This window comes from Astyanax mexicanus, chromosome 8 (assembly GCF_023375975.1).
Source record: "Astyanax mexicanus isolate ESR-SI-001 chromosome 8, AstMex3_surface, whole genome shotgun sequence".
Taxonomy (NCBI): domain Eukaryota; kingdom Metazoa; phylum Chordata; class Actinopteri; order Characiformes; family Acestrorhamphidae; genus Astyanax; species Astyanax mexicanus.
The window spans coordinates 44,336,703-44,396,953 of record NC_064415.1 but is presented as its reverse complement, the minus strand read 5'-3'; the positions used below and the strand labels follow the sequence as shown (position 1 = coordinate 44,396,953).

At 41.0% G+C, this 60,251-nt stretch overlaps 1 protein-coding gene across 1 annotated transcript; it reads left to right on the top strand.

Moving 5' to 3' along the window:
* The first annotated feature begins 23,508 nt into the window (after window positions 1-23,508).
* On the top strand, window positions 23,509-47,484 carry zgc:101744 (HVA22/TB2/DP1 family protein). The gene is made up of 5 exons (XM_049482504.1): window positions 23,509-23,767; window positions 37,386-37,479; window positions 43,136-43,274; window positions 46,080-46,248; window positions 47,115-47,484. Exons 1-5 carry the CDS (start codon window positions 23,650-23,652, stop codon window positions 47,144-47,146), a joined length of 552 nt encoding a protein of 183 aa, XP_049338461.1. The 5' UTR covers window positions 23,509-23,649; the 3' UTR covers window positions 47,147-47,484.
* The last annotated feature ends 12,767 nt before the right edge of the window (window positions 47,485-60,251 follow it).

Below are 60,251 nucleotides of genomic sequence, written 5' to 3'. Positions count from 1 at the left end.
ATACATTGTTCTTTTGTCTTCAATGTGTATTTGTAGTCATGATTACTAAATAAACAATGACTGGACCTCATTCCCTGCTCTCCATTTCACTAATTGTGAGACTGCTAGCACCAATTGTCTGAACTTGTTCAACTGGTTTTGTCTTTATAAAAGATTATGTAATCACTTATTTTACAATATTTCTTTTTATTTATTTGACATTATTTTGTAGAAATCTATTTGCACTGTTGCAAAAATGGATTACAGCTTTTTTTTCTATTTTTTAACACTTTTAGTTATTATAAAATAAAATGCATTTTTACCTTAGATTTATTTTTCTTTTTGTTTTATTTAAAGCCTCTTTTGGGTGATGTAAGATTTTCTAGTGGACTGTAGAACTGCTAAGTGTGACTGAACCCACTGATCCAAGCTTAGATAAGGGAAATTAGGGGACACACACCCATGACATGTTGAGTGTATGACAGATCGTGTTTATTTGAGTTTGATGTGATTCATACCACAGGTTAGAAAAACGTCCACTGCTCCATAAGTTGAGTGTTTGAAGATGCAGAACAGGGCAGGATTTCTCCTCCTCTCTCACATGGAAAAAGGATGTTCTGTGCCATGGCTGTGCTGCGCTGCGTGTACCTAGGCTATTCCTGCCTCCTGGCGTCACGCCTGTAATGGGATTGGTGAAGAGGTGGCAGCAGCAATGCGGCTTCTTCCACTGCACACAGCTCTGTCTTACAGACAGTGAGGTCATGACCCCCACCGCTGCTCTTCCGCTGGCCCAGAGCAGGACGTCACATGATAGTGCATGAGTCCCTCTGACTTCTTATTCTACAAACATGCAGAAAATCATGAGTACATGAAATACTAACACGTATTAAGTAATAGTTAATTATTTACTTTTTATATACTTCTAAAAAAAGGGTACAAATACTATAAATACTGTAAAAGTACATATACCTGCACAAAATGTACACTATACTTTAACTTGTAAATACATTTGTGAAATTCTTACTCTTACTCTATTATTCTTATTCTTAGTAATAGAACTGCAATTATGAAAAATATTGAGAAAATAAATATAGTGGAATAGAGTAGAATAAAGTGTACTGTCCACAATGTAGAAAATCATCTTTTATTACTGATGGAATTAAATATTTTCTACAGCTGTTAAAAAGTGTACCAATATATTTAAAGCATCAATCTGTATTATTTTGTTTTTTAACTGAAAGCAGAAGCATTTCTGAGTGGAGAAGGGATAAAATAATGTGTTTAATGGTACCAGTGTGCTGGAATGACCATCCCTGCTAAGCCTAATATATTCATTCTAAAAACTCGGGTGTCGGGACACTTTTCGCGATAGTTCTTCTTCTGGCCACATCATGCGTCTTTACGTACTTACGTCACACATACAGCCTATAAAAGAGAATCTGGCTTAGTTTTACTGAACTCAAGCAGCTGGTGGAGCAATGGAGACTTCAGAAGGGGAAACTCAGACCTCAGTAGCTCATTCACCCAGAGTAAAACAAAGAAACGATAGGGTGACGGAAGCTCTGAAGCCAAAAAGGAATGTGCTAAAACCAGGATTAATATAGGACTGGCGTTTAAATGGTGGAGAGAGCTCCTTGACCACGCTCTCTCTCTCTCTGACTGAACATAACCTGGAATCGGATTCATCCGCTCTGAAAGGAGACCACATCACACCTGCCCAGTTTAAAATGATTCTTCCACATGCTCGGTGCAATTACCCATTCTCACCAGAGAGCGCCCTAATTCCCCCAAATCCCAAAACTTACAGACATCAGCTTTAAAGCAACTGGCTATCTCTGTAGTCGCCCTCTTAATATCCATCAGTGGCTGATGAAAAACGCTCTACCCTTTACTAATATTACACATTACACATAAAGAAGTTTGAATAATACCTCTTGTAAATCTATCCATAATTATGGAGGTAGCCTCCCTTTGCAGCTCTAATAGCAGGTTTCGCAGTTATTAAGTGTGAGGAGCGTTAGAGAATTTTCGGCATTTTTCGGCACCACTCTCACATTCCATCTTCAAAAAATCTAAAAGATAAAAAAATTTAACAAACCGATTTATCATCCTATTCTATATTGGTATCCTGTTACAGCACAATGCTGAAGTTTAATGAGCTCTTTATTTTCACCCATTCTTTTTCTAATGTTTGTAACCCCATGTGGCTGCATAGCAAGTGATGAATTTTAAACACCTGTGGCAATGAGACAGTAAAAACACCTGAATTCAATGATTAGTAGGTGTGTCCCAGTACAATAGTAGCAGAGCAGCTGAAGGTTGAGGTGAGGATCCCTGACCTGTACAGATCCTCCAAATAGTCCAAAGGTCACTCTGACCGGTCCAGTCAAGTGACGACAACACAGCTTCTGATTTGATCAAACACTAATCCCTGCGCTGTGATTGGTGGGAGCTGCGCGTCTTCGACCTGAATAACCCGGCCTGACGTCACCCTGTTGGGCCCCACACACACACACATGCACACACAAACACACACACACACACAGCTCAATGGATATGGAGGGTGGGGGATGATAGGTCAACGAAGGGTCTTCTCATGTGCTGGAAAGGGGCAATCTTAACAACTATCTGCACAGTTCATATAGAGAACATCATGAACATCTGTTTACACACTGTGCAGGTTTGTGTCTAAAGCTGGAATACAAACAGCCTTCTCTGAGTTTAGAGTGATGTTATAAAAAACGGGTGCATTTACATTTACCCACCTACCCAGCAAAAAGCTACACATCGGCCCTTCGTGGGCTAAGTGTGGGCACTGTGGGCAGGGGCTAGCCCATTAAAATTCCAAACAGGCCCAACATGGGTTTTCTGTGGGCAGCCTGTTCATTGGCTGGCCCACTCAAATCCTATAAAAGGCCGCTGTGGGCTAGCCTGAACTGGTCCAGTGCATTAATGCCCCTGTAGGCCCAGTGTGGGAATTATTTGGACAGCCAACACTTTGATGCGCCCACACAAATCCCAGGCAGGCCCACTGTGGGTCAGCCCACATTCAGCCTGCACCATTTCACACCCTGAAGGGCCAGTGTGGGTTATATGTGGGCAACCCGCACTCTGGCATGCCCACACAAATCCCAGGCAGGCCCACTGTGGGTCAGCCCACATTCAGCCTGCACCATTTCACACCCTGAAGGGCCAGTGTGGGTTATATGTGGGCAACCCGCACTCTGGCATGCCCACACAAATGCCAGGCAGGCCCACTGTGGGTCAGCCCACATTCAGCCTGCACCATTTCACACCCTGAAGGGCCAGTGTGGGTTATATGTGGGCAACCCGCACTCTGGCATGCCCACATAAATCCCATGCAGAGCCAGTGTGGGTCAGCCCAAATTCAGCCTGCACTATTTCACACCCTGAAGGGCCAGTGTGGGTTATATGTGGGCAACCCGCACTCTGGCATGCCCACACAAATCCCAGGCAGGCCCACTGTGGGTCAGCCCACATTCAGCCTGCACCATTTCACACCCTGAAGGGCCAGTGTGGGTTATATGTGGGCAACCCGCACTCTGGCATGCCCACACAAATCCCATGCAGAGCCAGTGTGGGTCAGCCCAAATTCAGCCTGCACCATTTTACACCCTGAAGGGCCAGTGTGGGTTAAATGTGGGCAACCCACACTCTGGCATGCCCACACAAATCCCATGCAGAGCCAGTGCACTGCACCATTTCACACCCTGAAGGGCCAGTGTAGGATATATGTGGGCAAAACACTTTAGCATGCCTACACAAATCCCATGCAGAGCCAGTGTGGGTCAGCCCAAATTCAGCCTGCACTATTTCACACCCTGAAGGGCCAGTGTGGGTTAAATGTGGGCAACCCACACTCTGGCATGCCCACACAAATCCCATGCAGAGCCAGTGCACTGCACCATTTCACACCCTGAAGGGCCAGTGTAGGATATATGTGGGCAAAACACTTTAGCATGCCTACACAAATCCCATGCAGAGCCAGTGTGGGTCAGCCCAAAAGTCAGCCTGCACCATTTTACATCCTGAAGGACCAGTGTAGGATATATGTGGGCAAAGCACAGTTTAGCATGCCCATACAATTCCCATGCAGAGCCAGTGTGGTCAGCCCAAATTCAGCCTGCACCATTTCATACCCTGAAGGGCCGGTATGGGTTATATGTCTGCAACCTGCACTTTGGCATGTGCACACAAATGTCATGCAGGGACACTGTGGGTCAGCCCAAATTCAGCCTGCACCATTTACACACTGTAGGCATTGTGGGTTATATGTGGACAGCACGCACACATATGTGAGCATGCCCACACAAATCCTATGCTAGGTTACTCTGGGTCAGCCCAAATTTACCATTCAATATTTTACAATCTGAAAGTTTGTGTCATAACAAGTTCATATGAAGGGTATCTGAATATTTTTTATTGTTTTTGTCTGTGAGAGCTAGGTAGATTAGCTAGCTTAGTGGATAGGAGCAACACTGTGTGAAATGTAGCATCAGCTCTGAAATATTTTCTAAACCAAAAGTGGAGAAAAATCAAGGTACCACAGCAGAGTTGTGCAGAGACCTTTGGAGGGGCAGGTGCTCAAAGTCAAAAGGGTGCACATGGAGCAAAAATTTGAAACACCTGCAATATCATTGATAAACTCTGATGCACATAAAACACACACACACACACACCCAGTAACATCTCATATTTGTCAAGACATATACTGTATAGCTATACATTTTTATTTATAAAAATATTTTTATTTAATATTTTGGATAGCTACGAATTTGCTCCATGGTGCTGATTCATAATCTCACCTTTATTATTGGTAGTGCTGATAATAAATAAATAAAAATATTAAATTATAAATGTATTTGTGCTTGACTATACACTTTGTGTAAGCCAGCAAGCAAGGTTATAAAAGTTACATATTTTTTTATTTTTGCATGTGATATTTAATTTGTGTGTATTCGTGTGGGCGTGACAGGGCAGTGAGGGCATGTCAATGTGGATCATGTGACCGACGAATCCACCCCCCTCCCCCTCCCCCCTCCCTGCACGTGCCTTTACCACAGAGCAACGATCAAGCTTAAAGGCAAAGTCAGTGAGTGACTTTGGTCTGTCAAAGTGACTAAAAGGTAAGTTATAATTTCTGTTCTACTATCCGCTTTTCTATTTTTTGCTAATGTATGCTAATGTGGTGCTAATGCAGTTACCACTCTCAGGTTATTGTAGCATTATAAGGGTAGCTATGTCGAAGTTAGCATTGTGCTAAAAAAAGTTAGCATTGTGCTAAGTTAGAATGAGAATTTACCTCACATTTAAATAACACAAGGGGCTCCCAAGTTGGCAGCTTATCTCGGCTCTTGGAGAAAGACTGCTGTTAAGTAAGTTAACTTTATATCCAAGTATGTCAACAATAACCAGCTAAGGGAACAATGGCTTGCTAAGGGAAATATTAAGGGAAATGGAAAATGGAAAGATATCCACTTAAGCTAAGGGAAAGATAGCCAGTTAAGCTAAGGGAAAGATATCCAGCTAAGCTAACGGAAATATAGCCAGTTAAGCTAAGGGAAAGATAGCCAGTTAAGCTAACGGAAATATAGGCAGTTAAGCTAAGGGAAAGATATCCAGCTAAGCTAAGGGAAAGATAGCCAGTTAAGCTAAGGGAAAGATATCATTTTAAAAAGTTTTGGTATTTTTGTGAACCTGATATCCTGATATCGGCCACCTCACATGTTTATAGAATGTAACTACCAGTCACACACAGTGACTGTAAAGGCTATTTATGTTTCACCATGAATAGCCTGAAGAAATTCAAATTCAAATTCAAATAACTATCACTATATAAGAATCACTGTAATCAAATACAGTCTGCAAATTTCTCTAAAATTAAGCATTGTACATGAAAAGACACTAACAGATGTAGTATTTACCTGACTGCATTCTCATATCTCTATATTATTATTTTAAGAGGCCGTGAGAAGATCAATCATGCCACCACCAAAGGATGCAGAGATCGAGCAGGTTGCAAAGGTTTGGCTTTGGAATTCACGGGACCGTTCAGGTGGACGGAAGCATCGTCTCATGCAGTCTCTTCAAAAAATAGTTAATTTATGATCTATGCTATATTAATGCATAAACAATATTCATTTTTGATATTATGATTAACTATATCTGTTCTATTTATGTAAAATACATGTGTCTATTTTCTCCTTCATTATTATTGCTGTGAGATAAAAAACTTAATGCAAAAACTAATGTTATATTCAATTTTTTTTACTGGTTTGATTGGGATGACATTTTGGTTCCAAGTCTACAAGCAAGAGGAATAAAATTAATAATAGAGATCAGGGGTGGGTTTCCTGAAAGCTTCGTAACGCTAAGAACTTTGTTAACTCGTACTTAAGATTGATCGTTAATTAAAGAGTGTTTCCCAAACCCGTGCGTAACTAAAGTACTACGTAAACTCGCTCGCAGATTAACGAGTGCCCTCACACAGTCTTATTCTTAAGAGCTTCTTTAAGGGATCTCTACTTGCAGTTCAGCACCTTAAACACCAGGGACCGCCAATTTTGAGGGAGAAAAATTATAATTTCCCTTGTTGAAGCAATTATATTTTGTTACTATTAATTATAACAAATTATATATATATATATATATATATATATATATATATATATATATATATATATATATATATATATAATAATTAATATTATATTATATTATATTATATTATATTATATTATATTATATTATATTATATTATATTATATTATTTGACGTGTCTGCGGGTGCTCCGGTTTCCTCCCACAGTCCAAAGCTAATTGGATGTCGGATAAAAATTGCCCCTTAGGTGTGAGTGGATGTGTCTGTGTGTCTGTCTGCCCTGCGATGGATTGGCGGCCTGTCCAGGGTGTATTCTGCCTTCAGCCCGATCCCGGCTGGTATAGACTCCAGCCAGTGAGTGAATGAGTTATATTATATTATATTATATTATAATGCCAACTTTGTCTGTGGCTTGTAGTCTGACTGGGCATACTGGAATTGACCAATCAAACCCATAAATTATTAAAATCCAGATTCCTGTAGATGATGCTCACGGTCTAAGCAAAGCTGCAAAGTCACCAAGTCCGTGGATTCTGTAATCAGGCTGTTACTGTGGAATACACACTTATATACACTTCCCACCAGCCCGGGAATTACAGCACAATACAATATATTTCCATGCTATTGGGAAAATCCCTGGTACTGTAGGTCCGGTGCAGGGGATGCCTGCGGTGTCTTTAATCACACCTACACGTATTGTAAAGGGTATCGGTGAATGTGCAGGTAATATTTAATATTATTCTTTATTTAGATGCTTCTAACCAAGATTGTGGCCGTTCATCTGGGCAAACTCTGGGGTGTGTCAGCTCGCAAATATATAAATACCAGTCAGTTGACACGTCTCATTTAATGTTTTTTTTTTTTTACATTGTCGATTAATATTAAAACTATGAAAATAATTAATTGACGCATATGGAATTAACAAAAGTTAACAAAAAGGTGCATGGCCTTTACAATCCCCTGACCTAAACCCAACTGAGATGGTGATTTAGGATGAGCTGGAGCTGTACAGAGTGTGTGTGTGTGTGTGTGTGTGTGTGTGTATATATATATATATATACACACACACACACACACCGGAACATACGTATATGTATTATTATATTATTTTTATATTATTAATAATTATAATAATAATAAATTAATATTATCAATATTACTATTAATAATATTAGTACAATATCTATTAATATAATATATATATATATTAACAATAATAGTTTTAAAAAAGTAAAAAAAGTTTAATTTTTATTAAACATTTATATATAAACATATGACTTATTTATTTAGTCATATGTATCTTTAGGAGTATTTTATTAATGCCAAAGTACATCCTTTTGTAATTTAAATTTCAAAATATGTATAATATTGATGATTACAACACTTTTTTACATTTTTAGGGTGTAATACTGAATAAATACTGCATAATAATCGATATTTGTGGATCGATTGAGCGCGCTGTTTCGGGGGAGGAGTCAACAAAGATGTTCTTTAACCTCCTTTGTTAATTTTCACGTTGCGAAGCTCTTTGGGAAACACTCGCAGAACTGGCTCGTTCTTTACTCACGTCATTTGTTATTGGCTAAGGTTGACTGTTTTCGGGAAACCCACCCCAGAGGCTTTGTTCCAGTAGCAATAATAGTATCAGTTTATTATTCATCTACTACATCAGTCTAGTGCATTTAAGTATTTATTCAAGAATATGATTTGCTGTTTTTATTGATGTTTATATATATATATATATATATATATATATATATATATATATATATATATATATATATATATATATATATATATATATATTAATTTAAGTTGTATAATTCTTTGTTATTTTGTATTATGTTTGATATTTATATCATACTGTTTATTATAAATACTGTTTTTGCAAATGGAGATATTTATGCAGTACATGTTTATCTACATGCTAAAATATAAATTTGGGATTTATTATTAAGTAATTTACTTAAATAATGTTGTGTGTTGTTTATATTTCATACATGATACTTTGTAATAAATTAATTAATTTACTATACACTTTAAATTGTGTTATTTATTTAATTGTTTTACAGCCAGTGGCAAAAAATGTCAAAGTGCCAATAGCACAGCTTTAAATTTTCTTCCTTGAAAAGTGTTCTCTGTTCAATATTGCACAGTTCTAAAAATTTGGGGCCACAATTGGTTTTCCACTGAGGGCATGAGTCAGTGTGTGTGTGTGTGTGTGTGTGTGTGTGTGTTAGAGCTCTGCAAATCTCTGTTGGCCCAATGGGCCAATGCTTTGGTGTTGATTTTGTATAGAGGAGTAAATCTTCGCTGGCCAAATGTGGGCTGCCTGAAAAGGGCCCACGCCGTGGGGCCGACGCTATACTGGTGAGCAAATCTCCATTGGCCCAATGTGGGCTGCCTGAAATGGGCCGACGCCATGGTGCTGGTGCCGTCCCGATGAGCAAATCTCCGTTGGCCCTAAGTGGGCTGCCCATATGGGGGCGATACCGCACCGATGTGCAAATCCCCAATGGCCCGATGTGGGCTGCCCATATGGGGCCGATGGCGTGGGGCCGATACCGCACCAACGTGCAAGTCCCCAATGGCCCGATGTGGGCTGCCCATATGGGGCCGATGGCGTGGGGCCGATACCGCACCGATGTGCAAATCCCCAATGGCCCGATGTGGGCTGCCCATACGGGGCCGATGTGTTGGCCCACATTGGGCCCTCATTGGCCCAGTGTGGGCATGTTTGCTGGGTAATTAGCCTACAACAGTTTATCCCCACCCATTGAGCCTACCAGGGACGTGCACAGGAATCTTGAAGGGCAGTTGCTCTAACCTGAACCCCCCCCACCCCACCCCCCACCCAAAAAAAAAGAAAAAAAAAAGAGTCTCTCTCTGTATTCGTCTCTTTTCCGTGGCCATTTAAAATTTTCTGCATTAACCCAACGTGCATGTGAATAATTTGAATAGTGCTTTATGTCCGTCATTCATCTTGCTTGATAAAATGAAATGTTATCAGCTGCATGTAACTTGGCTTGGTTAGCCTCCCACAAAACAACCTGAGCCATGTAAAACGTTGACTGTAAGCTAGCTGGCTGTGTTTTTTTTTTTTGCTACCTAAACGTGGCACAGTAGGTGGCTGTCAGATTATTTAGGATCACTAAACTTCCTAAACTCGACGACATCGGTAAGTTGATTGTGATCATGTCTTGTGATACTGTGAAGGCTACATTTCAAGCTCACCTTCAGGGCAGTCGCTCTACTCCCACGGCATCTTCAAACTCCTCTGCTAGTCGGCTGAAGCTCCGCCTGGCCGTGTGCTGCGCCTTTTTTTTTTTCTAGTGAAGCGTGTCCCCCGCTACGCCCGCGCCCCTTTCTTTTGCCCCCTCTCGAGGTGTCTGAATCTGAATGATTGACTCTGAAAACTTTGTTTTACAAAACTTCAATCCAAATTACGAATTATAATGAAAATCTTGTTGAAATATAAAATCATATTTGCCTATATTATTTTTTCCCCTCCCTCGGAAGGGCAATATCAGCCAAGGATGGCAAAAGGGCAGTTGTCCAAGCACATTGGGCCATAGCGTCTGCATGTCACTGGAGCCTACAACAGTTTAATGAAGCCTGTGCAGCCCTAAAGCAGTTTAGCCCCACCCACTTAACCTATAGTAGTTTAGCCCTGCCTAAATAGACTACAGAAGTTTAGCCACACCCATTCAACAGCCACACACACTTACCCAAGCAGCTAGGCCATTTTTAGGCTATACATATAACATACATTTTCAAAACAGGAAATTTTAGCTTTACAGATTGATTAGTTCTCTGACTTGTTGATTATCCAGTTCACTATCTGGTTGATAGATATGTTCTCCGAATGGTTGATTGGTCAGTCCCCCTGCTAGGTTATAGTTTAGCTCCTTGAGAAGTTGATAAATTGGTATGCTAATTGGTTGAGAGATCAGTTCTCTGTCTTGTTGATATATTGGTTTTCAGGCTTATTGATAGATCATTTTTCTTGTTGGTTGGTTGATTGATCAACTCTATGACATGTGCACTGATCAGATCTCTGGCTGTTTGTCCAATATTCTGATTGGTTTATAGAATGTTTTCCTCTATGGTTGATAGATCGGTCCTCTGACTGATTGAAAGATTGGTCCACTGACTGGTTGATAGATTGGTCCACTGACTGATTGATTGATTGGTTCTCCAGCTGATTTATAAATTAGTTCTCTGATGACTATTCTCTGATAACTAATAGATAATAACTCTGACTGGTTGATAGATTGGTCCGCTGACTGATTGATAGATTGGTTCTCCAGCTGATTTATAAATTAGTTCTCTGATGACTATTCTCTGATAACTAATAGATAATAACTCTGACTGGTTGATAGATTGGTCCACTGACTGGTTGATAGATTGGTCCACTGACTGATTGATTGATTGGTTCTCCAGCTGATTTATAAATTAGTTCTCTGATGACTATTCTCTGATAACTAATAGATAATAACTCTGACTGGTTGATAGATTGGTCCACTGACTGGTTGATAGATTGGTCCACTGACTGATTGATTGATTGGTTCTCCAGCTGATTAATAAATCAGTTCTCTGATGACTATTCTCTGATAACTAATAGATAATTTCTCTGACTGGTTGATAGATTGGTCCGCTGACTGATTGATAGATTGGTTCTCCAGCTGATTTATAAATTAGTTCTCTGATGACTAATAGATAAGTTCTCTGACTGGTTGATAGAGTGGTCTTATGACAGGCTGATAGATCAGTTCTCTGACTGTTTGTTGGATACGTTCTCTGATGACTGACTGATAGATCAGTTCTCTGACTGGCTGTTTGATACGAGCTAGCTTCATCTGCAGATCTAATTAAAACTCTTCCGCAGTTCTGTGAAAAGAGGATTATGCTCCTCACACAATTAGAGCAGACTCTAGGTTTGGCGCAGAGTGACGCCAGGCATTGTTTTTTGGCACAGTAATGTTCCCTATCTCCGTGAACTCCAACCCAGCATTCGCCTCCCACAAAACTTGTTCTCTGGCCAGTACTAACACTGCCTCCTTCCTTCTAGACTCTCAACCCAGACTGTCTAGAACAGTGGTCTCAAACTCTGCCACCAAAATCATTCAGGACACATTAAACAAGCCTTACATTGAAAGGCAACACTGCCATAGGAATGAAAGACAGATCTCAGTGGGAAAGAGCCCCTCTAATTTTCATGTTACACACTTGTACCCATGTGGTATAAAAAGCACACAGCCTACAACATCATAGAAACCACTGAATATGCAATAGCAACAACAGAAGAACAGACTTAAAGAGCAAGGAAAACAAGTCAGTTGCGGTATAGCAACCATCCAAAAACTATCTAGTAAACTAACATCCTAGGACCTCCTGGGAAACCACATCAACCACATAGAAACCACCTAGCAACAGTTTAGCAACAGCCTGAGATACCTTAGCATCAACCTGGAATACCACAACTACTACATAGGAACCACTTTAATGAGCATAGCAAACACCTAAAAACATCCTAGCAACTACCTAGTGACATTCTCTACCTACCACTATGGAACCACCTGGAACACCATAGCAACCATTTAGCAACATCTTAATAACCACCTTCGATACCACATTAGCTACACAGGAACCATTCTTAAACATTGTATACCATCAGGTTAGCAGCACCTACCAACAATTTAACAACCACCAACTGCATAAAACATTATAGCAGCCACCAAATGCAAATGATGTTAGAGGAAATGTAGTTAAACAGCCTCTCAGGCATTCAGAACTGTATTCATTCTATTCACCAATAACATGAACAATTCAGACTGGATAGGTTTTTTACATCTTATCAATTATAAAAAAACTTATTCTTCAATTACACCAAGATGATAAAGTAATATCATGTGATACATATATAATTAACTGTTTGATTTGTTGTTTTTATAAAACTCTGAATTTATTTGTTTCATTTGTTTTATTTGGATCCCCATTAGCTGCTATCGCAATAGCTGCTACTCTTCCTGGGGTCCGACAGACAAAAGATTCAAAACAATTGCCAAATAATACATTCTAGTCATAAGCACACTCACTCACTCACTCACTCACTCACTCACTCACTCACTCACTCACTCACTCACTCACTCACACACACACGCGCACACACACACACACACACACACACACACACACACACACACACACACACACACACACACATATATACAAAAGAGTATGTTCACATTTCCATATATATACATAAAAAGTGAATATTAACTACACAAAAAGTTACACAAAAAACAAACAAACAAAGAAATAATAATCTATTGTGTCCTAGATACCTCATCACCTCTATTCTGATTTTCCCTTGCACAACTTCCTTCACTGTTCAATTTAATTGTTAGGATTTACTGTCTTTAATATAATGTTGTTGGTTTTTTACTGTTTTTTTAAACTGTGTTTTGCTATCAGTTTTAGTCAATGATTCTGGTAAATAATTCCACTCATGAATAGCTCTATAAATTACTGTTTTACACATGTAGTTAGTTTTAGCTTTTGGAAATCTGAAATAATGTTTGGTTGAATATCTTGTGGTATTGGTTTCTCTCTCTATTACTTGCTCTAATTGATGATAAAAATCCCCTGGATATTGTTGCTCTTGTATATTCTTTATGAATCTCACCAGGCTTGATTTCCATCTGTCTTCAACAGTTAACCAGTTAATTGTATTTAAGTTAGTTCTGTATGGGCAGCGTAACACTAATCTTGCTGCTTTGTTCTGTATTATCTGTATTTGACCACACAGCTGCACAGTAATCAAGATGAGACAATACTAATGATTTTACTACTAATTTTAAAACTGTTTGTGTAAAAGAAATAGAACATCTCCTAATGATGGCTTAGATTTTTCCCATTTTTGCTATAATGTTCTCAATATGATTTACCCATGATAATTTGTTGTCTATCATGTTACCTAATAGTTTTACTTCGTAAACTTGTTCAATTGTTTCTCTTTATATATTTAAGGCTATGTTCGGTTCTTCTCATAATGATGTTTTAGACCCAATTATGATCATTTTAGATTTAGGTATTAAAATGAGCTGATTGTCTTTGTTTGTTTGTTACAGATTTTAATTCTTCCTTCAACAAATTAGATATATTGCTTACTGTTTCAGCTGATGTGTAAATAGTGATGTCATCTGCATACATCTGCAGCCTGGCTTTATTTAATACTAGCGGCAAGTCATTGATGTATAATGAGAATAACAATGGGCCAAGACAACTTCCTTGTGGGACTCCAAGATTTACAGTGTTACTCTCTGACAGACTTCCATTATAAAAAAAACCCTTTGACTTCTGTCTGAGAGATAACTCTGAAACCATGCTATGACAGTAGACCCCAGTCCATAACATGCTAGCTTCTACAGCAACAGATCATGATTGATTACATCAAACACTGCACTCAGGTCTAAAAGTACTACTCCAACTAACCTTTTCTCTTCTAATTCTTTTAACCAATAGTCATTCATTTGTATTAATGCTGTACATGTTGAATGTCCTTTCCTATAAGCATACTGGGAGTTTGTGACAAGATTGTTCATGGCTAAGTAGTTTTGTATCCTAGATGTCAATATCTTCTAGTAGTTTGCCCAGAACTGGCAGTAAACTTATAGGGCGACTATTTGGACCATTTAAGGAACTTCTGTTGTCTTTAGGTAGTGGAATCACTTTTGCTTCTTTCCACAATTTTGGGTATATGCCTTTTTCAAGGCTTAAGTTTGCATACATAATTTCTCAGTTAACAATATTCCTTCCACTGTATAGTATTGTTACATTTTACAGCTTCCTCTTTTGCCTTGTCTCTTTGGACCATTTTATTTTTTAATTCTTTATCCATCCATGCCGCCTTTGTATTTTTTACTGTAGATCTTTTTAGTGGTGCATGCTTTTCAACCACCGGCATAAACAAATTCCTAAATATATTCAGAGCTTTGTCTGGGTGTTGCTGTTTGTATACCTCACTCCAGCATATATCTTTCACATCCTCAATATTTTTTTTCTATAGTAAACGTTCTATATGACCTCTTTAAGATAATTATTGGTGCAGTTTTTGGCACTTTGGTTTTTCTTGTTATGAATAGAGACTTTTTTTAAGTTTGGTATCCCATTACTTTGAAATGATACAGTTGTATCACTTGATTTATCACTTTATCACTCTTTTCACGGGTACCGTAATACACTGTTTACATGTGCACTCAAACTTACTGTGTTGATAGCGCAACATAGCAGATGACGTGACCACGGTACCAAAGTAATACGTAAAGTAAGCGCCATGTGACCCATACAGTAAAGTGCTTGGGTAAAGTGCTTTTTATAATATTTTAAGTATTTAACATAATAAAACAGGAGAAACAGAAGTAAAGTGAGGAAATAGCGCCTCCAGACGAGTTGACCACAACAAGCTGAAATGCTGTTTCTGCTGCCTTCAGCCTCATAATGTTAGCATGTTATTACAGAAATTTCTCATCTCATTTACAGCACCAGTGTTTACACCTGTGAACACTTCTGAAACTAGGCTTTAAAACCCATAGGGGCTATTCCACCAAATAAGTGCCATTTTTTGTTGTATTTGTTTGTATTTAATTTTAAATCTAAAACTCTAAATCTAAAAAACACACATATATTAAACTATTCAACTGGTCAATTTCAGGCAGCTTTACTTAAATCTTTACAAGGTTTCTCAGACGAAGATGGTTACATTTAAAAATCCACGCCCACTTTCAGGACACTGCTGACTCTTGGCGCATGTGGCATGGCATTTAGGCCATCACCAACTACAAGACACCTCCACCTGCCTGTAACAGTGATACCTCCTTTTCAGATGCACTGAACACCTTCTACGCAACGTTCAAAGAACAGAACTACATGACAGTATGGAAGACCACACCTCCTCCAAACGACCAGGTACTGTGCCTGTCCTCAGCTGATGTGCAGAGAACTCTACTGAGAGTCAACCCACAGAAAGCTCCAGGACCAGACAGCATACCTGTCAGAATGCTCAGAGGATGTGCCGACCAGCTCACGGATGTTCTCACAGACATCTTCAACATTTCTCTGACCACTGCGGCCATGCTGACATGCTTCAAGGCGACCACCATTGATCCAGTGCCAAAGAAGTCTCAAGTGTCCTGCCTCAATGACTACCGTTCCATTGCACTTACTCCCATCATCATGAAGTGCTTTGAGAAGCTGGTCATGAGGCAGATCAAAAACCAGCTCCTCTCCTCACTGGACCCACTGCAGTTTGCACAGACCAATCAACGGACGATGCCATTTCAACTGCACTCCACCTGGCTCTCACCCACTTGGACAATAAAGACTACAGTCGAATGCTGTTCATCGACTTCAGTTCAGCATTCAAAACCATTATCTCTAAACTTGGATAAAACCAAGGAGTTGGTTGTTGACTTCAGGAGAGCTCAAGGTGTCCACCACCCGCTGAATCAACGGCTCTGCAGAGGAAATTGTTCACGAACCAAGTTCCTCTGTGTTCACATTGCAGATAACCTCACCTGGTCCCTCAACACCAGCACTATAACAAAGAAAGCCCAGCAGCGCCTCTACTTCCTGCAGAGACTGAGGAAAGCACATCTCCTATCTCCTATCCTCACCATGAGGAACTGTAGAAAGCATCTAGAGCACCTGCATTACCGTCTGGTTTGGGAACTGCAACACCTCGTAACGCAAGACCCTACAACGGATAGTGAGGACAGCTGAGAAGATCATCGGAGTCTCTTTCCTCTCCATCACCGACATCTACACTACACGCTGCATCCGCAAAGCCACCAGCATTGTGGACGACCCCAGGCAGTCAGACTCCTCAACACACAGAGACGGGGCTGACCCGCCGTCCCCCCACCAACACACACCCAACACACTAACACGGAACTGAACTAAAGCCCCCACCACCCTGTAGACTATACTTCACAAAGTACAAAGACTGTACTTCACACACACTCTAACTCACTCTCAAAAATCTCCTATCAGCAATATTTGCTGCTCTATTCCAAAAAACTATAAACTCTCTAACACAGTATCTGCTGGGATCTGTATGTTCTATATGTTACAGTATGTTATATATCTCTGCACCTTATCCTCACTAAAACATTTTAATTTACCGTATCGGTACTGCACTGTCCTGCCTGTTAATTTGTCTCGTCTTTTGTATTTATTGTAATTATTGTAATGTTATAGTTGTATGTTGCATTATCGTTACACCTTGCACCTTGCACTTGCACAATGTTTGTCTATTGTTTATTGTCCCATGTTGCACCATGGTTCCAGAGAAACATAATTTCATTACACTTTGTACCTGTACTTTAGATGTAATGACTGTCACAGTTTAGCCTTTGTCTGTCTTCTGTTTCTCCCTCGTTTGGTCTCTTGTGCTCCTGCCCCTCTGTTTTCCTGTCAGTGTTCACAGCCATGTGCTATTGTTGTTGTTAGTATTTGTCTCCACCCTAGCTCCGCCCCAGCCCTGCCCTGTAGCATCAGTGTTCTCACCTGTGTCCTGTTTGTAACCCCGCCCCCTCGTCTTCCTAGCCCAGGTGTTTCTCACTCTCCTCTTGTATTTAAGCCCCTCTGTTAGAATGTTCAGTGTCGAGTCTTTTGTCTTTTGTATCTTGTATCCAGTATCCTTTGTATCCAGTATCCAGTATGTATCCTTGCTACCCGTATGTTTCCTTGTCTTAGTTTCTTAGTCTGTGTTTCTTGTTTATATCATCCAAGCCTTGTTTTTGCGTTACCCGCGTTTTGTTTATTTTGATTTATCTTGTCTGTTTAATTATAATAAATATCTTTGCACTTACGTCCTCCTCCTCCTTCACACCCCTCCGACTCCCCAGTAACATAAGACTCGACCTAAATATGGACGTAGCGAAGAGGAATGCCACGAGGAAGGCGGACCTGGCGTATCTCCGGTTCCTCGCGGAGCTAATTCGGGGGGATGAACCGCTCCCGGCGCCTCTCCGTGGGGTGGAGAGTGTCGGCCCAGCTCCAGCTAAGCTAACTAGCATGTTAGCTCCACCGCACTCTCCAGCCCGACCGACTTCCAGCACTCCAGCTCGGCCGGCTTCAAGCTCTCCAGCGCGGCCGGCATCCAGCTCTCCAGCGCGGCCGACTTTCAGCACTCCAGCTCGGCAGCCTTCCAGCTCTCAAGCCCGGCCGCCTTCCAGCTCTCAAGCCCGGCCGCCTTCCAGCTCTCAAGCCCGGCCGACTCCCAGCTCTCAAGCTCGGCCGGATCCCAGCTGTACAGCCCGGCTGGATTCCGGGTTTTCGACTCCTGCTCCGGAAGCAAGCTCCGGTCCGGTGTTTTCAGCCACGCCCACTGCTGAGTCTGCGGCTCCTGTCCGGATCTTGGCGGCAGCCGCACTCTCAGCTCCCGCTGAAGCGGCTTCTTCGCCAGCAGGACCCACCGCCTCTGTTTCAGCGCTGCTCGCGGCTCCCGCCGCCTCTGTACCAGCGCTGCCCGCGGCTCCCGCCGCATCTGTACCGGCCGCCTTTGACTCTGTGCCCGCGGCCCCGGCCGCCTCTGACCCAGTTCCCGCGGCCCCGGCCGCCTCTGACCCAGTTCCCGCGGCCCCGGCCGCCTCTGACCCAGTTCCCGCGGCCCCGGCCGCCTCTGACCCAGTTCCCGCGGCCCCGGCCGCCTCTGACTCTGTGCCTGCTGTTACCCCAGTTCTTGTGCCTGGGGGTCCAGCCTCTGCTCCTGTGCCTACTCCCAGGTCACGAGCTCCTAGACCCGCCGCGCCTGCTCAAGCTGCACCCGCCGCGCCTGCTCAAGCTGCACCCGCCGCGCCTGCTCAAGCTGCACCCGCCGCGCCTGCTCAAGCTGCACCCGCCGCGCCTGCTCAAGCTGCACCCGCCGCGCCTGCTCAAGCTGCACCCGCCGCGCCTGCTCAAGCTGCACCCGCCGCGCCTGCTCAAGCTGCACCCGCCGCGCCTGCTCAAGCTGCACCCGCCGCGCCTGCTCAAGCTGCACCCGCCGCGCCTGCTCAAGCTGCACCCGCCGCGCCTGCTCAAGCTGCACCCGCCGCGCCTGCTCAAGCTGCACCCGCCGCGCCTGCTCAAGCTGCACCCGCCGCGCCTGCTCAAGCTGCACCCGCCGCGCCTGCTCAAGCACCAGCAGCACCCGCTGCTCCAGCCTCAGCTCCAGCCCAAGCACCAGCAGCACCCGCTGCTCCAGCCTCAGCTCCAGCCCAAGCACCAGCAGCACCCGCTGCTCCAGCCTCAGCTCCAGCCCAAGCACCAGCAGCACCCGCTGCTCCAGCCTCAGCTCCAGCCCAAGCACCAGCAGCACCCGCTGCTCCAGCCTCAGCTCCAGCCCAAGCACCAGCAGCACCCGCTGCTCCAGCCTCAGCTCCAGCCCAAGCACCAGCAGCACCCGCTGCTCCAGCCTCAGCTCCAGCCCAAGCACCAGCAGCACCCGCTGCTCCAGCCTCAGCTCCAGCTCAAGCACCTGCAGCACCCGCTGCTCCAGCCTCAGCTCCAGCTCAAGCACCAGCAGCATCCGCTGCTCCAGCCTCAGCTCCAGCCCAAGCACCAGCAGCACCCGCTGCTCCAGCCTCAGCTCCAGCCCAAGCACCAGCAGCACCCGCTGCTCCAGCCTCAGCTCCAGCCCAAGCACCAGCAGCACCCGCTGCTCCAGCCTCAGCTCCAGCCCAAGCACCTGCAGCACCCGCTGCTCCAGCCTCAGCTCCAGCTCAAGCACCAGCAGCACCCGCTGCTCCAGCCTCAGCTCCAGCTCCAGCACCTGCTGCCACAGCTCCAGCTCCAGCACCTGCTGCCACAGCTCCAGCTCCAGCACCTGCTGCCACAGCTCCAGCTCCAGCACCTGCTGCCACAGCTCCAGCTCCAGCACCTGCTGCCACAGCTCCAGCTCCAGCACCTGCTGCCACAGCTCCAGCTCCAGCACCTGCTGCCACAGCTCCAGCTCCAGCACCTGCTGCCACAGCTCCAGCTCCAGCACCTGCTGCCACAGCTCCAGCTCCAGCACCTGCTGCCACAGCTCCAGCTCCAGCACCTGCTGCCACAGCTCCAGCTCCAGCACCTGCTGCCACAGCTCCAGCTCCAGCACCTGCTGCCACAGCTCCAGCTCCAGCACCTGCTGCCACAGCTCCAGCTCCAGCACCTGCTGCCACAGCTCCAGCTCCAGCACCTCCGGCCTCAGCCTCAGCTCCTGCAGCTCCCGCTGCTCCAGCCTCAGCTCCAGCACCAGCAGTGCCTGCCGCCCACGTGGTACCCACTGCTCCTGACCCTGTGCCCGCGGCTCCGGCCGCCTCTGACCCTGTGCCCGCGGCTCCGGCCGCCTCTGACCCTGTGCCCGCGGCTCCGGCCGCCTCTGACCCTGTGCCCGCGGCTCCGGCCGCCTCTGACCCTGTGCCCGCGGCTCCGGCCGCCTCTGACCCTGTGCCCGCGGCTCCGGCCGCCTCTGACCCTGTGCCCGCGGCTCCGGCCGCCTCTGACCCTGTGCCCGCGGCTCCGGCCGCCTCTGACCCTGTGCCCACTCCCAGAACTTTGTATACCCCCAGGCCTGCCCCAAGGCCCCCTGTCTTTGCCCCCAGAACTGTGCCCAGGCTGGCTCCTTGGACTTCCGTACAGACTTTCGCCAGTCCTGGGCACCCACCAATGTTTGTTCCCGTGTCTCTCCCTGTCCTGGTCCCGGTGTCTGTGTTTGTTCCCATTCCTGTCCCCGGTGGTTTTCCTGTTCCCGTCCCTGTCACTGTGTTTGTGTCCGTCCCTGTCCAGGTATTTGTTCCAGTTCCCCGGTCCAGTTTTGTCCAGCCCCCTGTCCAGTCTCAGCCCCGTGTCCAGCCTCCTGTCCAGCCCTGTGTCCTGTCCCCTGTCCAGTCTCAGTCTCCGTTCCCTGTCCAGTCTCCGTCTCCTGTTCGGTCCCCTGTCCAGTCTCTGTTTCCGTCCACAGTCCAGTCCCTACCCTCTGTCCAGTCTAAGCCCCTAGCCCAGTCTATGTTCTCCTCCACAGTCCAGTCTCTGTCCCAGTCTAATGTCCAGTCCTCTGTCCTGTCTCCGTTCGTGTCCCCTGTCCAGTCCCTGTTCCCTCTCTCTCGGCGCCTCAGGTAGTGGCGCCGTTGAGGGGGGGTAATGTCACAGTTTAGCCTTTGTCTGTCTTCTGTTTCTCCCTCGTTTGGTCTCTTGTGCTCCTGCCCCTCTGTTTTCCTGTCAGTGTTCACAGCCATGTGCTATTGTTGTTGTTAGTATTTGTCTCCACCCTAGCTCCGCCCCAGCCCTGCCCTGTAGCATCAGTGTTCTCACCTGTGTCCTGTTTGTAACCCCGCCCCCTCGTCTTCCTAGCCCAGGTGTTTCTCACTCTCCTCTTGTATTTAAGCCCCTCTGTTAGAATGTTCAGTGTCGAGTCTTTTGTCTTTTGTATCTTGTATCCAGTATCCTTTGTATCCAGTATCCAGTATGTATCCTTGCTACCCGTATGTTTCCTTGTCTTAGTTTCTTAGTCTGTGTTTCTTGTTTATATCATCCAAGCCTTGTTTTTGCGTTACCCGCGTTTTGTTTATTTTGATTTATCTTGTCTGTTTAATTATAATAAATATCTTTGCACTTACGTCCTCCTCCTCCTTCACACCCCTCCGACTCCCCAGTAACAATGACAATAAAAGCCTCTTGACTTGATTTGAAAAAGCATGTTAAAAGCAAGTCCACTAATTCTTTTGATTTGCTCTCAAGAAAGTCTTTATTTTAAAGAAATGGTTGACTGACTTTTTATGTTTTGAGTAACAGGAATGAAAGTAACAGGAATGAGTTTTTAGCATAGAATTAAGAAAAACATGAAAAATAGCTAAATGGTGGCTATGCTAATAGCATGAGGACACTGCGCACATTCTAGTGATTTTCCCTAATAAATAACATCTAAGAATTTATTTAGGTAAGAGGAAGGGGTGTTGAGATTGAGCTCCTCAGTCATAGTTACAATAAGATAAAATATACAGAAAAAAAACAAATGAGGAAACTTAATTTTGATCTTTCCGTTGTCTTCAGAAGAACCAGCTAATGTCAGAAGTTCTAAGAAGTTTTTATTAAGGTTTTTAATGACATATTTTACTTTGCAATTAGGTCAATGTACAAAGCAATTTTTACTGTTTCAGCTGAAGCACCAAAATACTGAGCACCTATAGTGACATCATGTAACAAAATAATAATGCGTGGTCACAATTTAAAGTGTCAGAAAGACTTAACTATCTTGTTCCCACACATTAATAAGCCATGGTCACACATTAATCTTTTTTTTCGCACAAAGCCTTGTAATTATTTGTCAACTATTTCAATGATATATGATTTTAAGAACAGGTTTCAAACCTAAAATCTTCTCAAAACGCTGGTATAACAGTGTCATGGACATTGGACAGTGTATTTATTCATAACCTTTGGTCTAATAACTTTCTGTGAGGGAGTTTTAGAGCTTCACGCGTCTAGAAATTTTTACTTCACATGTATAACATTTCAGATTAACCTGTTTTTGCTGCTCCGCCTGGGATACTGTGCTCTAGCACAGTAGCTACAGTAAAATATGGGTAATCAGCCAAATACATTAAAGATCAGATTACAATTACAAAAGAAAGTGAACGAAAATAAGGCTGAATTCAGAACAGCCTTTACCACAGGAAACCTTCAGCATTGCGCTCAACACAAACAGAAATCCTCTCTTACAATAACATGATGGAGATTACTCCACTGACTCAATAGTGCAGAAAAACTCAAACTCAATGTCTTACTGATGTGTTTTAGCAGTGCTGTATTCTGAAAGGCTGAGTACTCACTAAGCCTGAAGCTGATCCTAAACAACATGTGGAGAGCGCCATCCTCTGGATGATGGTCAAATAACACAATAAAATAAAAACACATGCTTCCACTAACTGGTCACTTTATTAAAAAATCATCAATTGTGCGTCCACTCACTGGCCACTTTATTAGAAAAACCTACCTTGTAATTTCAGTCTCTGAACACTTTAATATCAAGTTAAGTCAAGAGGCTTTTACTGTCAATACATCTGAGTACAGGTACACAGTGCAGTAAAATTACGTTCCTCCGGAACAACAAAACAATAGACAACATAAAGTGCAAGAGTGACAATAGTGCAACATAACTATAACACTACAAATAAATACAATAAATTACCTAACCGCTTCCACTTTCTGGCCACTTTATTAGAAACACCTACACTCTGCTTCCACTCTCTAGCCACTTTATTATAACCTGCTTCAACTATATGGCCACTTTATTAGAAACGCCTAAACTGTGCTTCCAATCTCTGGCCACTTTATTATAACCACCTACCTGCTTTAACTATATGGCCACTTTATTAGAAACACCTACGCGCTTTCCTCCGACAGCGCTGGCTATTCAGTAACGCCGCATTAGCAGCAGCTAGTAAAGAGGCTTCACATGTGTTGGAGGAAACGTGCTGGAACTGAGTCGCTTTGAGTGGAAACATTATATGATATGATCATAAAATAATAGAAACACACCTTGTGCTTCCACTCTTTGGCCTCTTTGTTAGAAACAGCTATCTACCTACCTATAGAAAAAAACTTCTCACTGGCCACTTTATTAGAAACACATGTATTGTGCGGTCAGAGACTGTTAACTATTAATTATATTGATTTAACATATTAATGGCTCAAAATGGGTCAAAGTTAACACCTGTTGCCTAGAAATTCCGCTTTCTGATTGGCTCCCTATATCGCTTACCTTTGCTGTGTCATCTCTGCACTGCTATTCACACTCCTACCTGTTGTCCGGTAAGCCCGGCCTTCGCTGCAGTGATTGGCTGGAAGTATGTGTAGCGGGCGTGGTTTGGCAGAAAGCGGGTGGGTTGCGAAACAGCTAGCGTTACTTGCTGAAGTAAGCAGAGCGCTCACTCTGGACTCGGGAAACTCGGCGCTTTTTTATCAGATGAGCTTCAAAAGTTAGTTTTAACTCGCTGTAGGACCACCCGGGCCAACTCTGAGACAATGTTGGCCGCACTGACCGAGCGATACGAGGCGTTTTTAAAGGAGAAAAACGTGGTAACTGACTGTTTGGACAAGCTGGAGGAGCGGACTGGCGTTCAGAAGCAGTACATAGCAGCAGGTAAAGCTAACGAACTTCAGTCTTTCATCTACAGCTGAGTTTCAGAGGTTTGACCACTTTTATCTAATCAGATAAACACTCTTCAGACATTTCTGTGATCGTGTTTAGGTTACTGTACGGCTAAACATCGACGCATCTGTTGATAAATTAATATTAAGTTGTAAATACAGGTTTATCATCTTTACACTTATCGTCTTAAAGTACAAGTAGAAGTTAAACTTCAAATATTATTATTTTTTGCTGTTTATTGTTTTCCTACTGTGCTAGCATTAGCTACTGACACTAGAATGACTTGTCAGTACAACAAAAATATACACACTAGTAACTTGCAATGTGTCTAAATGCGTGTCAACACCCCTTCTAATGAATTCATTCAGCCACCTAGATGTTCAATCGCACACACAGCTTGTCTAGTCCATGAAGAGACTTATTACCAATAGAATAGGATTTTTAGCAAATAAACATGAGGATATTGGCACCGTGCCAAATGCCAGACATAATAGATGGGTGTAAACCTAGTTCCAGCATTGGGCAGTTAACCTGTGTTCTCTGGAATGGTGGTGCTTCATCCAGGACTTTTGGGATGAGTTGGGGAGTTGAGGATGGGTGGTAATCATCCAACATCAAGTTAAGTCAAGTAGTTTTATTGTCAAAACTGCATATGTACAGGACATACAGAGAATTGAAATTACGTTACTCTCCTTCCCAATTTTACAGCAGGCACAGATAATAGATATAATAAAAGAAAGGATGGGAGACACTATGGGTACAATACAGCAGGGACACAAATAGACAGACATGAGACAGAAACAAGGTGCAGTAGTGTGGGGGAGAAATAGATATATAAATATAAGTAAAAAGAAATAAGATATATAATCTAAAAGAGTGGGAGACACTAAATGTACAAAACAACAAGACACAATAAACATAAGTAAGACGAAAGACAATAGTGCAATATTGATGGTGATTGAGATGGAATGACAGTATAAATAGAACCCGTATAACAGTAGTGCAAATATGGTATATAGTTTAAGGCTGGTAAAGTGAATGAGTGTGTAAAGTACTTAAAGTTCACAGTTTTTGGGGAATCCTGACCAATTTTGGGGATCCTGACCTCCCTAAAGCTCTTGTCGCTTTTAGATCTTTACAGTAATTCATCAAAATTAAGTTGAAACTAGTAGAGACTTTCCTGGACAATAGAGACTCCTACAAAATTACGATGAAATTTGTTTTTACTACCATTAGTTTCAGAAGAAACCATGAATGAGCAGGTGTCAAAGTGCTTTGGTCCATATAATGTATGAAATAGTGATACTCTTATCTGTTTTGATAATCAATATCTTTATTTGTTGTTTGATAAGTTGGGACCAATATATGCACCACATTTTAAAAGTTCTATCAAAATGTTGCTAATGTTCAGAGACGCATATTCTGTCACCATAGTTGAATATTGCAATGCAACATGTTTATCATTATCTTGATTGTATTCCACTGAGTCTTTCTTGCAGCTTAGAAACTGCAGAGCTGTCGAGATTTGCTTAATTTATCCATAATTACTTCACAGTAGTTGCCGAACAACCACAATGATCACACAGGGCTTCCCCTCACTGTGTTGTCCACGTTATAAAAGAAGACTTGATAACTAAACAGTGATTCTGACATGTCTGCCTGTCTTCCTGCCTCAGAATTCTGTCTGATAAAACAGCATTTTTTTTGCATTTGGGTACAATATGCTGCCAAACCAGCTTTGACCTATGTAGGTATGGACTCCAAAAAAATATTATTCAGTTGTCTAAACATTACAATTAGAATCTTATCAAAATGTCTCAGATTCTTATGCTTGGCCCACTTTTTGCTTAATCACATCAACTTTAAGAACTGACTCTTCAGTTGCTTCATATATCCACCCATGACAGGGAACCAGATCTTCAGTTTCCTTCACTTCAGCTGGTAGTGTTTGGTAGATGTTATGGCTGATCACTGTGGTACAGTTAACCCCGCCTAAAGGGGTGCTTATGCTAATTATGTTTGGTCTGTATTTAGACCCTGTGTGCTAACTCTGCGCTCCCTGGCCGTTCTCACATCTCTGCTGCTTTTATTTCAGTTGACCCCCAGAGTATTTTTAACTCTGTAACTCTGCACTGTGTAACATGCTGAGTGTAGCACTTCCAGCTGATCATTTGGGTGTGTCTTTTGCCTCTCCATGCCTGCTGTGTTTGCCGACTGTGTGTTTGAATGTGTGCTTGAGGAGACATTATGAAAATCTGCTCTCATAATACCAGTGACCACCGTTTTGATGGCTTATTGTTATTACAGTGTCCTGAAAGCTTCAGGCAGTCTGTAGAGTCGGTTTTAGTCCATACTGCAAAAGCAAAGCTCAATAAAGGGCAGCCCATCAGATCAGTGCTGGTATATGTACATCAGTTGTAAACGCACAGTAAGAAGAGGCTGTTTTTTTATATTTAATAATGATTCAGTGTCACATCAAATGGTGAATGTGCCAAAAATTTACCAGAAAACCACGTACTCCTCTGTGGTTGAGCTGGACTTCTCTGGGGTTGAGAAGGTTATTGACCACCACAACTGCTTGGCTGTGGACCAGGGCTTCTTTTCAGTTGAAAAGGACTCAACCTTAACGGTTCAACAGGACTAGGGGGTGGGAATCACAGGGAATCTCATGAAACAATAATATCCTGATACATTGCCCACAATATGCCCACATGTCATCACGATAATCACAGTGTGATTCTGTAATACTTAATATATCACATGCCATTTTTTTTACATTACTTAACAGCATCTGTGTTTCTAAGGATAAAGTACTCCCAAATAAGTTAAATACCAGGACTTATTGGTGCCAGTTTCACAGAATTAGACAAGTAACATTCTTTACTACAGGTTTACCACAGAGACTGTAAAAAAAAAGATGGACGCCGTGTCGCTGTTTCCATTCATTCAGTGAAAATGAAGCCAAAATGTTCCGCCATGTTGTCGATCCTGAAACCTGAGTCTGTGCAGTAGAGACCAGAGGAGGGAGAAAGACTGTGGAGAGACAGCCTACTCATTTAAATAACCCCGCCCGCCCCTGAGGGCTTCCTCCACAGAGCTCACACAGTCTATGGTCCCACCCATACAGTCATTGGTCCCACCCCGGCTAGGTGTAACCCAGCCCTTTAACAATAACCACACCTTTTTGAATAGAGCTGAATACTATTTTAGAAAAACGAATTCTGTGGGGATATAAAAATTTAACAATATAAGCAGAGGTTACACTAGCTTTTGCATTTAAATAATGGAGGTAGAATTACAGTATATTAGAAAAAACGTGATTGAAAGTTGTCTGTTTTGCCATTGAAACCTATGGGGATGGGAGGGGTTACACAGCTTTGGGAGCGCCTGACCTGTGGTGGCTTTACTTTTGAGAGACGATGCTCTATCCAGCTATACACAGTCTACGGTTTACCCTATCCATTTGATAAGTGCCACCATGTGGAGTAATGAAGCTCTAACTTTAGTAAGTCAAATTGAGGGGTGAGTCTTTGGGAATTTAGAGCGCCTATGTTTCAGTAAAAATTAAGAGATATTTAACACACTGTATCACAAATGAAAACAATACAACATTTTGCAATATTGATATTTTGTTCTACACCTAAACAGGACAGCACAGTGGTTGAACAGGCCTTCTTATTGGTTAAACAGGGCTCCCCTGTGGTTGACCAGAACTTATTACCAATTACCTAAAACATAATGAGCTAAACACAATGTCTCAGCAGTTAAGCAGCATACATCAGATATTGATCAGAAGGCCTCAGGGGTTGAGCTAAACATCTCAGGGGTTGAGCTAAACATCTCAGGGGTTGAGCTAAACATCTCAGGGGTTGTCACGACTGCTTGAGGTTTGAGCAGAACTCCTTGGCCGTTGAACAGAATGTCTCCATACTTGACCCGAACTCCTCAGTGATTGACTAGGACTCCCTGTTGGGCTGACCAGAACTTCTTGGGCTCTGCTTTTAAACAAGACAAATAAGAAAAAATCATCAGAAAGCTTCAACTGTTAATCACAAGGCCTTGGGAACTGATTAAAATACCAGAACACAAAATGTTTAAGTATGTTAAGTCCTATTATATATTGTTCTCACAGTTTTAAGGTTAACCCTGTGTATGCTACAAGAAAAACACACTTCCATACCCTGATGTATGGAGCAGCAGAGTGATCTCCTCCACCTGCCTGAACTTCACACAATTATCTAGGTTGTTAATATTATTAATGTTATCAACATTTCTTACCCCCCCCTCCCCCCCTTCAGGGCATGTAAAGAGATCATTGTAGGAGCTGTCACACTGAGTGCAGCTTATTGTGTTTATTTTAGTTCAGATAAAGAGCAGTTGACTGTAATTTTCCTATGCAAATAATCTTTTACCTTTTATTGCTCAGCTGGTTTTTCCTCCCTCTGAGTCTGCTGTGTTATATGAGCCCTCTATATACTTCAATACAGCACTGAAATGTGAAACCATGCCGTGTGTGTGTGTGTGTGTGTGTGTGGTGTGTAGTGTGTGGCGTGTAGAGGAATCTCTCACTTCACTGTAGCTACATGACTAAAGTAACACACAGAAGTGTGACCCAGCTCACCTGTACACACACTGAATTCCCCTAAGCTCCACTTACAGCATTTCTCTTAATTTATGAAACAGATTAACTCATCTTCCTTATGGGCAAAAATACTGGGACATCTATATATTAATTGTTTATTCTAAAATCAAGCACTATAAAAAGAAGTTATCTTATTTTCATAAAAGTAACTGCCTCTACTGTCCAAATAAAGCTTTCTACTACAATCTGCATAAGGACAAAAACATTAGTAAGGCCAGAATTGTGGATCACCTCATTCCTAACTTTATCCAAATTTGATATATTGCATGGAGGACAATCATACCAGAGAACAGGTCCACTGCTAGAAAGCTCAATGCTTAGGGCTTTATATTTGTCTACCCTATAGTGCCAAGAAGTTAATATTTAAGTTGATAAGTTCGAATTTGGTTTTTATGGGGTTTCTAAGCAGATGTAATTCTGCTCCATGTGCTACAATGTTAAAAAGGAGTGCCAGGAACAGAGAGACAAAATAAAATCGTGAAATGTTCTGTGTTAAAGAAGGAACCTTTAAAATGCCTTGTCCTGTGTCCTGTTTATCGTCTCCAGAAAGTCCTATTCTATTGGCAGATTTTCCCTACAGGTAAAAAATATATATGTGCATTTGTGCATATGTGTGTATATGTGCATTTGCACATCTGTGTTAGCAAAAGGTGAAACTTAAAATAGCAAAACACGTTCATTAGAAAGTGTGTCCACAAACTTTTGGCTAGTGTGTAGTGTGCATAAATCATCTTTGCTCTGACTGGTTGCTTGGTATTGTACCTGGTTTTAAATGCAGTGTGGTCCAAAACATTTGGATCCAAAACATTTTAATTTGTTTACATGAGAATGGATTTTTTTCTCTGCTGGGAGATCCCTCCAGTTACAGGGAGAGTACTTCATGTGTACTTCACTGCTATAAATACAAGTTATGCTACAAGTTAAGATAAAATGGAAAATCAAATCAGAATCTAAAGTAAATGAAGCATGTGGACTGAGGTGGTTGAATGAAATTTCAGGATATTACACAAATATCCAATCACAGACTCCTCTGTGGTTAAGCTGAACTCTTCTGTGGTCGAGAAAGACTCCTCAGTTTTTGTCTTCAGCTGCTTGGCTGGACCCGTGGGAAAGGTATGTGGAGGATCTGTGTGAGTTGAGAATAGAATAATGTAAATTTACATCAGCTGTTGATCAGTGCTTCTCTTCAGTTCAACAGGACTCCTGAACAGTTCAACAGGACTAGGGATGGGACTCACAGGGAATATCATGATACAATTTTGTCCTGATGCATTGCCTATGATAATGAGATCACAATACTGTTATTCTGTAATACTCAATACATTACATGACATTTCTCTACAATAAATAAATGAGCATGGCTTTTCTACAAGGTAGGAAAATAGATGCACATGATAAAATGATGGAAAAAAACAGTGAAAAGGAATAAACTGAAAATATATTTTGTTTATAATAGAAGCCCTTTAAATGTAAAACTTCTTCTCTGTGTTTTAGATGACTTTACTTTGATCCTGTTTGGATAGTATACACACACACACAGTCACACACACACACAAGTAGACTCCTCATGAATAAACACTGAGAGTATTAAGGCTGTGTAAAGGATCTTGTTTGATGTAAATATTGGGAGTGTTTCAGTAACAGTTAAGCTGTAGGGTTTGTACATCACTAAAACCTGAACAGCACATATTTGTGGCCCAAATTGGATCTTTACATCGTATGTGACACAGGTCTGTCATTTGTGCGCAGTGTGAACAGCACAAAATGACATGATCTAATATTTACAGTTCTGATTTGGGCCACTTTAATGTGTGGTGGTGATGCAGTGCGATATGTATCTGATTTGTGGCAGTGTGACTCTGTCTTAAAGGCTAAATCAGTAGAGTGCAGCTGTGAATAATAGTTTCAAGGGCAGAATAATGTGGTAGTAGCTCAAATATTTAGAGAATTTCTATTTCAGTAAAATTAGAAGACTTGCGTAGCAACTAGAGCGACATCGATTTTACATCCATAAATCGATTTTATTGATGAATTCAAATTCATATTTAATGATGCTCCCTTTGGGCTCCCATAGTTCAGAGTGACCCCCCTCCAGTATGCTTGACACACACACACACACACACAAACAACACCACAGTGACAAGGAGGGAAGAGCTTGTGTGAATTAGTTTTTATAAAATTAAAATGTTGAATTTGTTGAAAGAAACTAATTTTGGACCCTTTAACTCCATACAGCCCCCATATACAAACACTAACTGCACAGACAGAACATTCAGAATCTGTCGTTCGTAATTTGACGACTCTTGGCCTCCCTTAAAGGGAAGCCTTGGGCTAGCTTAAAATAGACTCTTAAAGATAATCTAGTCATACATCACTACAAAAGTTTTAAATTCAAAAGAAAGAAGATAAAAATAACAGACGAGTGCCTTGAGTCAAAGAAAGGAGAAGACGAGTCGTTCCGAAGTTCTAAGTTAATCTTTTATTGTCTTGAAGTCAGCCAGATTCAGTCAGAAGGATTCAGTCTTCTGATGAGACAAAGAATTACATGCTCTTTTATACAGTATTTGGGTAAACCAAAGGTGGGGGCTTTTAGTTCCACCTTTCCTTCTCCTGCCCAGCGTTCCCGTGAGAGCTTGGGCCTCTTGAGACACCTGGTATGATAAGCATATTTCTTATCTGTCTCCCCCTCAGTTCACAGCAGCCTGGTACAGACTGGGCCTTACTGAGGAAGAGCAGACAGAGTTTTAACTGAACTCAATAAACTCGTTCATATATGGCCAAATTGTACTAATATATGGGTATTATAACATATATTGATCCCTAATATCTTAATTAGGGTCCCACATTCCCCCCTTGCGTGGGATTTATCCCACGCATCAATTGTGGTGGGATTGGTTAAGTTATTTGCTGTTATCTAGTAAATAAAGATCAAGTTTTGAACTAAGTTTTAACATTTTTAAAGTGCAGGTTCCGTGCTATTTATAAGTCCCAAGCCCATATCAAGCCATGCGAGCAAATATGACAGAGTAGTAGGAAATACATGATTATACATAGCATCTATAACACCAAAACAGATGAATAAATGATGGTGTAACTACAAAAGGTATGAAGACTCACACATGATATGGATCAACAAAATGGATTACATACATAGGATATATAAATTGAATAGCACATATGGTTTAAGTTCCATATTAATATATTGTCCACCAGGAGGGTCAGACAGGTCCAAAGGAATTTACACATCTCAAGTATTGAGATGGCCATTTATTACAACTTTTTGGTATAAGTATCTTACTTTGCCCCACATTCCCCACCTCAGTTGGAAACTGGCGACTAATCGAGCATAGAGCGGCACGTCAAACATGGCACCTGGCAAAGCTACCCAACGTGACCCCACATTCAGCAGCACACCCCAAGAACCAAGGGTTAAGGCAAACCACCCCTAGAACCAAAGGCGCTTTGCCGATGAGAGAGTAGCGACGTCATTTGGTGGCTTCCTGGAAAAACTACCACTAGGTCCCTTATGGGAGTGTGTAGTGTTACCAAGACAATGCACAGTCAAGAGGCTCCTCTTCACGCCTCATCAGAGGATGTTGGGAATGCGAGCAGAGAAAAGTAAAGGCCAGAAATTAAGCCTGTCCCCCCTTTCGCACAATACACATATGTAAAAGTAAAACATTTCACCAGACAGTGAAAGGCACTCTTGTAAAAAATAAAGAAAACACACAATCAATTAAAATGGAGCATTGGGACAGAAATGCAAAGGGTGCTCGATTAAGTAGTCCACAGAGTTGGAGAAGAAATGCAAAGATCAAGAAACGAGTACAAAGTTCAAATCCAGAAAACAGGAAGTAGCAAAAAAAGGTAAAATGATGGTCTTCCGCCTTTTGTGACTTTACGCCACGTAGAAAGGCACGGTGCAGGTCAAGGGAGAGGTTACTAGCACTTCACCCTGACCCGTAGTCTCCAGGGAAAGGGTCGAAGGACATAAAATGACAAGTCAGTCCGACATTAGAAGAATAAGTAAATGTGAAGCACAGCGCATTGGACAGTAAGACCAGAAATATTTTGCTTAACCAAAATTTTTAACACAAGGCACAACAAAACAACATCAAAATAAAATAACATACGAAAGAATCATACCCAAAGTAATTAACATAGCGTTCTATTGACCAGAAAATAAACAGGAAAAACAAAGAAATTGAGCAGCCTGTGAGTTTTGTACATTGGCGTGTCAAATATATATAGATGAATTACAGAAGAATATGTAAAAACTTTGATGAGATTGCATACAAAGTACTGTGTCATATGAACTTACAGAGCATTAATGGGGGTTAACATTTAATTTCTTATAATTTACAATCAAAACCAGAAAAAGCTTATATGAAGCGACCGTCCCAATCACATTTCACAAAGTTAGATCTGTAATACAAATAAACAAATTAAGTAATTTATTTATCAATCATGTATTGATAATCCACCCCTAACAAAAACATTTTGTCCCAAAAATGAATGTTATATGGTGCCATGCCATATCACATTTTTATTAATTAATTAAGTATTATAATTGTTATTATTTTTAAATGTGCAGTTGTCATTTTAACTCATGTTTATAGCATAGTATTCACAAATTTAATACTTGTGTAGCATTCGCTCATCTAACACAGTTGCAGTTCACTATAGTACACCTGAACATTCAGTTTCAGCACAAAATAGTCCAATAGTAGAGTCATATATCATAAACACATGAGTCTTCAGTTTGTGTTTTAAGTAGAAACCAAAATGTGTCGCAATATTTACTAGCCCACTGTTTATAATTATACATCAACAGCTTTCAGATCCAACATTGTTTGGCTTATTTTCATGTCAATAATATTCATAAAAAAAATGCAATGATTTACTAAAAAGGAAAAAAAAAATAGAATTCCTGTATCTAAAGTGTAATGAATACAGTAAGTGGAGTAGCTAATGTATTCTATGTTGAGCATGATTCACATGTTATTCAACAATTTTGTGATTCTGCTGTAACCGAAAATGGTTTCAGTCATTTGCCAATCCAAGTATATTTGTTAGCTCAATGCAGACAATACAGATTTTTGCATTCAGATTGTTGTGTGATGTGATCTGTCATATGGTGTGACACCATGTCTTATGGTGTGAGTTTCAGAATGAAAAAATAAGGATTTTGTAATTTATCATAACCTCATCAACGTGACAGATGAGGAATAGTACCAGCAAAGGTCACATTATTTATGGTACTCTTTTTACAAGGTGTTCCATATTGAAAGAATTTGATTAAAGTCTTTCCATGTGTGAAAGAAGCAGGATAATTTGACTTGCATTATCGCCTGCGTGTAGGTGCGCAGTGTGTAAGAGTGCTTTTCAGTGTGCGTTTGCAAGAGAGTATGTGAGAGTGTGTGTGTGTGGGTGAGGGCCTGTCTGCCCCTCTCTCGCCCCCGGTCTCTCCTTCCCTCTGCAAACTGAGATTAACTGAATGCCTGTAAAAATGAATAGACTAAGAGACGCACATATTATTAGGCAGTAATGGCTTTGTTTGCAAACATAGACTAATATAAACATTCATTATTAATTTACGTACTATTAATTGTAGCTTACTGAAGACCCTAACGACTTTTCAAGGAAAATAACACTTTCACTTGTAAAACATATTGAGCAAGGGCTGAAACATTAAATCATATTCAATCTCAGTATAGTCATAATTCTTATATAATCACCCTAACAATATAAATTTGAAGCTCATAAGCATGTTTCCATAATTATTAGCATCCATTTTTAACACATTTTTATTGATAAGTAATACTGAACACTTCACTGTTCTGTCCCTTTAGAGGTAGATCAGAGCTTATTTTTCAACACTCTTCGTTGATCAGCGTTTAACCGCAAACATCTCTGTCTCTCCAAAAGGCTCATTATCGGGAATATCTCAGTCTATGTCTCCTCAACCGTTATGACTCGGCTCAGGAGCTCATAAAAGTTATATTACCATTAAATACAGTATATTGGGGTCTATGGAATCAATAATATTTTATACTTATAATAACTGTCTTTGTCCCGTTATATTAGTTGTACTGCTCGGGCTCAAAGAAGCTCATGATAGTTTATAAACAAACATATAATTTACAGACAAACAAACAAACAAACATTTATGTTTTTAGCGCTTTTCTCTTGTGTCATAGATCTATTTAATTCTTGTGTATTTCCTTGCTCTGTGCTTATAAATTTACATATATTAAGAGCTCTGTATATACTAAAAACATTCAAGATGGTAACCACAGCATATGCTTTTAAACAAAGACAGTGACAAACAAACACATAACATTTACCTTTCCCAGGTCTCTAGAGATCTCTGTTATTTATTTATCTCTCTCTCTCTCTCTGTCAACACTCAACACTCTATCAAAACTTCCTGTTAAGCTTTACGTTAACAGATACTATTCTAACAACTCTTCTCAGCACACGTCTGTGCTAATTAGAGTAGTTCATTCTATGCAGCAATATTGCACAGCAATAATGTACATATATCAAATTCAACCATTTCTAACAACATTTACATACATGCAATCACCTCTCTCCTGGGAATCAAACATCACAAACCCTTTCAACACTGACACACTCATACATGTGACAATAATAATTTACACAAAATGATCATAGGTACCTCTATGTTGCACAGCCATTATTTTAATATTTTAACAAAAATGGAGATCTCAGACATTATTAAAGACAGACTGTAAACAGACAACACAAAACATATACCCTGCTAGTCAGATTTGAATAGCCTCCCTCGTCTCTTTTGTCAGTTACAGTGGCGTTCTGCACTAAGCGTTTTTCTCCGAGTGAGAATCAATCTCCGCTGTAAAAACAGTCAGGATAGAGTGTCTCAACTTACGCTCATGGAACAAAGAGACGGATTTGGTTCCTTATGACCTTCTGTTAGACAGACAGGTGTCCAAATCTTTTCCCCTTTATCTCTTATTACTCTTTTCTTAGGCCTTTTTGGCGCACGCTCTCTCTCAGGCGTCGCTCTTATTATATTTCTCTTTAGCGCACGCTCTCTCTCTGGCGTCGCTCTTATTATATTTCTCTGTTTCTCATATTCTGTTATCAAGTCTAACGTTGTGCTTTCAAGATCGCACCTTATGACGTGTCCCGTCTTTAACGCCCGGGAGATGAAACATACAACATACACTTAGACAGACATTAATATACAATTACTTATTGTAATTTACTTAAATTTTGGTTAATTTTACTTGAATTTAGGCGTCTAGACGCTAAAAATGCTCATCAAGTATTTCATTAAATTTGATCAATTGGTTTCAATTTATATTGTTATACACATATTTCTAAACATGTATATATCTTTCTTTAAATCATAGCGCTCGTCTGCTTGTTATTCAATTAAATGTTACTTTATCTTTTATAAAGTTTTAATTTTTCTTTTAACTTCTAAAGCAATGACATCTTTGTGAGCAAGAAAACACACTATTTCTTTTTCAGTAATTAAATTGAAAAAGGTTTTATGCTCACCTTTCCTTCAGCATTGAAGTGAATTGTCTTTCTTCGCCACAGGATGTCAACAGCTGTTTGTCTCTAATCGTTATTGCGTATGGGCTCTTTTTAAGGCCCCTTTTAGTTGGGCGCCAAAATGTCGTTCGTAATTTGACGACTCTTGGCCTCCCTTAAAGGGAAGCCTTGGGCTAGCTTAAAATAGACTCTTAAAGATAATCTAGTCATACATCACTACAAAAGTTTTAAATTCAAAAGAAAGAAGATAAAAATAACAGACGAGTGCCTTGAGTCAAAGAAAGGAGAAGACGAGTCGTTCCGAAGTTCTAAGTTAATCTTTTATTGTCTTGAAGTCAGCCAGATTCAGTCAGAAGGATTCAGTCTTCTGATGAGACAAAGAATTACATGCTCTTTTATACAGTATTTGGGTAAACCAAAGGTGGGGGCTTTTAGTTCCACCTTTCCTTCTCCTGCCCAGCGTTCCCGTGAGAGCTTGGGCCTCTTGAGACACCTGGTATGATAAGCATATTTCTTATCTGTCTCCCCCTCAGTTCACAGCAGCCTGGTACAGACTGGGCCTTACTGAGGAAGAGCAGACAGAGTTTTAACTGAACTCAATAAACTCGTTCATATATGGCCAAATTGTACTAATATATGGGTATTATAACATATATTGATCCCTAATATCTTAATTAGGGTCCCACAAATCACAGCTGGAATGCGGTACAAAATGACTGCAGCGCTGTTGCTATGGGGTTGCTATGCAGTTCCATTGCTGTCTGAAGTAAGTGCTGTGCTGTTACTAAGGTGTCCCAGGGTGGTTCCTGTGGGTTAAAAGGCTGCTCAATCCTGCCAAATAATAGCTGTACTGTCAATTAGGTGTTCTAGGTGGTTGTTATGGGGCTCTGAAATCTCCTGTTTTCTCTCTACTTCATTTAATTCTAGATCAGTAACAGAAATACACCTAAATTCTGCATGTTAGAAAATAGACAAAAAAACTAGACAAACGTAAGGAAACTAAAGGTTTGGAGGACATGAACGGTTTGATTTGTATTCAGGAAAATATTGATTATAAATGAAGTTCTGGATTTTATGATTTTATTAATTTTATTTTGACATTAGCGGATTTACTTAAATATAAAACAAAATGTTTATATGCTTTTCAATAAAGTTCCTTACCAAACATGAAAGCTTTTTATGTAGTGCTTAAATTGAAATCATCAAGATTTAGGGGTGTAATGTCAGGCAGGATATTGAAATTAATTAATGTTGAGGGGTTAACGCTAAAAAATATAAATGACAAAAAATGTGTGTTTATTTTAGCTATTACACATAAGGGGTGAATCAACACTTCTTACACTATGTGTATGGTTTTCATATGACTCCTCTCTCTCTCTCTCTCTCTCTCTCTCTCTCTCTCTCTCGCTCTCTCTCTAGGTGTGGTGGGATTCCTTGTGTTGTATCTGTTATTTGGTTATGGTGCCTCTCTGCTCTGCAATCTGATTGGTTTTGCCTACCCAGCATACGCGTCGTAAGTATACATGAATTAGCTGAGAAAGTACACTGCAACAGTACTTGACAGTACTTGACTACAAGTGGTTATTAAAAGATAATCAACATTTCAACAAAATGATACAAAAAAAATATTAGTATAATTAATATCACTAGATAGCAAATTTCTAAACATTTCTGAAGAGCAGTAAATGGTATGGTATATTCAGAAGTGAAAGTAATGCACTACAGAAAGTGTAGAAGACACAAATATAATATTAATATGATCAGTATGCTTATTTTGACTAATACACTACAGGAAGCGTAAAGGGTGCACCCTAATGCTCTATAACAAGGGTGTCAAACCATATCTACAAGGGGGCAGTGTTGCTGCAAGTTTTTATTCTAAACTATCAGCAGCTTACATGACTGCATTTATTTTTTTTTGTAATTCAAATGTTTATTTTTCTTGGTTTATACAGGTTCCGGTTCAGAGAGGTGATTTAAAAAAAAAAAAAAAAACAAACAAACAGCGGCTCTTCAGTTCACATACAATACAGTATACACCAACACACATACAAGGTGAAATATTATCTTTGAGAATTACATATATAATACAGTATACCTGCCCCAATCCCTTTTAGCTAATGGACTGTGCACATACTGTGTCAAAGAAATGTTTCCAGGTTTTTGAAGTCTTTCTCCTGCCATCCAGTTGTTTTGCTAGCATGCACTCATATGCTGCTGTTTCAGTCATTAATGTCATCCATTCTTTTGAGGTAGGCATATTTGTACTCTTCCAGTGTTTTAAGATAATTCTAGCAGCTGTGACAATGCCTACCATGATAACAGAAAAAAACATTACATGACACATTTGGTAATTCAGTCCTATCTCCCAGCAGACAAAGTCTAGGTGATAATGGGACATCAAATTCAGCCCATTCACCCAAGATTTCCAAAATATCAGTCCAAAATTTGTTTACCAAAGGGCAATTCCAGAGTGCGTGTAGATACGTACCCTTTTGTGTACAACCTTTCCAACATTTGTCAGTTTTACTTAAACCCATTTTACACAACTTCAGGGGGGTATAGTAATACCTATGTAACACCTTGTACTGGGTAAATTTCCCTTTTACTTCCCTTATGTGCCGTCCTACATTTGACAGAATCCTTTCCCAGCTCTCTTCCTCAATATCACAATTAAGGTCTTTCTGCCACACAAACCTAAGGCTGTTACAAGGGTTGTTAAATGTCCCATTGAAGATCCTGTAAAATACTGCTGCCTTATGGCATTCAGGTGATAATTCAAAATATTTACATAATTCATTATGCACATTGCTCATGTCACCATTCTTCTTTACAGATGCCCTTGTCTAATTATATATATAATTAAATTGAGAAGCTATTACCATCTTTATTGTGTTAACCTTTCCCCACAGAGACAGCTTAAGTTTTCCCCACTTGTCTATGTTAGTTTTAATGTTTTTCAATAAGGGCCCAAAATTAAGTTTTGAGATCTCCTTTAGGTCTGTACATAGCTTTATTCCTAAATATTTCATTCCTGTCGAAATCCACTTAAAATTATATTGTGCCACATCACTTTGTGTACAACCTTCCGAAATTGGCATTGCCTCAGATTTACGCCAATTAATCTTGTACCCTGACAGTTCTGAATATGCCTCTATGACATTCATCAATGCTGGGATTGATGTGCAGGGGCTACTAAGTAATATAAAATAAATGATAAAATATCATCTGCATAAAGCATTAACTTGTGTTCCCTACCACCTCCCCAGATTCCTGTTATGTTATGGTTGCTTCTAATAGCTGCTGCAAGAGGTTCAAGGGCAATAGTAAAGAGCAACGGTGAAAGTGAACATCCTTGCCTCGTTCCCCGTGTCAATGAAAAGAAAGGGGATATAGGGCCATTAGTTATCACAGCCGCTTTAGGTTCAGTGTACAGGATCCTTATCCATGCTTTAAATTTGGCACCAAAACCATACTTTGACAATACCGCCACGAGGAAGTCCCACTCTATGCGGTCAAATGCTTTTTCCGCATCAAGTGATACGGCTGTGAGTGGGACGTCCTCATGGCTATGGAGCCAAATCAAGTGAATCAGCCTTCTCATGTTATCTGTTGATGCTCTGCCTTTAACAAACCCTACTTGATCTGGATGTATAATACTTGGCAACACCTTATCTAGGCGTAGTGCTAAGGCTTTAGTCAAAATTTTACAATCTACGTTGATCAGACTAACTGGGCGAAAGTTTGAGGGTCTGTTATGTCCCTATCTTTTTTAGGTATAAGGGTTATCAATGCCTCGTTAAATGTACTTGGTAGTGATCCACTCTGTAATGCTTCTCGGTAAACCTCTGTCAAAATTGGGGCTAGAATATCAATGTATGTTTTATAATATTCAGACGGAAATCCATCCACCCCCGGTGATTTACCAACTTTCATAGAGAGAATAGCTGCCCGAATTTCCTCTTCAGTTAATGGTGACTCTAGAACCTCAATTTGTACTACTGTCAGTTGAGGCAGAGCTAGGTCTTTAAAAAAATCATCAAACCGTTCTTGATTAAAACTAACAGAGGATGTGTACAGATTTTTATAAAATTGTTGGAAGACTTCACTAATTTCTGTTGTTGAGTAAAATACTTCATCTTCTCTTCGTATCGTTGGAATAATTCCTGTGGCATTACGCTCTGTAAGCTGTCGGGCTAATAGTTTTCCTGCTTTCTCTCTTCCCTCATAGAAACTAGTTTTAAGCCTGAAAAGGGCATATTCTGCTTTCTTATTATAGATCTCATTTAGTTCAAATTTATGATTACATAATTCCTGGTAGTCCCTGTGTGTGAAGCGACCTGCTAATTTTTTTTCAACTGTACATATTTCTCTTTCTAACTGGATTATTTTTTGTTTGTTTTCTTTATTTTTTAAAGATGTCTGTGCTATAATTTTTCCCCTTACATATGCTTTTAAAGCCTCCCAGACTGTAGCTATTTTATCTGTAGAACCTATATTTATCTCCAGAAAGAATTTTAGATCCTCTGCCAACTGTTTTCTAAATATCTCATCTTGAAGGAGACTAACATTTAATCTCCATCTACCCCTCTGTGTAGCCTTATTATTGAGATGAATTTTCAGCTCTACGCTTGCATGATCTGATATGGCAGCTGCTCTGATACTACAGTCTAGACAGTTTACCAGGGTCTTCGAAATCAAATAAAAATCAATTCGGGAGTATGATTTATGAGGATGGGAAAAAAAAGTATACTCTCTTTCTTTGGGATGAATTATTCTCCATATATCAGTAAGACCTAGATCCTCACTTAACATATGTATTGCCTCTCTATCTTTTGAATATGTTAGTTTGGGATTACTTCTGTCAGTTGTACCATCCATTACCTGGTTGAAATCTCCCGCTAAAATAACCTGACCTTCTATTCCCCCAATTATCCTATTAACCTCGTGGAAAAAAGCAGGCTCTTCCTTGTTGGGAGCATAGATATTACATAATACTATTTTAACACCATTAATTAAAGCCTCAATACAAATCAGCCTTCCTTCATTGTCCTTATACTCATCTTGACAGATAAAGCTTAAGCGTTTGTGGATCAGAATGACAACCCCATTTTTCTGACTGGACATTGAGCTGTGAAAAACATATCCCACCCAATCCCTCTTAAGCCTAAGAGCCTCCTCTTTGGTTGTGTGGCTTTCCTGTAGGAAAGCTATGTCTGCATTTTTAGTTTTTAGATATGACAATATTTTCTTCCTTTTAACTGGCTTCCCGCACCCGTTAACATTCCATGATACCACGGTTATATGCCCTTTATCCATAATTTAAAGTCAGTCTGTAAGCATTTATAATGGGACAGTATACGTCAATATGTAATGCTGTATTCTCAAAATCAACTATTATCACTCTGCACTTGTATGTAGATTCGCCGCGTCTAACATAGAACCAAATATTACAAAAAACAATCAACCTCTCAAAATAAAATACACGTAGATTAGATGTCCGGTGACATCTGTCTAACTCCGGTGGGGATGGTAGAACCGCGGAGCCAAGAAGTTCCACAAACATCTCCGAGAAAAACACAGACGGTGTCTGACCCTCAATGGATTCGGGTAGGTTTGCAATCCGTAGGTTGTTCCGTCTGCTACGATCCTCCATGCTAACTACCCGGTCCTCGAGCTGCTTGTTGTCGTGCAATAGCCTCGTTACAGTTTCTTCCATACGCTCAATTCTCTCTGCACAGTCCTCCGCCGAAGTCTCGAGGGATGTGATACGCTCTCCCTGAGATGAAATGGTGGTTTGGATGGTGTCGAGCTTGGAGCTTATTTCCGCAAAAGCACTTTTGAATTCCTCAGAAATAGCGCTGCGGTGTTTCTCCAGCACTTCTAGTCCGCAGCACAGGGCATCTGTGAGCACACTTATCGACTCATTAGGTAACCCTGCCCCCTTTCTCTCAGACCAAGCATCTTTTCCTGCGTAAGATAAAATCCTCCTCCATAGCCTGTAAAGCAGTCAGTGAATCTCTGAGACTCTTGAGGAGGAGGAAAAAGCTTGAGGCACATTAAACCAGCATTAAAATAGCTGTGTCTGTTCTAGTCAGCCAGTCCTGCCTCTGGGTATCTTACACCAATCAGCATTAATCTGCGTTCAATAGCAACTGCTGTTGTTAGAACTGTCCTAATTTCGCAGTTAACCAGTTAGCATTGCACTGCTAACCTGCGTAATGCTCTGACCCTAACCATAAACACGCCGGCTACCAGCTACTGCAACACCTACTGAATGACCGAATACACTGGCCTTGCTTTACGTGGAAAGAAAACAAGTCAAAGGGGATTAACTGCATTGCTGCTTTAAAAGACAGATAAGCTCAATTTTAATTTTAATTTTTGAATTGTGATTGCACTTATTGTATCTCTCAACTGTTTAATTGTATGTTTATTTTATTTTTATATTTTTATATATTTTTTGCACATCAGTCCTGATGCCAATCTTTATTTTGTGTCTGCTGCACCTAAAGTAAAATATTGTCTGATACAGAATGAACTAAATAGTTAGTGTGAATTGTTAATTTTATGATTAATGGTAAAGTTGGTAAAGACTCTTCATGTTTACATTTATTTGTGAGTAAACTGACAGATAATGTTATTGATGACCACAGTTGATACATGTCTTTGTAGAACCAAAATAAATGTATTATTAAGTTTATTTAATGAAGCTTAAAGATAAATATTGATATTGCTGTGTAGATATTACTGGAGGTAATACTAAATGAGGTCACCTGAAAAAAACTAGTTGTGTAATGCAAGGAGACAATGTCAAGTTAGCTGATTAATTTGCCATTTGAACAGATCCTCATAAAGTCATACCATAATATTTATCCCCCTGAGAAAATTGGCAGGATTATGGTGTTTGATTGTAGGGCTTTGAGGTTTACAACCCGGCCAAAAGCTCTTACATAATTAAAACAAAGAGCATGATAATAAACCTACAATGTGCTCACTCTTTTGAGTAGGAAAGTCTTATGATACTTTAAGGACAATAGGAAAACTACCGGACAAAATAATGGAATTTACAGTTTCATTTATTCTAAATGCAACATTGTGATGTCATGCCAACAGTAGGATGTATATGTATATATTTTTATGTAAATTTTGTGTGTGTGTGCGCACAGGATTAAAGCCATAGAGAGTCGTAATAAGGAGGATGATACGCAGTGGCTGACGTACTGGGTGGTGTACGGGCTCTTCAGTGTGGCTGAGTTCTTCTCTGATATTTTCCTCTTCTGGTTCCCCTTCTACTACGCTGGAAAGGTGAGACTATGAGCTTCACTAACCACAACATGGCCGGCACCACCTCAGGCACTGTATGGCTTTATAAAGTCCATTGTTTCTTCATGTATTTGTTTACAGGGCTGATAACCTATTACCTTTCCATTTAGCCTGAATATAGCCCTGTCTGGACCTCTTTCTCTCTGTGTGAGAGCAGGACAGTGGCAGTGCTGCCTAAATGTTAAAGTCAGTTCAATAAAAAGGAACTAGTGGGTGGACAAAAATAAGATGCATTTTATTACATGTGATCTTTAAGCAGTGCTATTGTATTCTCTACATAGTAATTACATCAAATCAGCTTGGGGAAATTTAGTTGGTTAAACACTTAATTCAGAATGGGCTGCAATTTAGTCATGTAAAAATATTATGTTGCATTTCTGGCAATCTTTGCTTTTTTTTAAAGTAATCTTGTGCACTGAAACCACTTAGCATGCACTTATTGACAAAAAACGAAACAAAAAGGAGTTGTTGGAATGGAACAAAACTTAATGTGTCAAACTGGCAGCATATTGCAATCTGACAGAGACATTCCTTGGAAACCCTTGCGTTGTGTGGGTGAGCATTATCTTCCTGGAAAATGGAAGCCCTGCCAAAAGAGACAACAAATGTAGCCACAGTATGCCCTGCACATATTAATAAGAAGTTAGTGTTCATTGTATCACTACTAGGAGTGACAGATTGCCGTATGTGATGACCCCCAGATCATCACACCAGCAGCTGGGGCAGTGTGTAAGCAAGATTGTAGCTAGCACTGCAAAGATTAAAGGAACTCCACTGATAAGAAGTCCACATTTCTCATTCGCAACACCACTGCAAATGAAGGTGACATTTTCTGCCTGAAAATGCCCTATAATACGGGATATTTGTTGAAACAACCTCCTGTTTCTCTCAGTTGATTCATGTGCTTTCTCTTAAAGTTTGTCAACTAGGCAAAATGTCTTTGAGTGTGTTATAAAGAGCATGTCTAGTAGTCAGTGATATCTTCTCTAGAGGTACATATCCCAAATGTGAGCCTTTTAATAGGGCAGCAGGGAAAATATTTTTATGCCCTCTTGTAGCAAGACCCAGTGTCTAGTCGGACCACACCTGTACTCACTTACATTTTAACATGAGATATAATTCATGTAGAGTTTTGCAGAATTCAGTGCATTATTTTCAAATCAAATGGATATATGTGGGAATGTTATGGACATACAACAGGTTTGTGTCAGGTTTCCATTGATGGGCACAAGTTGTTTTCAAAACCCAAGACATACAATGTAAACTTTACTGTCAACTTCATGTACTGTAAAAACGGTATGGTGACAAACTGTACATGTACAGTGACAAAGAGGGAAGTGCGATCCTAAATCGTAGGGAGTGAAAGTATACTTCAAACTGCTTAGGGATCAGCATTGCTAAGCAGTTGGAAGTTCCCTTCTAACTGAATACTTTCGCTCCCTACGATTTGGAATCACACTTCCTTCTTCATAGAAAACAATTGAAGTTATAGAAATGCATCTATAAAAGTTTTATTTTATGCAGAGAGGAACTACTTCTTATGCTTATCGCTCTAAATTTTTTAAACTGCTCTATGAAATGAAGAGCATCAATAAACATTAATAGTTCCGTAAATATGCGAGTGTGTGATGCCATCACTGATATCCTGTTTTTCCTGACTGTGTGATGAAAAATAGAAAACTTTCTTAACTTCTAAATTAAGCTAAAACTACACTCCTATTTGTGTTTATTTATTTATTTATAAATAATTACATGAATTAAAATGCTGTATTTTTTAGATAAACAAGTACTGAAATGCTACTGGTCATGAGTTGAACTGTTTGTGCCAAAATTCCCTAGTAATCTTTGCAATAGTTGGCTGAAACACAGGTTCGACCTCACTGAGAATCAAAGCTGACTGAATTTCAAATCCCACATTTCTCTGTGTTTTATTCCCACTGAGCTCCCCTTACAACATTTGTAAACCCAAAATAAACCTTTTATCACTTTACATTTAAACACTGTAAATTTAACACTAATACGTTAATTAACTTTCTTCTGATCGGCTGTCCTATGGAGTGAATTTTGGGAATTCGTTTTTTATTTGAAAATTATTTCAGTTTGGATTTGCTGATTGTCTATCTTAGATATACAATCAGCAGACATACAATCAGCAGAATCTTGTGGATTCTGCTGATAAAGACTTTTGCTTCTGGAATCTCTCCTTTGCGTCTGCTTCATAGACCACTGCAGTCGTGCGTCATTCTGTAGTTCTCGTATGCCCCTATTTGGGGTTTCTAAGCTAAAGCTCTATATGACAGGAGTAACTCAGAACAAATCTAAATTTTCTGTCTTTTCCCTAAACCTCACAATTTCTGCCAGCAAGCCATGAAGCCAAACTGCTGTAGGCTGAATGGGTTTGAATAAACTGCTGTGAACTGAATGGGTAGAACTAAATTGCTGTAGACTGAACGAGTGGAGTTAAAGTACTATATGCTGTAAACTGAATGGGTGGAGCTAAACTGCTGTAAACTGAATGGGTGGAGCTAAACTGCTGTAGTCTGAATGGGTGGCGCTCAACTGTTGTAGACTGAATGAGAAGTGCTAAATTTCTGTAGATTAAATTTGTGTAAATAAATTGCTCTTTGCTGCATCACAAAACAAATGAACTAACACATTACATTTGTACAGTTCTGTTTCCTTCTCTGCACTGTCTGTATGTTTTTGAATCATTATAAATGTTATTTTTGGTCAGTCTTTGGTAAATAGTCACTTTAACAGTGTGTTTTCTCCTCTGTTCTCCTGCAGTGTGTGTTCCTGCTGTGGTGCATGGCTCCTGTTACTTGGAATGGCTCTCAGATCATCTACACCCGCCTGGTCCGGCCCTTCTTCCTCAAACACGAGGCAGCGTTTGACTCTGTGGTAAAGGACCTGAGCGGGAAGGCCAAGAGTGCAGCTCAGTCTGTGGTTAAAGAAGGTAAAGCATTCATGAGCTTTCTCCTAACCATACACCATATCCAGATGTGTGTGAGCTCGGTATGTAGCCAGTCATTCTTATGAGTTCCATGTAGTGACTATTTTTTTTTTTTTTTAAAGAACCAACTAGGGGATATGTTTGTGTATGAATAACCATCTGCACATTCAGATTTCAGTCCGATTATATTTTTTATATTTGCTGTGCCTGCTATGTTGGGACCCAATTTTTGGACTTGCGAATGGTCACTGGTAAAAGAGTTTAGGAGAAAAACACCTGTACCTTAGCTTAACACAGCCTGGGTGTTCTGTCGAGTTCTACTTCTCAGTTTGTGCTGCTTGGTCGTTCTATGCATTCACACACCCACAGTTTTGAATGTAATTGTAATAATTCTGTGTATTGCATCTTATAAACATTGCTCCCTGAAAAGGCAACATAAATCGACACAACTAGCTATAGCTACCTAGTTACAAATTGCGTATCAGCTGTTTATAAAAAACGGCTTGTCATATAAGTATTTTAGCTTAGCTACCCAGCTAACAATTTAGCACATGTTACACCAGCAGAAAACTAAAAACTAAATCTAAATTCTAGCCAAACAGGGAGAGATAACACTCCCCCAAACTGAAAAGTCCAAAGGTCTGGGCCAAACAGGATGAGTGTGAAAGCCTCCTGAGGCTGTGCAGTGATGGCTAGTGTTGATGATTGATGCTTCATTTCCAGAATCTGACCAGTGTTCTACCAGACTGTTTAACTGAACAGAAATCAGTGCCACAGACACACAGGGAGATCTCAGTAAACATGGTTTTAATCTTTTTGTTACATTTAATTAATTAATTTAGTTAATTGGTCTAATTTTTCTCTTTCAGGATTGACCATGACCGCTGACAAGGATAAATGAACGTATAGATTTGAAGACATGAAGAAAATGATTTAATACCAGGATGCTTCTCCCTGCCTACATTTCATCTCACCAACACACTGCCCACTGTGCCGACATGTGACTACACTGACCTGAAGTTAAATATAAAACAGTAACTGAGCCAGATGCACACTATCTCTTCCTGAGGCAAAGCAGCTGTTTTTGTAGTAATTTAAATATGAGGTTTCTGACTGTACATGTTCATGCTGCATTCACCACATAAATCTGATACAATCAAAACTGTGAAATCTGTTTATGCCCATACTTCCTCACTTCCAATAATAAATATGTTGGTGCTAAAAATGATTTCAAAACAAGCTTCAAAAGGTTATAAAGTGTCTTATTTTCATCTTGTATGGATTGTTCAGTATCAATTATGAATTTTTCAGTATCTATTTTAAATGTTCAGCATATACTAGGATTTTAGTATCCATTACAAATTCCACAGTATCTGCTATAAATTATAATGTGCTCACTATGAATGAGTAGATACACTATAAATAGTTAAGCTTTAATGATAAAGTATTCAGTATCTGCTTTAAATTACTTAGTATTACTTATTACTTAGTATTTGCATATATTTCTGCTAAAAAATATTTTACTATATTACTAAGTATCTACTGTGAATTGTTCAGTATCCAATATATGCATTATGAATCCCCTGTGAATTATAAAATATCCACTAAGCAATGTGTAGTATACACTTTAAATTATTCAGTATCTACTATAAATGATGATTGTGCTTGGTGTTGTGATGTGTGTTGTGGGGGAAAATGTTATGATGCAACTTTTTCCTCAGAACTTTACAACAAAATTCTGAGGAAAAAGAACTTTGTTGTTTCAGGGCGAGCAGCGACTGTCCTGTTGCAGCCTGCCCTGTGTTTCTCAGTGGCCTTAAATTCAGTGGAAAAATCTTCTGAGCTGAATGTAGGCGGGATGCTTATCAGATAAACCATCCACCCGTACAGACACATCTACAGTGCCGGGTTTGGGCAGCATGGCCAAAAACCTGTTACAGAGAATTTGGACTGATGTTCAAAAGAGAAAGCTTAAATATTCTCAACATTGTAAGCAAGATATACACTGCTCAAAAAAATAAAGGGAACACTCAAATAACACATCCTAGATCTGAATGAATGAAATATTCTCATTGAATACTTTGTTCTGTACAAAGTTGAATGTGCTGACAACAAAATCACACAAAAATCATCAATGGAAATCAAATTTATTAACCAATGGAGGCCTGGATTTGGAGCCACACACAAAATTAAAGTGAAAAAACACACTACAGGCTGATCCGACTTTAATGTAATGTCCTTAAAACGAGTCAAAATGAGGCTCAGTATTGTGTGTGGCCTACACGTGCCTGTATGACCTCCCTACAACGCCTGGGCATGCTCCTGATGAGGTGGCGGATGGTCTCCTGAGGGATCTCCTCCCAGACCTGGACTAAAGCATCCGCCAACTCCTGGACAGTCTGTGGTGCAACGTGACGTTGGTGGATGGAGCGAGACATGATGTCCCAGATGTGCTCAATCGGATTCAGGTCTGGGGAACGGGCGGGCCAGTCCATAGCTTCAATGCCTTCATCTTGCAGGAACTGCTGACACACTCCAGCCACATGAGGTCTAGCATTGTCCTGCATTAGGAGGAACCCAGGGCCAACCGCACCAGCATATGGTCTCACAAGGGGTCTGAGGATCTCATCTCGGTACCTAATGGCAGTCAGGCTACCTCTGGTGAGCACATGGAGGGCTGTGCGGCCCTCCAAAGAAATGCCACCCCACACCATTACTGACCCACTGCCAAACCGGTCATGCTGAAGGATGTTGCAGGCAGCAGACCGCTCTCCACGGCGTCTCCAGACTCTGTCACGTCTGTCATATGCTCAGTGTGAACCTGCTTTCATCTGTGAAGAGCACAAGGCGCCAGTGGCGAATTTGCCAATCCTGGTGTTCTATGGCAAATGCCAAGCGTCCTGCACGGTGTTGGGCTGTGAGCACAACCCCCATCTGTGGATGTCGGGCCCTCATACCATCCTCATGGAGTCGGTTTCTAACCGTTTGTGCAGACACATGCACATTTGTGGCCTGCTTGAGGTCATTTTGCAGGGCTCTGGCAGTGCTCCTCCGGTTCCTTCTTGCACAAAGGCGGAGGTAGCGGTCCTGCTGCTGGGTTGTTGCCCTCCTACGGCCTCCTCCACGTCTCGTGGTGTACTGGCCTGTCTCCTGGTAGCGCCTCCAGCCTCTGGACACTACGCTGACAGACACAGCAAACCTTCTTGCCACAGCTCGCATTGATGTGCCATCCTGGATGAGCTGCACTAGCTGAGCCACTTGTGTGGGTTGTAGAGTCCATCTCATGCTACCACGAGTGTGAAAGCACCACCAACATTCAAAACTGACCAAAACATCAGCCAGACAGCATAGGTTCTGAGAAGTGGTCTGTGGTCCCCACCTGCAGAACCACTCCTTTATTGAGTGTGTCTTGCTAATTGCCAATAATTTCCACCTGTTGTCTATTCCATTTGCACAACAGCAGGTGAAATTGATTGTCAATCAGTGTTGCTTCCTAAGTGGACAGTTTAATTTCACAGAAGTTTGATTTACTTGGAGTTTTATTGTGTTATTTGAGTGTTCCCTTTATTTTTTTGAGCAGTGTATAAATGTACAGCCCCAAATCCGATAAACGTTTGGACAGAATAGAAAATGGAAACAAAAAAAATAGTGTTTTATAATTTCTGTTGATGTTATTAAACTAAGATATATAAAAAAGAAAGAAAGACTGTAAATGAGTAAATGGGCTGTATATTTCTCCCTGTGAAGTGTAAAAAAAGGTACGATAATGACTATATCTATATTGATACAGGTGGTCTGATCAACTGAGGTGATTTTACTACAAAAGGCCAGCATCATGAGGAGATGATTTAGGCAACAAAGTACATTATTTTAGGAATGTGATCATATTTTTTTCTACTCTTTATTTAAAGCATTTTTGTTTTGATACATAGGAATCACAAAAGTAAAGAAAACAAAAGGAAAAGAAAAGAAAGAACTTCAAAGTACAATCACAAATATGCACACACAAAAAGAAAAGAAAACTCTTCTTGTAGTTCTTGTAGAGTGTCCATTTCTGCCAGCTCTGCTCAGCCGCATTTTTTTGGATACGCAGAAGAAATGTCATTTTTTCCATGTTATATATCTCTTCCATCATTTCCATCCATTGTTTTTATTTTTGGTGACTCTTTTTCAACCAGTTCTTTGTAATAACTTTCTTTACTGCCATAATCATTATTTTAAAGATCTTAAACATCCGCTTTTTCAATCGAACCTTCCGGAATCAGGCCCAGATATAAAATCCGTGGATCTCTCGGAACTTCATATTGGAGGGCTTCCTCTAATATTTCCAATACTTCCGACCAGAGTGGTTGTAATTTCACACATGACCAAAAAACATGCAGGTGATTGGGATTGATATGGCCACATTCTCTCCAACAAATCTGGTTTACTTTAGTTTGTTTACTTTTGATATAGGGGTAGTAATAAAGTATCTTAGTAGATTCTTTGAACCGAATTCCCCCCAACTTCTAGAGCTGGTTGAAGTGAGTTGTGTTTTACAGGAACGTGATCATATTTTAAGTTAAGTAAGAAGAAATGGCAACATTGCAAAATGATACATAATGTACTTTACAGTCACAACTTTATTTAAAATGTTTGCAGGTTAAATGCAAATGCTTAAATGCAGGAGTGGATGTAAATTAACAAATACAATAAAGTTGACCACACAAAACATATAATTTTGGGGCCATACTGCCTAAAATTAAATAAAAAAGAAAATAAATATATTTTTTCACAGCATTTTCCCACTTCCAAACTTACAGTATGTAGGCATAGTTGTACATGGATAACGTCACTGTTCATTCTTAATTTAAAATGAGTAAAACATTAATATTGTAAAGATACATCCAGCCAGGGGAGTGCCCTGTGTGCCTGCTGTCTGTTAGACAAGCACTTGGTAATGGTAGTCCATTTATAACGTGGATTTAACAGTATAGTTGTTGCACAGAATCACGTATCTTCAGCTACATCAGAGTGAGCTGAAAAGCTCTGAAAACAGAGATTGAAACTGGAAGCGCCCTTATTGCACTTATTAGCTGCACTAGCCGTCTTAATGTTTGCATGCTTTTTCAGCTACTTTTAGATGCACCCAATACTGAAATGATTCAGTCACTATTATCCCACAGTGTAATACATAACAGATATGGAGGAGCTACGAGCTACTCAAGTCTGGAAGGTGGATAAAGTTTAGCCACAGCCAGTTTATATCTTCGCCGTCATATCTGAAAATTACTGCGAACCGCCAGAGGGAGCCCACGAGTGAGTTTAAAATGAATCGGGGTGAATGAAGCTAAACGCCCAAAAACTCAATTAAAAATAATAACTATCCACTTAACCACGATATTCCTTGACCGATTATGTCTTTTACAGTTTTGGGGCAGTAAAGGTGTTGCATGTTCTTACTGGTTGGTGAGCTGATGATGAAGATACAGCCAGAGTTTAAACACTTAAAAAATTATATGTGTATGTAATTATGTGTACAAATTATTAGACATATATAAACTAATTTTCTTAGTTTATATATGAGTTCTCAGTTGCTCCTTATAAATCCATTCATTTTGGACTCATTCGAGAAGCGCCCTCTGGTGGTGTAATAAATTCAGAAATGTGTACTGATGTTAGCCACTAGGCTGCAGTAATGCGTTTTGTTCATGTACAGCAGCATCTATAATGAAGTGTGCATTTCATAATCTGAATCCCAGGCTGTGACCGTAATGGCTCCCTATTTACTAGTTAGGGCACTATTGAGTATGTCAGCCATTTTTCTTTGAGTGTCCGAATCATAAGGGGGGATTCGAACGTGATTTTGAGGGCACTAAAAACTCCCATAATGCATCATGATTTATAGTAAACTTCGCTGCTTACTAAGCGAGCTGAATGTGTCCCAAAATGCTTTGCGGGTCTCGCTACTAAGCAACAGACAGCCGAAGAAACGGAGCGGACAGCGAGCCACCAGGGTTGCCAGATTGTTACAGTGGGATTCAGATAAAACCAATCCACAGGGTAAAACGTGTTTCAAATCCACATAATTACTGAGAAAACCACCCAAACAGCTGATGTTCGTCATATTAACAATATTACAGGGTTTATTCCAACATGATCTTAACTAAAATATCATAAATCTTAAATAAAATACCATAAATCTTAAATATCATTGATTACAAAAATGACATTTAAATGAGTTTATCTGCATATTTGTATTATGTGTTTTGTGCCTTGTATCATTGGACACACGAAACAAAAACGTAAAAACAGTACATAAAAACAACCTTGCAAGCAATGAAAGAAAAAAATAACTTACTCACATATAATAACAAACATAAACACAGCTTCAATTTTCCATCAGCAGGACTAAAGGTTCTGTCTCTGCAGGGTTAGATATCTAACTATAACACAGCCGAGTTAAATTTCCAAACTCTTAACACTTGGTAGTTTTGTTCACCTGTCAAATCACAGCGTTTCCTCCAGACAATTTCAGATACAACTCGACATTTGGCATGAAACCGCCCAATCTGGCAACAGAGCGAGCCGGTGTACGCTGCTATTTTTAAGAGTTTCTTCATGTAGTTCAGTAATGTGAGGATCATCTTTTAAACAGCGTAAATATAACAAACAGATAAATAACTTCATGATCAGCTCAGAGCTTAACTAACTTTAATTCAGAGCTCAGTTCAGTGTGTTTATGGAGTTTTAAACACGGCTAAACCCCCCTCACCTGTGTGTGTTTATGCGACCGGTGCTGGCGCATGAAAATTATGAGTTATATTATATTTTATATTATATTATATATTATTGTCCGAATTCGGACAATAATTGTATATTATTGTCCGAATGAGTTTAGGCATGAATTCCACCAAACGACCGGACAAGTTGAAGTTGACAGGGAATGCCAGTGAAAACTGGAAGGTTTTCAGGCAGAGTTTTGAGCTTTACTTACTTGCACTTGGACCGGAAAGGAAAGAAGACCTGCGAAAGATAGCACTGTTACTAACCACACAGACAGGTCAGAATGCACTTAATGTGTACAACCCTTTGTCTTCACAGAGGAAGAAAGGGAAACATTTTCAGCATTGATGGAAATTTTAGAAGAGTACTGCATGACAATAAAAAGTAAGACTTACTGTAGTGTTAGGATGACTGTTTGTGCAGTTAAATAAAAGATTCCCTCGACAACAACAGAGCTCGTGTTTGGCAACCTTTATTTCCATTTTCAGAACATACATTTTTTTCACAGGTGCCACCGCGTGGCGCTCTTTGACCATTTAACACTACACATACGAGAGATATGTCCAAGGAGAGCATGAATCAATTGAAAACTATGTGAACGTCTTAAGACTTCATGATCAGATTGTGATCGGACAGACAGATCTGCCAAGCATCAGACAATTTCAAAGTCCAGCTAAAAATATTTGAAAATGAAAAAGAAAGAGCAGGTGTGGATGCTGAGCAGAAAGTCACAAATACAAAAGGCAAGGAAGAATCTGGCTTCACCAAGCAGAAACCTAGACACAACAATTGTCATATGTGTGGCACAATACAGTTGTAGACTGTTGTAAATGAGGTTAAAAAATCACAATGAAAAATGACAAAAAAGGGATGCTCTAAAAATGATGATGATACTGCATTCTTTATCAGAACTGTAGCTGATGATGAAATGGATGAATGGATTGCATGCATGGAACAGAAATTCTATTTAAATTGGACACAGAAGCACAAGTAAACATTTCGTATCAAAAGAATTGAACTAGTTGAAAGTCCAAAACAAGTAGATAACCAAGACGAAGACAAACCAATTCCTAATACAGGCAGAGCTATTTTTACATTAAAAGGTCTGACAGTTCATGCCATGTTTATCATAGTAGGAGACAACCCATTCTTGGGTAAAGAACTTGTGAGAAAGTGGGGCTAATCAAGAGACTCCCTGGTATTGATCAGGCGGTGATGACATCTGCTGAAAAAGAAGAAAGAAATATGTGAACATGGTGGATGAATACCAAGATGTATTCAAAGAAATAAGATGTCTACCTGGCAAATACAAAATCAAAATAAAAGAGAATGCAGCGCCTGTGGTACAAGCAGTAAGGAATGTTCTAGTCACATTAAAGAAGAAACTGAAAGAGACCTTAGATATGCTAATAGCTGAAGTCTCCAATGGAGAACTAAGACTTTGTATTATCCAAGAGAGAACATTAAAAACTGCCCACAATATCTGACATCACAAGCACAATGGAGATACATGTTATTTCTCAAAACTGGGTGCAGCATCAGGTTTCTAAAAATTGTTCTGGAAGAAGAAAGCACAAAACTGTGCACTTTCAACACACTGTATGGAAGACGTCTTCCATTTGGAATCTCATCTTCACCAGACAGCTTTCATCTTTCAAGAGAGACACTTAAGCCTCATGACAAAAAAGCAAAGCCCTGGTAAAAAGTGGGCATGGATTTGATTCACCTGAAAGGCAAAGCCTACCTGATAGTAACAGACTATCATTCTAATTACTATGAGTTTGCAGTGCTGTTACAAACATCCACAGGGCAGGTCATCGCAAGTCCATATTGAAAGACCATATTTACATGTCATGTCATGGAATTTCAGAAGCAGAATATTAAAAAAATTGCACAAAATTCTGTATTCAAACTTATGTACCCTGTATCCACAGTCTAGCAGTCTAGCAGCCACTAGGTGCCAGTAATGCGTTTATATGTACAGCAGTAGTTTCACTGCTTTCCTACAGACAAGTTCTTTTGTAAATAGTTGTTGTTTGCATCCATTTCCAAATTTACTTTTTATTATTACATTACATTACATTTCATTTGGCAGACGCTTTTGTCCAAAGCGACTTACAATAGTCAAGTACAAAAGTAATAGGAATTAAGATAAACCATTTTAGATAGTGCTTAAATGAGGTTGAAGGGAAATAAAGGGATAGAGAAGTGAAGGAGGGGAAGAAGGAAATGAGGTTAGAAGTAGTTAGTGTGTTAGAGGTGTTAAGATAGTAGGTGCTCTTTGAAGAGATCTGTCTTCAGGAGTTTCTTAAAGATAGCGAGAGATTCTCCTGATCTGGTAGTGGAAGGTAGTTTGTTCCACCATTGGGGAACTCTGTATGAGAACAGTCTGGATTGCTTTGTGTGAGTGTTTGTTTGGCAAAGCGAGGCGACGTTCATTGGAGGAGCGCAGCGGCCGGGAGGTAGCGTAAGCCTTCAGGAGTGAGTGCAGGTAGGAAGGAGCTGTTCTGTCATCACCTTGTAGACGATTGTAAGAGCTTTGAATTTGATGCGAGCATCAACTGGTAGCCAGTGGAGCTCAATGAGCAGCGGGGTGACATGTGCCCGTTTTGGCTGGTTGAAGACCAGATGTGCTGCTGCATTCTGAATCATTTGGAGTGGTTTTACTACGCAGGTCGGGAGGCCAGTTAGCAGGGCATTGCAGTAGTCGAGGCGTGAGATGACGACTGCTTGTACCAGGAGTTGGGTGGCCTGTTGCGTCAGAAACGGTCTAATTTTTCTGATGTTATATTTGCAACAGGTATTTTGTAATATATTATTGTACCATTTCAGTTTATTCACCTGACCTGAAGAGCTTAAATGAAAAAAGCAAATGCAAAAAAATCTGTGAATCTTGTAAAACGTCTGTCCTGTGTAAAAGTACATTTCCATGCAATTAATGCAGGCGATTAATCATGTGACCAAGTGTACGGAGCCTGGTGATTTTGATTTAGTTATGTGAACCCTGCTTTGCTATTGTTGAGTTCAGAAGTTATATCCTTAGGTAGCAAAGGGATGTTGAAACAACGTGGATGTGAGAAAGCCCAATTGTGGAATGCCATCTACTGGTGAAACAGCGGTACTGCAGTCAAGACATGCAGTCAGGACATGTCCAGGGCATGCCCAGTCACACTGATGAGCAACAGAGCAGCCAGTGAACTGACTGAAGCTGCTGGGACTTTCTTTGCGTGTTTCTCATATCGTGTGTGCGTTCTTGAGGAAATGTGAGTAATTTCCACCTTCTTAGTTATGGATATTTTGATTAATATTGCAGTTTGTGTTAGTTTTAATTACAATATATGTTGTTGTTGAGTTAGCTAAGAAGCCTGCAGCTAAGTAGTTTAGCTCTGTCTCTTGTTAGCATTGCAGCTAAGTTTGAATGCTTGATGGCTTAATAATGATGAATGTACTGTTTGTAGTGTTAATATTGTTACACAGTTTATTGTTATGAGTGTGACTAGCTTACTTTGAACTGTTTGAATTTGTAAATATTCGTTGTTTATTCTCATAACATTATGCTGTTAAGTATCTGCTAATATTGTATTGGCAATTGTATAATGACTAACATTACACCTCTGTCACTGTATTATGCTACATTACAGTTTATTTATTAATGTGTTATTGTTGAACAATATTATAATATCAGTAGTCTAATACATTGTATTACATTTCCTTTATGTTTCAGACCACACACATCACACACACACGCCATACATACATCACACCCACACACTCATATACATACACAAACACTTTGTAAAGTGACCAACAACCTTCAATAAAGAAGAAAGAAGGGATCTCTCTGTCTAGTGCCTTGATCTTTTAACGGGGATCATAGTCCATGGTCTACCGCCTCAACCAGCAATCCTTATTACTGAGTCTCGCCCCTCAAACATTGGTCCTTCGAACCGGATTGAGTGCAACCTAAGAGGAGGATCATGGACAATGCAGCATCAGGCAACACAGAGCCCCGAAGACGTCCACAGAGAGAACGTCACTTACCTGCTTACCTGGATGACTACCAAGTTGGATTCCAACCACCTGCGCACATGGACCTACCAACTGCTGTTTCTCGCTCTAGCAGCCACCACAGCAGTAACCATAGCAGGTCATCCAACAGAAGTTCATACATGCATAGCAGATCTAGTAGGCGTACATGTTACTCAGTTGTCCCAATCAGGGTCTCTCCACCGCACAAGCTGCAATCCTGGAAGAGAGAATAAAGCAGTTGGAGCTGGAAGATATGCGTTGTATGATCGAGCATGAAACTCAAGCTGACTTTGAGTGTAAAATGCTGGATGACCAAGCCAAGGAAGCACAGCAACTCCAGGAGGAAGCACTCAAAGCCAGAGAAGCCCTCACTAAGCGGCTAGAAAGAGAGAAGCACCTGACAAGGGCTGAACAGGACCTTGAGATCGCTAAGCTTCGTTCTTCTATGCTTTCCAGTAGCTGGACAGCTGCACATTCATCTTCAAACTCTGACAAGTCAGTACCCTTCCTGGGCCTACCCACGCCAATGCAGGTACAACAGGTTGACGTACTTCCAGCCACCTCCCAGCTGCGGTCAACCCAGTCACTTCCAACACTTGCTCCTGTTGTTCAACCACCTATTCCTTCCCCACAAGTGATGCATCAAGTCACTCCAGTTCCATTCTCTATGGCGCTTCCTGTTGGAACACAGCAACTGCCGCAACCTGTGGCCACCCCAGCTAGACCAACTCCTACAGCAAACCCAACAGCTCAGCCCCAAAGTCCAGTACCCATGGCATCTATGTCTGTGAAACTACAACCTGGCCCAGTGGTAACACCTGCTCCTGCGCCACAACCAGTGCCACACCCTGCAATGCATGTCATCACCTCAGCACCTCTGGCTCATCCTGCACCTCAAGTGGCGTCATCCTTTGAGTCAAAACGTCCCGGTGGACCAGCACCAGTAACGAGTGCACACTCTAACCAACAATTTCCTGCTTATCCAGTAGAGTCTCAGTTTTCAACAATGTACCAACCAGCCTATAACTACAGCCAACCAACCATGGAGCTCCTCAACACTGCTCAGCATGCCAGCTATGGAGCTCTACCACCTTCTTCGACTCACCATGGGAAACTGCCTGCTCCAGTTCTCTCCGCTCCCTACCCTGGCTACACACCACTACCCGGAGCCGAGTTACTCATAGCATCAGCCCTTGGAATCCCTCGACCTTCCCTTCCAGTGTTCGAGAGTGGTCGGGAAAGTGACTTTGCTCTGCTCAAGCTTGCACTAGACAGTGTACTGGGGAGCAACCTTAACCTCAGCGAGCAATATAAATATCAAGTGTTGATTGGACACATAAAGCTCCCAAGCGCGCTGCAGCTTGCCAAGGCGTACATGCATGACCCAGCACCATATACGAGTGCGCTTCAGGCTCTACAAGATAAGTACGGGCAACCACGACAGCTGGTTCAAAGTGAGCTAGGTGCCATACTTAACACGCCTGCTCTAAAAATTGGTGATGCCAACGCCTTTGACTCATTTGCCTTGTCTGTTCAGTCTTTGGTAGGCATGTTAAAGACACTGGAAGGACAGAATGGATATGAGCTCCACTGTGGTTCCCACGTTGATTGTCTGCTCAGTAAGATGCCTCCTGCTTACCGTGATGGCTTCGTTGAGTATTGCCTACGATATGGTATTCTGCAGACTGGCACTGACAAAACCTACACCCTTCAGGACTTGGCTACCTGGCTCCAAACAAAGTCACAAGCAAGGCGGATCTCCAGTAGAGCAGCAGCCCTGTATCAGACGGATACCCCCCGACCAGCTAGGAAGGATCAGCGAACTGCTCAACCCAGAGAGAAGCCAAATACTGCGTGCTTCAATGTAGCTGACAGGGTAATCAGAGAAGAGACATCTTCTGCAGAGTTTGCACAGACAAAGGTCAAACCCAAGATTAAACCGTTCTGTCCATATTGTGACAGTCAGGACCACTACCTCAATTCCTGTGAGGAATTCAAGAAGTTGACCACTGATCAGATCCTGAAGTGGCTCAAGGATGGCAAGCGGTGTCGAAAATGTGGACGTAATCACACCGAGGACCGGTGCACGCTTAAGCGCCCCTGTAAAACCTGCAAGGAGACACACCTTACCATCCTGCACGAGTCAGTCCAGGAAACCAAACGAAAGGTGTACACGGTCAGCCTAATCCCCACAAAGGTGTATCTGGATCGACCCAACAGATCTCAAAGAGTAATGCTGAAGGTGGTCAAGGTCCTCCTCCATAACGGTGACCGAAGGATGGAGACTTATGCAGTTCTCGATGACGGCTCTGAGAGGAGCATCGTCCTTCCTCAAGTGGTGCAACAGCTCAACCTTGTCAGCATTCCGGAGACTCTACCCTTGCAGACTGTGCACCAAAGCATTAAGCAACTCAGTGGCGCCTCAGTCTCCTTGGAAGTATCATCACTGCTGCGGCCATACGAGAAGCACCTGATACCCCATGCCTTTACCGCAGAGGGATTGGCTCTTGCTGAGCACACCTATCCAATCAGTGTGCTGCAGCAGAAATACAAACACCTCAGAGGACTTCCTTTACCCTCCGTGAACCGTGCCCAACCTCTGCTCCTAATCGGGTCTGATATGCCCCACCTGATAACTCCAGTCCAGCCGGTGCACGCAGGACCATCAGGCACACCTGTTGCCATCTGCACGAAGCTGGGCTGGTCGCTTCAGGGGCCAGTTGATACTGTCCAGCTATCATCTGGACTCCAACAGTGCCTGCACATCGCCACAGCCTCAGCTTCCAGCGAGCTTCTCAGGAACGTGGAACGTCTGTGGCAACTGGATACCTTGCCCTACAATGAGAAAGCTGTCACTCGCTCGAAGCAAGACCAGCAAGCTCTCGCTTTGCTCCAGACAGCCACCACTAGAGTGACTGTAGATGGTGTCCCCCGCTATGCAACTCCTCTTCTTCGCCGTACGACTGACATAGTTCTCCGGGCTCCTGCAGACGCAGTACTCCCCAGGCTTCGCTGCACAGAGCGGAAGCTTGCTAAGAACCCTACACAAGCTAAGTCTTACTGCACTGAGATCCGTAAGCTGGAGGAATCAGGCTATGTGTCAAAGGTCTCATCAAAAGAAGCCAGCCAGTCGCTAGAGTCGTGGTTTATACTACACCACATGGTCCACCACAACGGAAAGGACAGAGTGGTCTTTGACTGTTCTTTCCAAT

Excerpts from the sequence above, each read along its gene's own strand:
- zgc:101744 (XM_049482504.1), top strand. The coding sequence starts at position 23,650 with ATGTTGGCCGCACTGACCGAGCGATACGAGGCGTTTTTAAAGGAGAAA. Across the intron at positions 23,768-37,385 it reads GAAGCAGTACATAGCAGCAG|GTGTGGTGGGATTCCTTGTG; the intron begins GTAAAGCTAACG and ends CTCTCTCTCTAG. Across the intron at positions 46,249-47,114 it reads TCAGTCTGTGGTTAAAGAAG|GATTGACCATGACCGCTGAC; the intron begins GTAAAGCATTCA and ends TTTCTCTTTCAG.